Source organism: Sciurus vulgaris (assembly GCF_902686455.1).
Source record: "Sciurus vulgaris genome assembly, chromosome: 13".
NCBI lineage: Eukaryota > Metazoa > Chordata > Mammalia > Rodentia > Sciuridae > Sciurus > Sciurus vulgaris.
The window spans coordinates 53,984,317-54,056,405 of NC_136474.1; the positions used below are offsets into that span (position 1 = coordinate 53,984,317).

General features: G+C 36.8%; 1 long non-coding RNA gene across 1 annotated transcript; it reads right to left on the bottom strand.

Annotated features, from left to right (window-relative positions):
* Nucleotides 1-13,910: 13,910 nt before the first annotated feature.
* On the bottom strand, nt 13,911-26,510 carry LOC306643405. Its single transcript, XR_013758932.1, has 3 exons — nt 26,094-26,510; nt 20,620-21,010; nt 13,911-16,751 (listed from the first exon to the last, which is right to left on the bottom strand). It is a non-coding gene; the product is annotated as an uncharacterized lncRNA (long non-coding RNA).
* Nucleotides 26,511-72,089: the final 45,579 nt, after the last annotated feature.

The following is a 72,089-nucleotide window of genomic DNA, read 5'->3' on the forward strand; positions in this document are numbered from 1 at the left end:
GTGAAATAAGCCAAGCCCAAAACACCAAAGGCCGAATGTTTTCTCTGATAAGTGAATGATGATACATAATGGGGGTGGGGGATGTAGGGGGTAGGAGAAGAATGGAGGAACTTTAGATTATGTGGAGGGAAAAGAAAGGGAGGAGGGGGCGGGGGTATGAAAGACGGTGCAATGAGACAGACATCATTTCCCTATGTACATGTATGATTACCAGAATGGTATAGCATCCTTCCTCCTAAAGAGAAAAGGGTCCAGATGCTTCCTGCTGGCCTTGCTGACTAGCGACTGCATCTTTCCCCACCCCTCTATTGATGCCAAGGTCACAGCTTCCCTAATGAGTGAATAAACAATTTGTCCTAGCACAGCCCAGAAGATAACCCTCATTAGACCCAGGAAATGATGTAGCCATTCTCATCTATAGGTTGAGAAGGGAATTGGCCTGCTATTCAAACAGACAAGGAAAATGCATTCTTTCTTTTGACCAGGGGTGAATCTGGAGACATGACTCCTTGTTAGAAAACAGAATGAAAGAAAAAAAAAAAAAAAAAAACTGTAATAAAGAGAGAAATAATGTCACTGATTCAGGAAGGTATACCACTTTTGACTGAAATATTCAGAAACAGTATGAAAATATTCACTCCAGGGAGAAGAATAAAATGTTATATAATTATAATTTTGGGGGCAGTCACAAATAAATTTAAAAATGAAAGAAAACTCATTTAAAAAACAAATGAGAGAAAACAATAGGATATGAAAAGAGAGAGAGAGGCAAGATTATGAAAGACTACAGAGAAATTACTTTTAAACATTAGATTACATATCTGTTGGAGAATTAAAACTGTGGAGGACAGTTGATTATGAAGATGTCTTGGGACCTTAAGGATCAACGAGGAGGGAAATTCTGTGAGTACAGATGTAGTAAGTAAAAAATAAATAAGCACTTAGATAAAATTATGATAAATGGTCAATCAATAAGCTTCATAGTTCTAGAATTGAAAGTATTGAATTATTCCTAAAAGAACCAAAAACTTGGAGGTGGAAATAGAAGCAAAAAGAACATTTTGATGAGTAAAATTTTTTCAATATTAGTAGGGAAATTTGTAATTTGTTACCAGTTAAAACAACATGAAAAATAATCATTCATGGAACAGGGAAGTAATTTTACAAGGGGAGAAAATAACAGAAATATTGAACCCACAAAACAAAAAGGAAAGAAAATATAAAATAAAAAGAGAGGGTACTGAAACAAGAATATCATTAGTCATGACAGTAAATGTGAACTGACTGGTATCTTCTCTGCTAAGACAGATTGCTAAGAAGGTTAAAATCAACATGGTGCTAAGTCTTTGGAACGGTGTACACCTGCAATTCCAGCTACTCAGGAGGCTGAGGCAGGAGAATTCCATGTGCAAGGTCAGTCGGGGTAACTTAGTGAGACTCTGTCTTAAAGTAAAATAAAAGGGCTGGGAACATAGCTCAGCAGTAGACCACTTGTCCTGGTTTCATTCTCCGCAGAGCTGAAAAGCGAAAACAGAACAGGTAATATTAATATAACTCAAGGTGAAATCAGGTCACAGACACTATAGAAAAAGGAGCATTATATAAAGATAAAGATATGCACATGAAGAGAGAAATGAAGACTTCAACAGGTGTGTGTCACCTACCATCACAACTAAGCAGATGAGGCAAGAGCTATCATAAATGCAAGGAGTTCTTTGTAGTATAGTGAGAAATTTTATTTGATCAGAATATGAAAACTGAACCAAGATTTAAAAGAATGAACTAATATCAGCAGTAAATTAGATTCATAGCTGCAAAGAGAGAACTTTTCATCTCTCTAATAGAGAATTTTTTGGCTGTCCATGGAACATTTACCAAATTGTCTATATTTAGTTACAAAGGAAAGCTTAACAATTATCACAACTTTTTATTTAACAGGTCTCTTTCTTTGTTCATAATCCAAAGAAGTAGAGATACATTATAAAAGTTGACCTAAAATATCCAGAAATTATTCCATTATTCATATGTTTATTTATTAAGTATAATATATGAAATAAGTAGCATTTCAAGTTCAAAAAGAATTATTATAAATGGTACTGGCACACTTAGTCATCCATCTGAAGAAAATAAAATAGGAATTAATATAAATATAGTTTCTGAGTAAACTTTTGTGTAAAAATAATAAAAGTCATGCAAGAAAACCTAAAGAAATGTTTTTCTTCAACTTAAAGACACAAAAAAATATAAAAGACAATACAGATATGAGAGGGAAAGTATCAAAAGCAAAGTTGATGAATAAATAATATATTTTGAGAAATTTGGCAAAGCAGATAGCCACAGGACTAATATTTAAAACATGCCAAGATATGTCTTGTATTGACTAGAAGGCAAATTAATGGAACATTAAAAGCTAGCTAGAAAAAGGAATCCTGCTGGCCAAAAACATATGAAATGCTCGTTGTCAGAAATTGAGAAATGTAAACTAAAATAATTCATTTGTAAACACCCATCAGAAAAGCAAACTTAAGAGACTAAGAATCATATTTGAGATGAGAATTCAAGAAAATAACCTGGTGAGTATATGAGGTGTGGAAATCAATCCAGCAACATTTCATACAATTGATAATTGGGATACCTTTTGAGCCAGCAGTTTCATTCTTGGTAATGAATCTCCTAGAAAGAAAATCCCAAATGAAAATAAAACTATTCAAAGGACAATGGTTGAATAGTTCCTGTAGATCCATAGGGAATAATATGCAGCTATTAAAAAGAATGAATTTGAGCCACAGCAATTTGTCTTTGAGACCATTCTAGGGATGTATTTTCAAGTGAGAAAAGCAAAAAATAAATCTGTAAAATATCGTATTTATTAAAAAAAAAAAACAATAACAATGAAAAAACCTTTTAAGTGGAGGAAATATGGAAGGATGAATTCTAGGTGGTTTGGTGGGTTTCAGGTGGGACTGGGTGGAGGATGGTGTTGCTAAAGAAATACACCAGACCTATTTTCACAGCCAGTGAGGATAACTTAAAGCCCAGGTGGGCAACCCAATTCAATCACATCTTTTAAACTACCCAAGTGCAGGTGATATACCTGCATACATTGAAAACTTGCTACTCGAAACTAGTCACAGAGCTGTGCTTATGAAACAGAGTATTTCATGCTCATGAGAAGAGATATTTTTAAAAGACATAAGGATTTACTTTCAAAAGTCCTAGTACACCCTCTATTGGTCTGGAAAATTAAGTGGGCAGAGAGTTTTTTTTTGTCCTAGAGACTAAAAGTCCTACAATCCTTTATTGTTTATTCTTCCTCCCCAACCCCGATAGCTTGTCCTTTCCCCTCCCTAAGGATGAAATTAATGGTCAGTTGCACCTGTCCATCTGACTGATTTGGCTCATTTAGAATTAAAACTCACTTAGTCAGCAACACTGGTATTTCTGTAGCTCTAGAATAAGAGCAATAATTCCAATTAAAAATGTCCCTATTCCTGTATGCATTATCTAACCCATAAGCCCTTTATAAAAAGGATAATTACCACTGCTTCTTGTCATCTCTGGGTTTTTGTATCTCTGTGTTGATAACAGCTTTGCTTTTAATCATTTGTTTCTATTAAAAAGCAGAAATAGGCAGAAAGAAGAAAAAACCATGTCATTTGTATCTCTATAGAGAAATTGCATGCAAAGCTGTCAAAGTTTCTTTAGACTGTTTAAATTAGGAAGAGTAGCTCTTACAGAGAATGAATGTGAGGCAAAATTTGATGCTGTTCAGAAATTGTGGATAAATTTTTTTTTAATTTTACATTGAAGTGTCCAAAGCATTGTGGGTATATGTTTGTATGTGGTTATGCAAATCCTTATCCATTTATAATGGTTTGAAAATGCATGTGCCTCAAATATAAAAACTGCCAGAATAAAGTAACTGATATTTTTCAGCATCTGTCAGCAGTTCTAGGCTCCTTTCCACTCAATAGAATACATTTGAAATGATCTTGATTTACAAGTATGGTCAGGAAGTAAGTATTATCCTAGGTATTCTTACAAAGAAAACAGGTTTTTCTTGCTTCTGGCCTACCTATACCTATGAATGAGGTCTTCCTAAATGGAGAAAGATTCTTGGTTACTTTCGTAGAAATAATTATTTTTTATTCAAACATAAATCAACCAACTAACCAATTAGTTAGCTTCTCTGCATATTATCTAATAGCTTTTTCCCAATTCTTGCATTACTAATTTTTTTGCAGTATTTTTGTTTTATTTCCTTCTCTTATAAAGACCTACAAACCTGGTTAGAGTTTATTTTTTATCCAAAGTGATAGTTAATTTTATGCCTCAAACTTGACTTGGTTAAGGAATGCCCAGATAGCTAAACAATATTTCTGGGTACATCAGGGTGTTTCTGGAAGAGATTAGCATTTGAATTGGTGAGCTGAGTAAAGAAGGTCAGCCCTCACCAATGCAGGTAGGCATCACCCAATCCCTTAAGGTCCTAAGTAGAAGGAAAAGGCAGAGGATACATGAGGCCTATGGTGTAAGACTGTCACAAGCTTAATTACTGTGATTGAGCACCCAGTTGCAAACTGCTTTGTTCATTTATATCAAATGCTCCCCCAACTAGATATGACGGCGATGCTTTGATGGTAATATAAATACAAATATCATATCTTTCCAACTTTTCCCACCTTCATAAAATACTGAAACTATATTGAGAATCATGTCTGCTGCTTCAGAAAATAAGAAAAAAAAATTATCTACAAATTTTAGAACTGGATGAAACATACCTTGCTTGATATCCTACTCTTAAATGATGTACAGGTCCATAAAATCTTCAGGAACTGTGATGCCATCATACCAGACATTTCCATGAACTCATTGCTTTGATTTCCCATTTTAACCACGATGGACCTGAAAATAACAGTTAGCTTATTCTTGGAATCCTCCATATTACTGAATAATCTTTTCATCTTCAAGTTGCTAATTTTCTAAAATCCTCAACGATGGGGACTTTATCTGTTACAGTTTATATTCCCACAACACCTACTTCAGGAACTTCAGTATGAATAAATGATGAATGAATGAATGGATAAAACAACCATTAATAGTCATACCCATCTTAATTTCTGTATCAAAAGTAAATCCTGCTTTTGAAGCCAAAGGAAGCTGAAACTATGCACAAAGTTCTCATTTAAACATCCTGGAACATGCGCGTGTTCTTTGTCTTTGTAACTTTGCTTGGTTCCCTGGAGAAATATCACTTAAGAAACATCTCTCTCAGGTATCTGAATAGACTTGGCCCCACTTCCCTGAGCCAAATATAGTAGGTCCTGACTATTCTGGTTGCTGTGCTGGCTCTGAAGACAATTGCTGTTCTATTTTAACCTTCCATCCTTTCAAGTGGTTTGGAATTTGAGATAACTACAAAAGTTCCTCAATGTATTGAAAAGTGTGCAAATTCTATTTTCCCTTTTGTTCCAACTCTTTGGCTAACTGAGAGCATTCTCTCCAGCCTGTCTCCCTGCTTGTGCATGAGATTTGAGATGGTTTGTCAAAGAAAACCAACAGTGAAGAGAATAATGATACTTTGATACCTGCCAGCTCTAAAGAAGTATTTACATGTGATAATTATCCTACAGGACCAATGGCTTGCCTTTCTTGCCAGGTTTCCACATATTCTCTAGATTATTGCAGAGGGCATAAATATCTGCCTATCTCCAGTGTGCTCCATCTAATCAGGTGAATCTTCACTAAGACAGGCGCAGTATTATGCCACATGCGGTATCTTTCAGAGCTACATAATGATGGTGATATTCAAAATGCTTTCTCTGAGAATTCTGAGATAACCACAAACATCCTGTGAGATCTTTTTTTCTATCTTTCACTTCAAAACGCAGAGGGATTTTAAAAACCTCTCCCTTGGCCAACACCTTTTCTTAAAGAAAAGAAAAGAAAAGAAAAGAAAAGAAAAGAAAAGAAAAGAAAAGAAAAGAAAAGAAAAGAAAAGAAAAGAAAAGAAAAGAAAAGAAAAGAAAACTCAGAACTAATCTTTTACCTCGTCTTACTGGGCAGAGCCACTAAGGAGAAAATAAGTTTTACTATATACTATAAAACTTGGCTATTACTTTTTGAAATAGAAATAATACAGAAATAAATAGGTAAAAACAAACAAGGGCTTCTAGGGGCTAAGTATGAACAGGCCTTCTTGGTATTTCAGGAGCTCTCCACGCATGCTCAGCTTAGCTCTAGCTTGACTTGGAGCAAGGGTTAACATCCACGGAACAGGGACAAAGGGTGAGGATGGAGACCAGGCTGATGGAATAAAACTTTTTTTTTTTTTTTTTTTTCAGTCTTGTTCATTTCTAAACTATTTTTATTAGGGCATTATAGTTACACATAACACTGCGGTGGGTTCTAATGCACGGAATATAATTTGCTCGATTTCAGTACCCAGTACTTCCTCTTTCCACCTCTCTTCTTTCTCATCTTGTTCATCTTTAAATCATCATTTCATGTGTGTGGTGGGGGAGGCAAATATACTATTAATGTAAATCTTTAGCAGGACATGGTGGCATGTGTTTGCAGTCCCAGTTACTCAGGAAGCTGAGGAAGGAGGGTCATTTGAGTCTAGGAGTTTAAGGCCAGCCTGGGCAACGTAATACGACCCCGTCTCAAGAAGAAATGAACTCTCCTCATATGAGATTATCTTTTAATTTTTTTGAACTTACTATCTCATTTTTCTTTCTTTTTTTATGGTAGTGGAGATTGAACTCAGAGCCTTGCACATGCGAGGCAAGTGCTCTACCACTGAGTTACTATTCTCAAATGATTATTTATTTTTATTTGAGCCACCGAGAAGGCCTTTTGGGGGTAGGAGGATGGAATAACACTATGACATTGTTTCATTTCACTTGAAAAAAAATTAAGTTCTTCCATGAAACTAATCATCTTTTTCTATTTTTATATATAAAGAAAGATGGTGCTGAGTATTTTTTTTTAACAATACTATTTTTATGAGGATAGAAGTGTTTTTTAGAAATTCTCTTTTGAGAAGTCTAAGAAGCATCAGGGCTAAACATTCCAACACAAGTGAACTAAACATCTCAAATTTTAAAATCACAAAACAAGATGGGTAGATAAGATGCTGAAGAGTCTATTTTGCAAAAAATCACTCCTGGAAGATGCTGTTCAATTTTAAATCCTTGGAGAAATTATTATCCAAAGTTCTATTATTTATCCAGGACTGCTACATTTCATTGGGTGATTACGCACAACCCAAATTTAAGGAGTTCTCATCGCAGAGACTACAAGGTGATGTCCACACTGGGGCCCCAAATTGATTTTTACCATTTTAAAAATCCTAAATAAATAGTTTTCATTATATAAGAATTGAACTTTTTATAAAAAAAGAAACTTATTCAGTACACCAATGCCGTACATAAAATAGATAAAAGCACACATGCTCAGTTGCAAGTGCAGACTGGGAAACCCATGACCTCACTTACTTACAGTTTCCTGGAAAGACTTTTATGTCTCTGAAAAGAAAGATGGTTTGAAAGCAGTACTTGAAAGCTAGCTGTTTGTATAAGGAAAATATATTTTTTTTCCAGGATTAGTTGAAGTCATGGAAGGCAGTCAGGTAGAAAAGGCATTGACATGGACATTGACAAGCCACTTCAAATTTTGCTGCAGGTGATTCATGAGACCCTGGGCAAGTCACAACAGTTCCAGGAGCAGGACTAGATTGAAGAACAGTATGTGAGTCTCTTCTGGGCCATGAGTCCAGAAGGATCTGAGAAGAAGTTATAACTCACATCCTTCCACCTTGTGAAAGTCAAACAGACCCACAGTTACATCTTTCTTGTCTGAGAATCATTGGCATCTCGAGTCTCCTATTGCTCCCTGAACACCTAGAATAAGTAATCATGAGGTCATTCCAGGTACTAATGTTATTTTACATTTCATATCACATTAAGAAAATATGAAGTTGAACAAAGAAAGTTATCTCTTTATTCTACCTTTGAATCTTAAAACATGTGAGTCATCTCTCCTGTACTGCGAAATGAAGAATAAGATTGCATCCCCAGCTCTTAACAGCTATATTGCAAAGTTTGCTGCCTTTCAAAAACTGGCAAACAAACAGAGCTGATTATAGTGGGTATATCTCAATGCAAACCTCTTCTCTCCTGAAAATATAGTTTAAAAGGCAAGTGCTCATGTGTGAAGACTTTAGACTTTATTAAGCCTAAAGACCACACAGTTCCCTAGAGGAGGCACCATTTGTAGATCAACTGTTTCTATTCAGCTGTATGTAGTAAAGTGTGCAGGAGGCCAGTCACCTGCCTCTCGACAAGAACATCTCAGTCCTGGCAAATATTAGGGACTTGATTTTTCTTGTTGGAAAGGCCATGACCAGAGTATTATAATAGTCACCACCTTTCTGTCCCCTCCTCACTTACAAACCACATTATTTCTTATAATTTAGATTACTAACAGTGATGGAAAATATTTATCTCTGACACCAGCAATGCCTGAGCAATCTAAATGTATGAAAGTGACTTTTATCTTCTTTCTGAGCTCTCCTGCTCATTTTTTCTCTTCAAAGTTACTGATGAACATATTTTATGTAAATTTTGTATATACACTTCAAAAATGTGCATTTCTTGAGAGTAGAAGTTGGATTCCAAATGACAAAGCTTCATCTCCTTTGTCAATCCCTATTTATTTATTTATTGGATGAAGCTGCTGAGAGTACCAAGGTAGAAGAATTAAGACCAGTCCCAGGAAGGGGTGTGGTAATGGTATTTGTAGGAGCACAAGAGGTATTTTATGGACCAAAACTCTATTTTCCTCAGCCTGTTTCTCACAATCCTTAGCAGGGGCCCTGATACTTCCGCCCCCATGGCAATCACAGAGAGCAGTAGTGATTGAGTGAACTGATAAGTGCAAGAAGGTCGGTCAACACACAAAAACCCCATAAAATCTTCACTTCTTTCCCAAACAGGTTTAAGAAAATGTAAAATATTGATACATTATTTTTATATTTTAAAAAATATGTTATCTACATATTTAAGTATGCCTAGAAAATTTCCAGGCATACACAGAGATATGATCAGTGGTTACTTCTTGATGCTGAAGATGTGCCAAGGTAGAGGAAGATCTTCACTGGAAGTGAGACCTCAGGATGGTCCTCACGACCAAGTGCTTTTGTAAAGTGAATTCTGGAAGAGTTAATGCCAAAATCAGATATTAGCTGAGACTTCAACCTACTTATGAAGAGAGTTTTGTTTTGTTTTGTCACTTCAAGGCACTATCCATTTTCTGAAACAAAAAAGGTGCTCAATGTAAGTTTGTTGAATGACTGAATGAGTAAATCAACCAACCAGTTAACCAATCAATCAAGGTATATTAGACAAAACTCATAAATGATAGCTATGGGTCAATTCTACCCACACCTCTTTCTTACTTCATGACTACCATGTAGACCACGATTTGTTTTTTGACTTTGCCATGGATTAGCTGTATTATTAGAGGGAAAATCTCCCAATAATTTGAGTTTCAGCTTCCTCCCTTTTACATAGGGAAGACCCTCTTTTGCCTAGTTTTTGTCAAAATCTAGTGGGTGGTATCCACACACCTCTCATCCCAGAGCCTGGTGAATGATAGGTGCTACTCTCATTAATTCCTTAAAGGTGCCACTTAATTCTTTCAAGTAATATATTGTTTTTCTCTCTCTTTATTTAAATGATGTGGCAAGAATGTAATGAAAACAAATCCTGCAAAAATATTACTATGCAGCTCCTGCTGGGTGATAAAATGTCCCAGACGTCAATTGTATTCCCTTTCAGCACTTACAAAAGTGGATGACGATAATTTAAAAAACAACACAGCTGAGCTGATTAATCATTTAATACCCTACACTGAATCACATGTTTCTTTGGCTTCCCCAAGGTGCTTGCATATTTCTCTAATGCTTTTTGTGTGACACTTAATAATACAGTGCCATGTTTGCTCTTCAATAGGCAATTCCTTTCAGTTATTACATTTTGAGAAGGATGAAAATAATACAGTGAAGTTGGGGAAATGAATACCACCATCTGATACGTGCATACACGTGTCTTTTGGACACAACATGAACCATAAGTGAATTTTAGTTTCTTTACATATAAATATTTTCTTTTGACTTTCTGAAAATCACATGCATCTATTTTTAGAATGCCAGCTAATCTCTGTCTTTACATGTCATTCATTTTTTTCCTGTTCCTTAAGTATTTGAAAATATAATTTAAAGAAATGGAAAATTATTTTGTCTAATCATAACCATATCGGTCCAAATACTGAATGCCTTGTTAAGTTGTTGTTTAAAAGCTAATAGGCTGAAGTCTAGACAGACATTCCAGTGATTAAGTAAACTGCTCAGTCAATTCAGTTGAATAAATTGGGTATGACTAACTCACTTTGATATCACCTAACTCAGCTTATCGCCTTGTCCAAACATAGTAGGTACTAATAAATATTTATTGATTTAAGTTGCTTGTTCTTTAAAGTGAAATGTACTTAGGTTGAAACTGGAGCAAGTAATTTTGATAATGCATGTGAAATGCCTAATAGCTTCTATTAAGTCCTTTTCCAATTCATGCACACCTTCCCTTGATTAGTGAGTTGCATTTGTTCCTGTTTTATTATTGAGCATGGATTTAGATGCACTTTGGCAAATTGCTTTCCCAATACCTATTATTTACTTTGTTTTAATAATTGTTCATTGAGTTTTAAGTCATCTCCCCATTGTCTTTGTTCTAAGTATTCCTCTGTTGTGAAACAGCATTACCCATTATTTTTAAATGACTTCAGAAAAAAACAAAGAAACGCCATGGGTGCCAATGAGAAAGTACTTCTTCCCAGCAAGTGTGATTCATTAATAAGTGAGTTCACTTTGAAAAGAAAATCATTAATGTTTTTACTCCTATGAGACAATAACTCTGCAAGAGTTAGATTTGATCAAGCAATGATAAGATGAATGGTAGGAAGATACAGATGAACTGTGAAATTATTACTTCTGGGAATCTGATTTACTACTTTTTAATTTTTAAATGTGAGAGCATGACATCTAAGAGATCAATAAGTCTGAGGAAAGAATAAGATTAAGATATCACCCAATGTGTTCTATTAGCAAGGAAGAAGGTTTTTATCTACAACCATAATTATACAATAAAGAAATGTATTAAAATAGCAACATGTTGGCTTATCTCTCTTGATCCTTTACATTTTGAATTTCAGAAAACCACCACTACAAACCACCGAGGAGCATATAGTTCCATTAAAAAACTTACATTTTGTCATTTTAACGAAAACAACTATAAAATAAAATATGGTTTTTGTTTTTTATATAACATAAATGCAGAGTTGCTATTCAAAAAGCTAAGGTTGGCATTATAAAATTCATTTCCAAAGGGGAGAAAATGTACAGTTAATGTATATAAAAAGCAGATTCATGGTTTTTTTTTTTTAACCTTCCCTTTCTTTAATATTACAAACAAAGAACAATATATATATACTCTCAGTATTCTCTGTTTAACTTTACTATCACAAATGAACAACCCATGTCCCATTAAGACACAGAATCCTATTGTGGGCCTTAGACTCAAGTTCTCCTAAATAACCCTTAATGACTTCTTAGGTGCTTGGGGCAACAGTGCCATTTAAGTGGGGTAACCCAAGCCTAGACCATAAATCACATGAGCCTCGGTCCTGGCTTCTGAGACACTCTATGGCACTCTCCAACATTTTGCACACAAACAGGTTGACCAGATGCCCTAAAGAGCTCTCAGACTCATTATCTATATGGTATTCTTGTGCTAAACCCAGATTCCAGGAGCTCAGCTTGGCAAGCAAATTATTTTGATTTTTTGGCATAGTATTTCTGTCACAAGATTGAAAGAAAAGGCCTTTGAGAACAGAGCTGACATGGTGTTTGTTGGGGGTGAGGAACTTTAAACAAGTCAGACTAAGGCCAAGTCTAGGCTTTGGGCTATGGATAATCCACCAAATTTGAGCTGTGTACATAGGCCCTTGTACACTTCTGGATCATTCATATTCTGACCTCAGAATTATCTCTGGTCTATAGTGTCTGAGTGTAATGATACAGTGACCAGCATCCACTTCACAGGGTGCACTTGGCCAATGACAGTGAGGACAGACCTGCTCCCTTTACAGGCTCCATTTCATGAGTCAGACATTTCTGAGAAGGTATTCACTTATCTCCTCCCAAGGCTTTTAAGGACTTTCTAAACCATGTCCTCTCTTGATTCTGACTAATAAAGCAGTTATGTTTAGCTCTAAATTATACTAGACTATGCTGGAAGAGGGTGAACATGCATGTCTTGAACAACAGGTTAGCTCTTCTCAATTAATCCATGGCTCCTAGTACATGATCCCTTCTGGTGGTTGTGCATGTAGGTCAGTTAACGTTCTAGGAATGTCATGATTACAGCCTAGAGTGGTTTAAATATGTTTTGTTGTATGTTAACACAATAAAATTTTAAATGGTAAATTTTACATGGGCAAAACTCAAACTGTTGCTTACATATTCTTATATGCACTGGGTGAGACTTGACTTTGTGGTCATCATCAAGGAAATACATTAAAATCTTTGACCGATTCATTCATAGGAAGCTAGGATTCACAGGTGACCCGCTGAATGATTTAGCATCCTAAGTAATAATGTGACTGACATTAAATGGTAATAGGGAATGCAAAAAGTAAAATGATCTATATTACTTCAATATAAATGGATCTAAAGAACCATAGCATTGTGACCCTGCAGTTTTCCAGTATCCTCCTTTGAGGGGTAGATCAATATTAACAGCACCCAATACAAAGAAAAGCCCTGAACCAGATAGCCCCTATAAAGACTTTAATATTATTGTAATAAACAGGATAAATTTGATTATTATTTACAGAACCTCACCAACTGATTAGAAGGCCACACTCCCAACCGCTCCACCATCTTGCCTTTCTGGTCAGGTACCATCATGGATCCATGCAAATAATCCAGTGGGATTTACCGTCTCCCTGTTGGGCATGTAGGTCAGTACCTTTTGTTCCTGTCATAAATAAAGCAGTAACCAACAATCTTAAATGTTTAAAAAAAAAAAAACCATAGCATTGTGATAAATAATATCATTTTCACTCTTCTCATGGGAAGTGTTATGGTTTAGATCTAGAAAGTCCCCCAAAAGCTGTGTGTTGAAGTGTTGGCCCCCATTGCTGAAATACTCAGAGGTGGAACTTTGGGGAAATGGTTGGATCATGAGTGTTCTGGTGTTCTGACCTCATCCTCATTAGTCATTTGATCCATTCATAGCTGAATGGACTACATGAATATGATAGAAACTCCAGCAGATGGGATATTCCTGGAGGAAGTAGGTCACTGGGAGCACACCCTTAGGGACTACACCTTATCCCCACCCCCTCTCCTCACTTCCTGGTTGCCATGAGCTAAGCAGTTTTCCTCCACCATGCGCTTCTGCCATGATGTTTTTTTGCCTGATCTGAGGCCCAAAAAAATGGAACCTGCTGACCATGGACTGAAATCTCTGAAACCATAAACCAAGAAGAATCTTACCTTCTCCAAGGTGTTTTTTTTTTTTTTTTTTTTGGTCAGATATTTTGGTCACAGAAACAAAAAACTGACTCACAAAGTGGAAGATGTGAAATTAATGAGGAATGAATATATTTGACAATAAAAAGTACAAAGAGATAGTGCCTAGGTACTTCACACACACTATTTGGCTAGTAACAAATGTATTGTATTAGGGTTCTCTAGAGGAACAGAACCAACCAACCAACAACACACGCACACACACACACACACACACACACACACATAATTATAAAAATGGGATTTATTAATTGACTTATATAACCAGAAGCTAAATAGTAGCTAAATAGTCCCACAGTGGTCATCTGCAGGATGGAGAGCTGGAGGAACCAGTAGGTGCACAAGATGCTGAAGCCTCAGAACAAGAGGAATCAACCATGCTACTCCAGCCTGGAACTGAAGGCTTCTGGAAACTCCCTGGAGAATCCTGGTAGAGTCCACTTTGGAAGAGTGGAAGAGCTAGAATCTGATATCCTCAGGCAATCACAGCAGCAATCAAGAACTCATTCAAGAAGAATCAAGCTTTCATCTGCTGCTGTTTCCTTGTTCTTCCAATTTTTATTCCACCCAAGCCTCAAACTTATTGGATGGTGCTGCCCACACTTAGGGAGAGGCTTCACTACAGTTTGCTATCCCACATGCCAATCATTCCCAGACACACCCTTATTGACACACCCATAAGCCTCTTAATCTTAAACATCTCTTAATCCAGTCAAGTTGGCTATTCAGATTAACCATTACATATATAGACTTCTTTTATTATTTTCTATCTTCTTGAGTAAATCCCTATACCTCAAGAAAGTCCCATAGTATATGTATGTTATAGTATATTCTAAATATAAAATAGTTTATATAGAGAGGAACCTGGCAAAAAATATTTACCTGAAGTCTGAAACAACTTAATGGTGACCCTGAGGCTCTAAGTTTGAAAAATATTTCCATTACTTCCTTATGCCACACAAATACTGTTAGCTGGTGTTTGTCCAGACTCATCAAGCACATTGGGAAGAAGTTCACAATCTCATAAATCAAACATCTATATTTTAGGTCAGTTCTCAGTTGTAAGAATATTGTTCCCAACATTGAATCGAAACCTATCTTTGCATTACATTCCTACATTAGTGGTCCTCAATTATCGCTGTATCTCAGAACCATTCTGGGAGTTTTTAAAAACCATCACGTGATCAGGTTCATGGTTCAGTGATTTGGTATTCTTTTTTTGTTTGTTTGTTTGCTTTGTTTTTCTGGGGTTTTTTTTGTTTGTTTGTTTTTACATGAAAAATCTTGATATTTATTGTTATATTTCCATTTAAAATAGAAAATACAATAATCATACACATTTCTGTGGTACAGCATGGAATTTGATTTGTGTATATGATGCATAATGATCAAATCAGAGTAATTAGCATTTCCATCTCTTTAAAATTTATTTTTTCCTCATGTTGGAAAACTTCAAACTCCTCCCTTCTAGTCATTTATAAAAATATTATAAATTGTTGTGAACTATAGTAACTATACTATAATGAAGACAACTAGAACTATTTTCTGTCTAACTGTATTTTGGTATCTCTCTCTATCTGACCTTTCTCTACTCTTCCCCCCTTTCCTAGCCTCTAATGACAACCGTTCTATCAACTTTTTTAGCTTTTGCAAATAAGTGAGAACATAAGGTGTTTGTCTTTCTGTGCTGGGTTTATTTCATTTAACATAATGCACTCCCATTCCATCTGTGCTGCCACAAATAATAGTATTTCGTTCCTTCTTATAAATGAATAAAATTCTATTGTTTATATGTACTATATTTCAAAGAGTTTTTTGAAAGGCTCAGAGAAGAAAAGTTGGGATGCATGAAGGGTTATGTAGAAAGTGCCAAGAGTAGAGTTTTGAGGAAAGATAAGAAGTGCTTAAGCACAGATCAGGAACAATGGGAAGGAGTGACACCAAATTCTGCTCAGTTTCCTAGTAGATCCGCATGGTATAATGTCTCTCACTACCTTTTTAAAATTTTTGTTCTAATTAATTATAGATGACAGAATGTATTTTGACACATCATTCATAAATGGAGTATAACTTCTCCTTCTTCTGGTTGTACATGATGTAGAATTATATCAGTCATGTAATCATATATGCACATAGGCTAAAAATGTCTAATTCATTCTACTATTCTTCCTACCCCTATACCCCTTCCCCTCCCTTCATTCCCCTCTGTTTAATACAAAGTACCTTTATTCTTCCCTCTTTATAGTGAATTAGAATCTGCATATCATAGATCATCTGGGCTTTGGTTTTGGGGGATTGGCTTATTTCACATAGCATGATACTCTCCAGTTCCATCCATTTACCTGCAAATGCCATAATTTCATTCTTTTTAAGCCTGAGTAATAGTCCACTGTGTATATGTACCACATTTTCTTTATCCATTCATCTGTTGAAGGGCATCTAGGTTGGTTCCATAGTTGAGCTATTGTGAATTGAGCTGTTATAAACATTGATGTTGCCGAGTCACTGAAGTATGCTGATTTTAAGTCCTTTGGGTATATACCAAGTTGGATAGCTGAGTCAAATGGTGATTCCATTCCAAGTTTTCAGAGGACTCTCCATACTGCATTCCATAGTGGTTGCACCAATTTGCAGTCCTATCAGCAATGTATGAGTGTACATTTTTCTCCACATCCTTGACATTTATTGTTGCTTGTATTCTTGATAATTTCCATTCTGACTCAAGTAAGATGAAATCTCAGTGTAGTTTTAATTTGCATTTCTCTGTTATAGATCTTGAACATTTTTTCATGTTTGTTAATCAATTGTATTTCTTCTGTGAAGTATCTGTTCAGTTTGTTAGCCCATTTATTCATTGGGTTACTTGTATTTTTTGGTGTTAAGTTTTTTGAGTTCTTGATATTTCCTGGATACTAATGCTCTATCTGAAGTGCAGGTGGTAAAGATTTTCTCCCATTCTGTAGGCTCTCTCTTCATGTTCTTGATTGTTTCCTTTGCTTTGAAGAACTTAAATGATAGAAGAGAAGAAGAGAGACCCTGCACCTAATACAAGAAAAAGTAGGCCCAAATCTCCATCATGTTGGCTTTAACAAGACTCCTAAAGTGCAAGAAGTAAAATCAAGATCAGTAAATATGACGAAATCAAACTAAAAAGCTTCTTCAAAGCAAAGTGATTCGGTATTCTAGCTTCATGGCTGAGGCCTCTATGACAAGACAGATGAACAAGAGAAAAGGATGCAAATTTATTTAATATACATTTTACATAACATGAGAGCATTCAGAAATGAAGGCCCAATATGGAAACATGCTTAGATAGAAGGAAGTAGTTCTGGTATTCTGTAGCACGGTGGGGTGACTATAGTTCAAAAAACTATTATATATTTTACGAAGATTTAGAAACAAGGAGCTCAAAGGCTCCAAATGTGAAGTGATAAGGAAAGGGAAATGCTCATTACCCTGATTTGATGAGTGCATGTGTGTGTCAAATTAACACATTTTACCCCATTGATATGTACCAAAAATGCATGTTGATAAAAATAAAATAAAATAATTTTATGAGATTATAGGATGAAAAATAATACAGATGTCATACACTTGTTATATCAATTCAACAAAAATAGAAAGTTTACAGCTGTGTTGTTCTGCCTATCCTGTAAGAAATATTTATCTCAGATAACTATAGTTCTCAGATTAAGGCATTCAATCTTATTTCAAAGGGTTGACAATGTTTCCCTCCTCCCTCACCAAGGTCTTGCCTAATCACAGAATATGCCAGAAGGGCCTCCTGAAGCTGTTCTAGAATTTTGGGGAGTTTCCTTCCCTTCAAAGTGATAGAGAAGACATTATTTTGGATTTTCCACATAAAAGAATATAGCTTATACTCTGCAGTCCAAATGAGTAGATAACTTAAATGTATGTCATGGTGTATTCATTTTAAGAAATAAAACTCTATAAATAAACCCTATACCGGAGATACAAGACCCTCCAATGCTGTCCCAGGGAAAATGGGTTGTTTTCAATAAGAAATTGAAGGGATCATTGCTCTTCTGCTTCTTACCTCTGCTCTTTTCACTTCATACACAAATTCCCTCACAGAGTATCCTCTGTCTAAGGGAGGTTGGAGCACATTAAGTCATGGTCACTACGAGAACAGCCAAGACCGCTGCTGGTCTAGGTTTAAGAGTCATGTCCTTCCCTATCTTCAGTGGCTATGAGGCCACTTTGAGTTGAGCATTTTTTTAAAAGACTTTCCTCAGGCCTTACATGGGAGAAAACGTGAGTTTTGTAAAGTAAGTCAGTCATTACAAGGGGCTCTGTAAGCTAATGATCCATCAAGCAACATCTTTCTGGAACCAACTACTTCTTTCTGAGGGAATGGACAGACTGTTAACCTGGGCATAAGTAAAGTCCTTCGTTATCATTTTTACCATCTGGTAAAGCAACAGGGGCTTGCATATTGTATGTCCTCAATAAACAGTTGCAATTGTGAAAAGAACAAAGAAGGAAATGAAGAACCCATGAATAGGAAAACCTGTGTATCTTTTATGCTCACTTTGACGAAGAAGTAGTGAGCTGTGGAGAACTAGGATTGAAAACGATCGGTGCCATCACATGCCATCCATGGAGGGAACTTCATAGTGCTATTTGTTCAGATTCTTACCCTGTTCCTGTGTCTTCGGAGATAAAGACATTTTTTTTTTCCAGATATAAGATGGATACCTTCATAAGGATGCAGGGGTTGACTAATGACCTGCCTCTGAGGAAAGTCAGAGAATTTCTTTATGATTTGAATCAGGAGAGGACAGGTGAAGGTCAGAGGGACTTTACTAATTTTTCTATTTTTGAAAATGCAAATGTGCCATATTTGGGGGTCTGTGTTCTCTCTTCCAACAATTGGTATGTTCAGAAGCTTCTACCTGTGCTCCAATTATTCTCACAATAAGAGCACTAATGAGTTTTCAAGAATATATCAATACGCCAAGTCCTGCCCAAGACAAACTAAGTCAGAATTGGAAGAGCCAAAGCCCAGACTATTGATTCAGAATTTTCTAAAATCTCTGATCATTCTAATTTGCAACGTTTCGAGAACTACAACTCTAGAGTAATTTTAGTTGGTGTTTTTATCTCTACATGGTGAAAAAGCGCAATCTCTTTTATTTAAAGTAATTCCTTTGAAACCATTACAGAGACAAACTTACCCATAAATCTTATTAAATTCCAACATTGTTACATGTGACCTACAAAATACTGTAGTTCTTGTGATGTTCAACCATAAATTTCACTGGATTTTAATTAAGTTGGTTCATTATTTGCATGAACCTGTCCGTATTCCCTTGAAAAGCAGAGGGGTTCTGATTTCATACATTCTTACTTGCTCATAAATGAACCCTGTGTAAGAACCTGAGGGTACTTTTAGAATTGCATAGTATGGAGATTTAAGATGAAGCCAGGTACGTTTCCATAGCCCCTTCCCTTCCAGTCTTCACGAAGACCTCTCTACCAAATTGCCAAATTACCTCCCAGCACATGGGAGGCAAAACCAGCCTGAGTAATAAGCAAAAATTGGAGCTGGCAGGCTTCAGAGGAACACAACCAAATCTCAGGCTTGTGTTTATCCAATCGATAAATGCCACAGCTCTTGAATAACTGTTGTTTAAATTCATTTCTCTGTGGCAGAACAAAAGGAGTGTAATGAAAGCCACGCTGTTAGAGAACTCATTAGAGTCAGGAAGGAGAAAGCAGGCTTGAAGATAATCACTCTTAGGGAGACAACATCCAACCATCTTTTGGTTCACAATAATATCAGTAGGCAGTGTGGCGGTTAGGCAATGCCATTTGCTTTGTCTATAGAAAGATTACAGAAAGGAGAATAATCAATAGACTCATGGTAGAAAATCTCCCTGGTTTGTGCAATCCTTTCGCTGAAGCTTTTGTCCCTAATTCGTTTTTTGGTAATATGAATCTCCTCAGTGCCTTTTAGTGTTAGCATTTGAGGAGCAGTTACCCAAGCAGAAAGGCCATAGATCAAGCCTATTGTCTGCTGGCAAAGGCTCCATTGAAGCCTAATGAACGTAGGAATCCAGCAAAACAAAGAATCCTTAGTGCCTTGCACAAATGAATCCTACATCAGAGAAGGCCGAGGGAGTCCTTTTGATTATCTGAAAAGGTAGTGATTAGAAGGTGAACCTATTCTGAACCAAAAATGTGAAGAAAAAAAAAAAGGATTAAAAGGAAAGAAAGAAAGAAAAAAGAAGCAGAGAATGAAAAGATGTAAGAACAAAAGAAAAATAAAAAAGAAGCTTCTTCACCTGCCATGCCTCCCCAAGGATCTTTTAGCAAAAATGTAAAAGACAACTTAGAACCTCATGCATAGAGGTCCTTTGACCTCACGGATGCATAAATTTGCTAACCCTGGTCTCTAAGAGAGAGACAGGATGCATTTGTCTTTCAACCTTTTTTTTAGGAAAGAAATATTTGTGGGAAGTAAGAGGAGGAAGGAAATGTTCATTTCGTTGTACAGTGGCTATCTTTTAGGGAATATACATTCTAAAAATCATTGGATCTTTTCTCTAAAACCTTAAATATTCATTTTTAAGTTGAATTTGTGATATCTGCTTGGGCTTTGACATGATGTTTCTACTGTAATAATTATTTTAAAACATAAAGAATGACTTTTTCATGTGCCTTCATTGTTCTGTTTGTGTGATTTTATTTTTAATGACTCAAGTAGTTGTATTTATGTAAATATTAGTAAGTTTCATTATGTTTCATTATTTTTCAAGGCTCAACAAGTAGCAGTTTAATATTTACGCATCATCAGCTGTATGCCACTTTTTCAATGTCCCTTTTTTAATTAATAAAATATAAAAAATATATACATTGTATGACTCCTATCCTTTACCCAGGAGTACTAATGAATGCAGTGCCTGGGAGAAGCAGTGACCTCTTTAGAAAGTCGAACATACCAGAGAGCTGTCCCACATGGATCAATCCAGCTGCCACCCATCCTTGAGATTGGTGGTGGTTCTGAGGAGCTGCTGGCCAGACATTTCAACTCACAAACTTCCCAACTTTCAAAGCTGCATTGTTTGCACTTCCGCTGTGGGTCTTGAAGTTCTGCTTCTTCTTGCTTATTGGGTTTACACTGTGTGAACCAGGGCGGCCGAAGGAAATTGCTGCTGTTCTCATTATTGCTTGTCTGGATTTGGGCTCCTCGCTAAAGTATTTGGTTTGTTGACTTCAGCACTGGAATTCATTTCTTTCTGCTCTCTCCAATTATTGCTGCTTCCTTCTGTTTATTCAGCTCCCAGGGACTCAAAGACATGCCCATGTAATTAATTGTCTCATTGTCCTTATCTAAAAAAGAAGATGATTCTGTGAATATCAAGAAGAGTCAAGCAATGTTCATTAGGCTTTGTATTTATTCTTCTTTTTGGTCAATCCCATCAATGTTTTAATACTAAACAAATCCCTGAGCACTAAGGGTAGAGCTCATAGACAGACTAGCCATTTACTAGTCAAAGTATCATTTCCCTACCAAGGCAAATCATCTCAGGGGACAATAGACATTTACCTAGAAGCCTCTGGGGAGAACATCAGTTATTCACTTTCCTGCATGTGACATTTTTCCTTATTACCCCTCAAAAGTGAGTCATAATCACATTAGACTATGAGTCCAATTTTAGCAATGTTTTTTCTCTTTGCTTCACTGTTACTACAGGTTAAATTTTAAGTATTGTGCATGAAGGGATTGTCAGTATTTGCCTTCCAATTAACTGATAAAGCCCCTTGGAATTTCACTAGGACATGTGAGAGGCCTTAGAGGGAAAAACCATCTTTGGATGTCTAGTTTAATACGATTGTACTGTGACAGTTGGGATTACCTTGTGTTCCAGTACAACTCCAACCGAGAAATATTTGTCACATTTAATTGTCAATTTGGTGTTGTAATTATGAATTAAGTATATTTACTCCAGTCAAGCATTAAGGTAAGTAAAACTAGCTTTTTGCCTCATAATAATTAGGGGAAAGCATGGTGGATACTTCATTATCTACCTATGGGGAGTTTGTCTGCAACCATGCAAACCTGACAGCCTTTTGGGAATGGCATCTTTAAGTTTTATGTGTGTGATCAGTGTCAAAGTGTGGACCGCCACTTGGGATTCATCAAAGCAGGACACCGCTGGCCTTTTTTCTGCTGAAGAAACAGAGCTTGATCTTGTTCCTAATAGCATCTGTATAGGATTACCTAATATCTTTAAATGCTCCTCTTTGGGCCTGAAATCTTTTGCATAATCCTATATAATTCTTATCTCCTATGGGTGCCATTCTTGCTTAGAAAGACACAGTGTCTGCTTGACTGGCGATTTATACCTGAGAATTGTGAATTCTTCCTTGTAAAAGTTTAGATTTTTCCCTTTTTTTATCCCCAGCATTTATACTGAGTGTTAGAGAAAAAGGAGAGAAGGGAAAATGATGACATGCATTTTTTTCCCATTGTCCTTCTATCATCTCTTCTTTCTATTTTTACAATTATATCTTTTCTCCTGAGAAAAGGGGAAATGCCTTCTTTGCATGACTGCGAGTGGCTGTGTAGAGTCAGGCTACAATTAAAAAGAAAAAAAATTAGCTTTTGGAGATTGGGTGAAAGTTCCTACAGAGCACCACATTTTTTTCTGTCCCAAGATAAAAATACATTTTCTTTATCTCTGTGAGTGAGTGAATGGGGTTGAGGTTCTTACTCATGGATGAACTCTTACCTCAAAAAAAACTTTCAAGTAGTAGAATCAGGAAGAGTCCCATGTTTTTGTAGCTATTACTACTGATGTGGTAAATAAAAGGAGATAATGACACATATGGGAAATTAAGTCATTATGCTTTTATTTCTGATTATTATCCAAAAATATTACAACATTAAGAAAAGATGATGGGATATTTAGTGCTTCAAAATAATACCTAACAAAAAGACCAAGTTTAAAAGAAACGGATAAATATTGAGATCCAGAAATATGGAGAAGACAGCAGAAAGCATCTCCTCTCCTGCTCCCTATTGATTCCATGTCCACACATAAATACATCCATACCAGTCACTAATCCTTATAATGATCCTCGGATTTGCTTTGCTGAAGGTACTTAAAGTAAAAATGCTGTTGAAAGGTAACACCTGCATCAACAGCCCTGCATCAACTCAATCTTATAGTATCTGGTAAATAGGATTCCAAGCCCATGAAGTAGAACTCTACTACTCTAACTTGACCTAGTCATCAACAAAATGATTTGAAAGATCTGCAATCTAAGGAGCTAGGAGTCATTCAAATGCTGCTCAGGTGAAGTAGGAAAATTCAGAGCCCTGAGTGAGTGGTGAAGGGGACAGGGACAGGATGAAAAGGAAAGGGCTGAGGGAGCTAAATGAGATCAAAAGGGACACTGAATTAGGTAAACCTGGTGCCAGGAACCTCTGGGTATCTCAGAATAAAAATCAATAGACCATGGGCAAAATATGCTACCATCTTCCCACACATTTATGAGACCTCTTAAATGACTCAGCTAAGATATAAATCTTTATTTCTGCAAAAATGCACTGTTAAGAAAATACCACTATATATCATCTAGTGATCTGTTAGAACTGAGAATTAATCAGTGGGAAACAATCACCTCTGAAAGTCTTTGCTGCTGACTAAATAAATGTAAGATAAAATTAGTACAAATGGGTAACAAGAAATGATTTCCATATTTTACTGACAAGTAATGTTAGGAATCATTATCCTAATGGTTTATGAACTTCTTGTATTACCAAGTGACATTATGGAGTAATATTATGATCTGGAGCAGAATTTTTCATCCCTACATGACAAAGCAAGGCAGTTCTGTAGAGTTTCTAGCATGTGTATATATACTTAAAACCGGTGAGAATCAGACTTTTATTTTTCAAAAATCATTGTTTTCTTGATAGAACAGAATAAAGAGAACTCGGTGCTTATTCTTGACAAACTTTATACAGTTGGAATCTCTGGGAAACCATTGTCATTACCACAAATTCTTTTTGATTCCCAGTTAGTTACTTTAAGGGGAGAAATATGTCTCTGTACCTAAAAGCATGATCTGTAACTGACACTCAGCATGATAGTACGATAGGAGGCTAGAGAGGGCAGGAGTTCTTTATCCAGGATCCCCCTTCTTTAACGCCTGCACATAGTTCCTAGGTTGTAGACGTGAAGGTCATCAAATGGTTTAGAGCTTGTCCAGCCAATTGTCTGAGGGAAAAGTGTGTTGGTGAGACAGACAGCAGAGAAGAGGAAGAAGATGGGATGAAATGTGTCATTTTTGTCTTTCTTTCCCCTTAACAGCACAACTTCTACCTAACTCTTGAGGGGAGCCTGAGCTTTTTGAACCTTAGTCTCCTCTGGAATCTGGGACTGAGCACACTCTGTTGGAGCTAAAACAAAAACAATAACAAATCTCAGGGTTGGAGGTGGATCAAAATGACTAACTTGCTGGTAAGAGCTTGGTCAGAGGTGATCAATGGTTCCCCAGGAGTGAGCAACTCCAGCCACACGATTTTCAGGGAGGAAGTACAGTTCTCCCTGGCCCGAGGAGCTATGCAAGAATGTGTTCTCAGCACCTGAGCCTGGGTGTGGGATGGTCTTACCAGTAGAGGAGACTTGGCACAGAGGCTTCCTCTAGTGTCTGCAAAGTGGAGGCAACTTGCAGTTCACAACTCCCACAGCCTAGACAATGCTCATAATTAGAGAACCATTTGGACTCCAAGTTTAAAAAAACAAAAAGTTAGAGGAAATGCACTAGCATGTGCATCTCAAGATAAAAAGAAAACCTACAAAGATTCAATGAAGGCATGTAAAATATCCCTGAATCTTAACAAACATAGTTTAAAGTGTTTTTAAAATTCAGTAGAGAAATAGAAAAAAAAAAAGCATTAACATGAAGACATAGAATAATTTAATTGATAAGCTCAATTTAACATAGGTTCTTAATAATCATTAATAGAACTCTATGTTTACATTTACCAATTAAACAGTACCAAAAAATCATATATTAGTCAACTAAGGGACCTAATCAATTTTTCATAATAGAGATTTTTCCCTCAGAACTTTTCTGTACCCAAAAATATTTGAAAATGCAACATTTTTAAATGATTCAAAACAGTAATTACTGAAAATTAATCAACAGTGTCATAATTAACACTTAGAATAAGTGAGAAGGACTCTACAAATGAAAATAGGACTTTATGTAAACATTATTAAATTGAACTTTTTTGACCCAACCTTTGGAAACAAAAGGCAAACAAAAAGTGGAGGTTAGAAAGACTGAGGTGAATCTGCTTCCTAAGTGCAGCAGCCTTGAGGCTCGCTATCCTAGGGAACAAAAGTGAAGCCACACAAGGCCATCGAGCCTGAGGAGCTCTGTTCTCCAGCAGCAGCATCAGATACCTACATATTGGTGCTTTGTGTCCTTTATTATTTATTAATGTGTCCAACTTGAAATTTAGCATTAGCCATATATAATAATATGCTTGGTGTGTGTGTGTGTGTGTGTGTGTGTGTGTGTGTGTGTATGTGTACTGCATGCATGAGCTTGCACACACACTCTGGCATACCTCAATGGTCTTTCTGGAAGCCAAGATATTTGAAACCAGGCTACAGACAAAGTACTGAACCTAGAGGGTAGTTTTAAATATTTGGGATCCACTTGGCTATGAGGACAGAGTAGCCCCTTTGAAAAGAATCACTAGTACAATTCAACAATCATACTTCCTTACTTGAAAACATTTACTTCCTAGGCCCCCCAAATCTTAATATTTGTACTGTGTTTACTGAGGGATCTGTGAATTTCTAAAGTGAGGCAAGAATCTTCACGGAGAGTTATTTTGCTCTATTCTTTGAGTTTTCATTTGTTTTGAGTTCTTGAGGTGGCTGCCTTTCTTTTCGCTTTCTTTCTTCTCATTACTTTTGGTCATCATTTAAAACACCGTGTCTGTGACAAGTTGCTTGCTTTAAGAAAGCACCAAAACATGGTCTTCACAGAAATGATTCTTTTGTTGTCTCTACGAAATCTTCTAATTTAGTCACCTGCCTCCTCTCATATGGATTACACAGGAGAGCACTGTCCTACCAGGTATTCCACCTAAAGGCTGAGATTGCAAGCAAAATCCCGAGTAGCTGGACACCAGGAGCTTCCCTCTACACTGCAGTAAGAATAACTACGAATTAATAGGCAAAACTATCTTGAAAGCAATTCTTTTCTTTGTTCCAGTGAACCTCCAGATTAATAAATAAGGTACATTCATTCTCCTGAAAAATGCATAACAATGAAAACTCTTTCCAGAATTATGTAAATAGTTTCCCAGTGTTCAGTCCACTGTGCATTGTCCTTATATTCTCAAGGGTTTGTATAGATTGAAAAAGAAAAATGTTTCACTCACATGCTCTCAGGATCTTATTTGGTCAAAATCTTCATTTGCACCATCATCGTGTGGCTGTTGGTATTACAACCAGTGGTCCCAGTTGGCTTTGATTCAAACTGTCAGAAAAACATGAGTGATTTCCACATAAAAGTTTACAAGAAATTCAGGCATTAGTTAAAGGTATTAGTTAAAGCTGTGCTAGTTAAGATGTTGTAATACACTCCAAAATATATAGTAGTTCAACCACAATGGACACTTATTTCTTGTTTATGGGAAGTCCAAACAGAGCATTCTTAGTCAGTACCTCTTTTCTAATTGATGATCCATAGGAAACCAGTTGTCTTCCAAACGTTGTTCTGCCATATTTAACAGGAAGCTTCCAAGGCTGCTTGGGGAATGATCCCTTTTCCAGTCAATCAGAAAGAGTAAAACCATAGCAGCTCTCTATGGCAGCAATGGGCTGTACTGAAAGGTGGTACACATTACTGGCTGCCTTTTTATTTGCTTGAAATCAGTCACATGACCATGGAATGTGCCCCAGAAGAAAAAGAAATAAGTTTGGTAGATATCCAGCAGACTCTCCCTCTACCATAGTCTTCCAAATTCATTTTTGGTTTACCATTTTCTTCAGAGCTGGGAATACTCCTAAAAATCAATGCAATCTGCCACTAACCGGAAATGTATCCCCTAGATAAGACCATCACATGTAAATTACCAATGCAATTATATTCTGTATTAAATGATCTATTTTGAAATTTTTTTTTCACATATCAGTATCCTTCTCATAAGGTTTTGTCTTTTTCCCTTTCTGTCTAAAGATTTGATTTTAATCTTTTTCTGCGGCACGGTTCATCTCCAAAAGTGCACTAAACATAGAGCTCATTCAGCTAAGCTAGCCAGGAAACAGGATAAGCTCACTGCAATTTCTCCCTTAGCTAAGGGCTTTATATCACCAAATGTTCCATAGCCTCTGCTTGGCAAACTGAAATTGCTGCTGCCCTTGCATGAACCCAGGATAAGGTGATGGGTCAGATAGCTGCTGCTTCATCCCCTCACAAGCCAGATGCTGACACCCAAACCTTGTCTAAGCATAAGCAAAACCAGGAGAAGGTTCAGTGAGTGTCTGTCTAGCTGCCACTAGGCACTGCTTGATGTTTGTGGAGACTGACATACAGAAAAACTCCTGAGAAATTCCCCTTCGGCAGTGCAACAGAAATTTCACATCCACCCTAAAATCACTTGCTGAACTATTTGCACTATGCCACAAAAGTTTCCATCAGCAGAAAGGACATCTGGGAGTTTAGGCATTACTATGTCACTTTAGGGTATTGTTTGCTAAGAACCACAATTGGAGATTCTTCAATCTTCCAGTAGTTCCTGTAAGGATCTTCATGATAATCCAGAAAGCAAAAAGCCTGGATGTCAAAATGATGAACAAATGCTAGAAACGTTGAAACAATTTGGGTGCAAAAAATGGGACTTCTTGAGTTGAGTCTGACATACATACAGAAACCTACATGTATAATTACTGTCGTGATCTGCCAGTGGAGACCTGGGGGTCAATTATAGCTGCTCAAGCTCTCCCCTGCCTGGCTGGGCAAGTCTCAAGAAATCAGTCATGGAATCCTGCTGCACAGTAATAGCACGCAATCCTATAGGGCCTTGCTCACTCTGAGATCTCCATGTGACTTACTGAGTCTCTTCCTCTCATTGTTTGCATTCAGTCTTTCCTTGTGACTTGGGGCTCCTTACCCAACCTTGACCTTTCTCCCCTTCATCCTTCATGTGTTCAGCAGAGGCCATCATCATAGTGCATGAATTTTCTAGCACTATCTCCATCCCTGTCTTCCATCCCTATTTTTTACACAAAACCCAAACAACAGTCCTACAGCCCAACTAAAATTATGACCAATTTTTCTTACTGGGCATCTTTCATAATTGAAATATTACCTATGTCTTTTCTCTCTTCTTCCATCTCAAAGCACATCTATCTCCTTAACCTTTCCCTAAAACCTAATCTCTACTCTCAGTCAGGAGGAAGTTAAATAATTTGACAAATAAACTTCAAACATGTGCTCATTTGCTTACAGGTAATAGTGTACCATTTACTCTTCCGTAAGGAGTGAGTTTGCATAAAATACAGACACTCAATAGAATGCTTCAACAAAGCAGGTGACTAGTGATCAGGACATCAGGCAGTGGCAACTTGGAGGGAAGATGTGTGGGTAAAGAAAAGGCTCCTAGCGTCCTTTACATAACACAATAAAGCCACTTGGTTTACATCTAGAGGCACCCCGTGTCTCATAATTTTTTCTAAAAGTAAAACATAAAGGATTTCGTTGAACGTAGTCACTATTATAGGTTGTTTCAAATAAGTAACTGATATTTAACTATAGTTTGACTCGAAGCATTACCATAAGTGCAAAAAGCTAGAGTGACAGAATTTAACTTACCCTCTGTATGATTAAGAAATGCATGTGTACCTCTGTGTATCCTGCTCCCGATTCATATGATTTACCCCTTGGAAAATTTTTAGATTAAAATAGTAGTAAATGGACTAAGAATAACTAAGTAACAGAGAAAAATATCTGAGTACAGAGATGAAAATAGCAACAATGATTTCTGCATAAATATGCAATTAAAGAGCAAAAGTGAGAGCTCTACAGGAATTGATAGAAGACTCAGTAGAACTCAATAGGAAACCGCAAGGCAAGGGAGGCAAAGTAAAGTAAATACACAGAGCCTTGAGGAAATAGTCACTAACAACACTGAGGCTCATTGATCACAGAGATGCAGCTCATTGGCAGTGAACTCCAATAATCAGAAAGACTTCACAGTAGCATACAATGAAAATTGATATACATAATAATGACTCTAAGTCACTAAAGAATCCGGAATGCCTCTAAATCATTAAAAATTTGATTGTGTTCAGTATAATTTTAGGCCTAAATGTATTTATTTTTTAATAAAGAGGCTTGAAAAAATATTTTTGAAGAGCTATTTCACTCATAAAATCATAACATTTTAGGGCTAGAAAATGTCCTCTTGTAAGACCAAAGTGGAGTTGTTAATTCGGTAGGAAACACCAAACCAGAGGACAGAGGCTTGTCAGGATGACTAGAAAATTGGGGGAGATTTAAGGCCTGGGCTGCAGAGGTCAGGATCTAGGGACAGCCAGAGCCTAGGGGAGATACGCCTAGCACAGGCCCCCAGAAAAACAAGCATGATTTGCCAAAGTCCAGATAGGGAAATTTATCCACTTGGTATGTATATACAAAAATCCAACGACAGAATCCCCAGGTGTTAGAAGTAGGAGCGATCCCACATCCCTAGCCTCAAGGTCATGATCAACTCTAGGCAGCACTGTCTGGTTGGTGGGATATCCTGAAGTTACTGCTCGCCATCTAAAGGGATCATTAGCAGTTTGGTGATCAAAACCAGCAACCCTACCTCTGCCCTCTCCCTCTCCGCTTTTTTACCACTGACGGAAACTAAGGTGTACATTCCGCGAACTGTCCAACCAAGGTCATGCATTTGGAAGTAGCAGCTGGGACTGATATTCTAGTTTTGTAATTTTTTTTTAAGTTTAAAAATCATGTTTAATTTGAAAACATTCTCAATTTAAATTTTCATAACATATAGTTACAAGGTCTTACAATCATATTCCTCTATTCCTATGACTGAACTCCTACTACAGAGAGAAACAAAAATGCCTTGAGATCGAGGATTGTCTAGTTGAAAGTGTGAATCATGGTTTTGTTTGTTGGTAGAGGATGATGATAAGCTCAGACACAGTGACTGGCTTGTGGGCTGTAAAAACTAAGAGTCCCATTGGCTAAGAGTGTTCCCACACCATCATGCTGTCTTCTTGTAGTCAGACACTGCCCTGGTGACTGTCTCCAGTAAATAGTTTTTTCTGAGCCCAGCAAAAATGAGCAGAGCAGTTGAAAATGTCCAAATGGAACACTGGGGAGAAGACAAGGTTAATTACTGATGCTATTGGCCTAAATTTGATAGGTGAGGTCAAGAGAATAAATGAGAGCTCACCAAAGGAGAGATATAAAAGAAGTAAAACAGAACCGTATAATAGTCCCTCTGATCTAAAGCCCAGCCTTCAGACTGACATGCTTGTGGACTCAAGGAATCCTGCAATTTACTTAGTACTTTTCTGTCCTGGACTTGAAAGTCAACAAGGGTCAGAAGAACCCAGAGTTAATTTCTGCTTTATTTGTTTGTTTGTTTGTTTTAATTTACTATATAAAGCAAGGTGCCTTGGACTAGACGGCTCAGCATTTTGGGGTCAATCTTTCCTTCTGAAAGTTAAAGGGGAATTATCCTAACTGCTTCCTTCCCTCTGTTCACATGGACAGAGCTGAGGGAGTTCACCCTAAACTAATTTGAGAAATAAGCAGGCAGAGCTGAGTGTCATGGTTTAATATGAGGTGTCACCCCAAGCTCCTGTGTAAATGCAGGAATGTTCAGGGGTGAAGCAATTTGACCATGAGTGCTGTATCCTCATCAGTTCATCCGAGTTTGACGGGATGGGTGGTAATTGTGGGCAGATGGGGCATGACTGGAGGAGGTAGATCACTGGGGGCGTGGGTGAAAGGGTTCCTCTTCCCTGTGACCGCTTCTCCCTGTCCCTCTCTCTGTTTCTGGCCGCCATGAGGTGAGCAATACCTCTCTGCTACACCATTCCACCATGATGTTCTGCTTCACCTTGGGCCCAGAGCAATGGACATGGAAGACCAGGGACTATATACCTCTGAAACTGTGAGTCAAAATAAACTTTCCTTCCTTTAAGTTGGTCTCATGGGGTATTTTGGTCACAGTGATGCCAAACTGACGAACACACTGAGTGTGTCATTCTTGATCCATTTTAAAACATTTATTTCGTGTCTACTCTGTGCCTAAAAATGGGATACAAGAAAAAAAGACCATCTCAATCTCAAGGAGTTTAAAGCTTTTTGAGTATTTATCATTCAGCTGAATCCAAACAACAGAATTGCTCTAAATCACTTTGTAAATAGTCAACCTTTCTTGCTATTGTTATTGTTCTTTAAAATCACACCATATAATAATTATAGAATGATTTGTCCTGAAGCAGAGCATGTGGTGATGGTATGCCTGGCTTCAGGGCAGTAAATGTATTTTTTTTTTTTCTATTTTAAGATAAATATTCATTTTTTAATCAACATAAATGACTTTTGTAGATTTGCTTGATGTGTTTTATATAATGGAAATTTTCCAAGATAAATCCATTTATTATGAATTTATTTTACCATACTTTATGTCCTCCCATATTAAGTGACATAGATGATGAAATCAGGCTTTTTCAAGCTCTTGGGCTTTTTAGATATAATAAGCAAAAAAATCTTCTGGCTTAAGGTGATAAGTGCAAACATAGTTGAGCTGGACTCCCCTTGAATGTGACCCCACACACCTGGCCTCCAGGTCAGAATTTTCTCTCAGGCAACACTGCCTGGTTTCTCCTATCTCTTTTCCTTCTTTAGCTAACCACCACTACCTGAGGATTGTTTTTGTGTTCTATGGTAGTATGTTTACATCCTCAGATTCATTATTATAAATACAGCGTTATGGTTTGGATGTGAGGTGTCCCCAAAAGCTCACATGTGAGAAAATGTAGAAAGGTTCAGAGGAGAAATGATTGGGTTGTAGGAGTCTTAACTCCTGATGGGATTAATTGAAGTAATAGGGTGTGGCTGGAGGAGGTGGGAACTGGGCTGTGGCTATGGAGTATATATTTATATCTGGACAGTGGAGTCTATCTCTCTCTGCTTCCTGATGATGTGATCTGCTTCCCTCTGCCACACTCTTTCACCATGATGTTCAGCCCTGAGGAATGGAGCCGGCTGTCTATGGATTGAGACCTCTCAAATGAACTCTTCTTCTTCTGCAGTTGTGCTGGTTGGGTCTTTTAGTCACAGCAGCGAAATAGCAGACTAAAACACACAGTAATTGAAAACAACTGGCTCTTCATTTGTGTTTTCTTTCCTAAGGGATAAATAAGAATTCACTACGCCCATCTTCTCTGTTCCTCAGCAATGATCATTTATTAGAACATGATTTTGATTCTACAACTTTTCCTAATTAGAAAGTCATTCAAGAGGTTTATTGTTTAATTGTGTGCTTAACTTTTTGAATAATACATGCATACACATGAACCAACAATAATGAAACAACCTGAAGGGAGGATACCCTCACCCTCTCTAGGTGTTCACGTCTGCTACTTGCTCCCACCTCCCACAGGGGTAACTGATGTCCATCTCGATATTTAAAGCTGCAGTGTCATTTTACACTGTGGGAGAAGACACAACTGTATATTTACGTTCCTTCTAGTTTACACCAATTTTATCATATAAGACTCACTGATCCAAAACTTGCTTCTTAAATTGGTTTGCTTAATGTTTTAAAAAAACTTCCACATCAGTGTATAGAAAGCTTCCTCATTGACCTTTTTCTTTTACTTTTTAATTTTTTCAGTATGTAATGACAGGTGGTTTCTCAAATATAGAAGTTTTCAAAATGTAGGTGTTTTGTGCAGAGAAATGGAGATTGCTAAACATTATTCAATTTCTGTTTTCAATTGAATAAAGGCAAAATAAGCCCCAGTTATCCACCTCTGCACTTGAACACATTATTCAATGCCCAAAGGCCACAATCCTTAAGTACATATATACTAGAGATCAATAAACTGATTTTTTTAGTTAATTTAGGTTTGCAAAATATCAATGATTGATTCTTCATTAATCTACCTATAAAGGGGAGATGGAATTCTACTACTAAGATAGCTAGAATATCTGTATAGTCCTGCCCTTCCACTGTTCTTTCTGAAAGGCAGGTAAACACAGTCAGGACTATAATTAACCTATAACAAAGTCATAAATTCATAGAATTGATATTTGTCCTTAACTTTATAATGTACCACTGGATTGACCATTTTGCAAGGATTATCTCTTTTAAAATATTAAAATAATATTGTAAAATTATTATCATCCTGCCAGGCATAGTGTTCATACCTGTAATCCCAGCATCTAGGGAGACTGAGGCAGGAGTATCACAAGTTGGAGGTCAGCCTCAGCAATTTAGCAGGATCCAAAGCAACTTAGCTAGATCCCATGTCAAAAATTAAAAAGGACTGGAGTTGGAGCTTAGTGGTAAATTACCCTTGGGTTCATTCCCAGGTACCAAAAAAATAAACATTGTCAATCTGATAATTAGATTGAATAATTAGATTGAATAATTAATAAATTAAAAGGGCAATAAAATGCATACGCGATTGACCATAGTCCACAATATTAAAGTACACCACTATTAAGTCTAGTCACCAGAAAAGAGAACCCCAGTGCCCAGCCCTGCATTATGCTAACCAGAGGCCTCCACTAACTCTCAACCCAAAGTCTTATGTGACAGTTTCTAAACCAGGTGGGCCAAAGTAATGTTCTGAACCTCCTTTTGAGCCCAAGGGAATATCAAAATTTAGGACCATCAAGTTGAACACTATGCCCACATCTGTGTCGTCCCCCTTGGTATTATGCAATGCCACACTACTGTAGGATCAAAGAGAATGCACACCAAACTAAATATGTCCCTGGCACAAATGAATGCCCAATAACTGAGAGCATAAAGAATAACAGTAGTAACATCAGAGTAGAACTCATAAGAAAACTGTAGTTAGAGCAGAATGTATACATATAAGCAAGACCGGATGTCTCTGAAATGCTTGATAAGGTAGCCTCAACACTTTGAGGCAACAGGAAACTCAGAAGAGTTAGAGGTAGTATGGTCTCCTTAGAGTGACTTTGATTGCAAAATATCAAATATAAGCACTATATATTGACTTATGGAAAACATGCTCTGAAAAAAAATACTATAAAGCAGCTAAAATAGCTCTACTTCAAATTTGACTTAACCCACATTATTGATGGAGGAGCAGCAGGTACTTAATTTTTTTTCAGCTACTGAAATTTCATCTCATTTCCTATCTCTCTACTGGAGGAGCTAACATTACCCAGGGAGAAAGACCATATGACAGAGGGATTGCAACTTTCAGAAAGGACTCAAAACATTTCTTAAGCAGCCCTATTAAGATGTAACTCACTATTACACAACTTAGCATTTTAAAGTGTCAGATTCATTGGCTTTTAGTATATTAACAGATTTGTGCAACTGTCATCGCAATAAGTTTTAAAACATGTTGCCACCTGAAAAATAAACACTATACCCATTAGTGGTCACTCCACAGTCCCCCATCTCCCCCTAACCTATGGCAACCACTGATTTGTTCTCTGTCCTTATAGATTGGCCTATTCTACAAATGTTCAGATGGAACCATATAATATGTGAGTCTTTGTATCTGGCTTCTTTCACTTAGCATGTCATTCATGTTGTAACCTGTCTCACCACTTCTTTTTCTTATTGCCAAGTAATATGACATCGTATGAATATACCACCTTCATTTACTAAAATCAATATGCTTTTGTTTAACCATTTATTAGCATTTAGATTATCTCTATATTTTGCTATTATATGTAACATTGTAAACATGAGTGTGTGAGTTTTGTAAAGATATGTTGCTATTTCTCCTGGATATATATGTAGGAGTGAATTTGCTGGGGCATACAGTAATCCTGTGTTTAACTTTTGGATAAACTGCCACACTCAAAGTGGCCACACCATTTTACATTCCTGTAAGTTGAGTCGCTTTTGAAGCTTAGAGCATATGTTCACTTTTTTAAAAATTGGTGACTTCAATTTGACCTTCCATTTTGTGTCTACTGGAGTGACTGCTTCTAAGAAGTCATATGAAATGATAAGACTCCAGAAGCAAAATATTATCACATATTAAATCACTAAAGTGCTTTATTTGTTGAACATCTTTTGTCATTTTCTTTTCTGTTGACAATCCAGTCACACTTGTCATCTCATCCTTCACTTGTAATTCATTTTTTCCTCTCTGAACCTTACCCAACAGTGTTCCCAGTGTGAGAAAACAATTCACAGTACTGTGCATTAGTTACCCCAGTGCTAGTGACTTTAGTCTCTGTATCAGTCTGTTTAACTGCTTTCCTGCTGCTTTTACAAATGTAACCTCTAGATTCTCAGTTATAGTTTGACAGAAAAGGAATAGATGGTACCAAACAGCAAAAAAATGGAACAAAAAGTGAATTTGCATGAAATCATGTCTCACTATGCTATCCATCATCCAAGAGACTAAAAAAGAAACAACAGCAAAACCTAATCACAGCTATAGTTCTATGGGTTCTCTTTGTTTCTAATTTTTTAAATCCAAAAAAGTATGTCTCTTAAAGGTTAAGAAGATATCTATTGATGTGTCAACCAAAGAAAATTACTTATTTTCAACTTACTTATTTGAGCATATAATTGACTATCATTCCTTTCCTCTGATTTGTCATAGAAAACTGTCCACTGCTATAATACTCTTTTTTCTCCCCCTTTCAATTTCAGAAATTTCTCCTTTGGCACCATCGTAAGAATCCATACAGTACATTCAGAGCAATTTCACAAATATTTATTGGGTGTCAACCATCTGCAAGGCACTGTACTAAACATCCTTTTGAAAAGACTTTAAAAGCTATTATTCTTTTGAATGTGCTCATTTGAGGCAAATATTCCTCCATGGATGGTGGATTTTATTTGGAGAAATGGTCAAAAGTTATTCAAAGTCAATACTGATGTATGAGGTGGGTAAGATCCATCGAGCAAGATGACATTCTTAACGGTCAAAATTATGTGTGACTATAAATTTATGAGGCTGATTTTCTTGCGTGGTTCATTAACCAGATTTGAAGAAAATTCCGCAAGAGGAGTTCCAGTAACATTTTGAGTAATGGCAGCAAAGGGGAAGGTGTGTGGTGCCAAAGTAACTATTTTGATGGATGGCACTCTTTGGATATATTAGTCCTGGCATGTTTGAAAAACACATTCATTGCTTATGGTCACACATTATAGAGTGACTAGAAAATACTGGACATGGTAAAAATTCAGCCATATCCATAGCCAGGATAATATTATTTCCTAGTGACTGTGCTTTCACCCCTGACAAAGATAGAAAGCAATTGATGGCACATGTGACTTGTCCTTTCCAGAGCCAGAAAGGAGCTTGGGAGGCTTGAGTTATCTGTCCTAGCAAAAGAATTGATCTGGAGGAAAACATCACAACTGCCAGGTGACTTGCCTGTGCAGGGCTTATAGAAACTTCTCCACGTGGCATTACTTCTAGAAATAGTCACAGAACAAGATACTGGTTCTTATCATTTGTTCAAAGATTAGAATTACTTTAATAGAGCTTAAAAGGAATAAATCATGATTGAGTGTTATATATTGACTACTTACTGCATTCTAAACCTTACCCAAATTTGTTGGATGATACTCAGTCTGAAAGCTTCTCTTTTGTACCCTAAGCCAAGAATTGAAGATAAGGGATATTAGTTTTCTGGAGTTTTTGTTACAAATTGTTATGGACTGGGTGGCTTAAAATAACAGGAATTTATTGTCTCATAGCTCTGGAGGTCCAAAGTCTGAAACCAAGATGTTAGCCAAGTGGATACCTTCTGAGGCTGAGGGAGAACAGAATACATGCTCCTAGCTTCTAGTGGTTGCTGGCAAGCCTTTATGGGTTTCTGTTTGGATTTGTTGTTGTTTGTTTGTTTGTTTTTTAGATGTATCACTCTCACCTCTGTCCACATCATCCCATGATTTTCTTTCCTATTCATGTATCTGCATCCAAATTTCTCTCTTCTTATGAATATTGGAGCCCCTGGATATCAAAGTCTGGTATGTGACTTCATCTTAACCAGATCACATCATTGAAGATCCTATTTCCAAATTAGGTCACATTTAGAGATGCTGGGTGGCCCAGAATTTTGGAGATACACTATTCAACCCTGTATAACAGGCATACTAAAAAATCACATACGTGCAAAATGTACAGATCATTTATGTAATCAATACCCCAATCACAAGGATTGAACATTACTAGCCTTTTAGAAACCCAGCTCATGTCCTCCTCTCGTCACCAAATGCCCAAAGACAACTACTGTCAAGACTGCCAACAGCAGAGATGACTGTTACTTGTTTTTTGACTTTATGTAATTAAAGTTATACACATCCTTTTTTGTGCCTTGCTCTTTTATTCAACATGATTTTGTGCTTAAAATTCATCCAGTGGTGCAAGCTTGTAATCTCAGCAGCTCAGGAGGCTGAGGCAGGAGGATCACAAGTTCAAAGCCAGTCTCAGCAACTTAATGAGGCCTAAAGCAACTCAGCAAGACCCTGTTAAATTAAATATAAAAATAAACAGGGCTGGGAATGTGGCTCAGTGGTTAAGTGCCCCTGGGTTCTATTGCCAGTACCAAAAAAAAAAAAAAAGAAATCATCTGCTTGCAGTCATAGATTATTTCAAATGCTATATGGTATTTATTATATTAATATTCCACAATGTATTTACCCATTTGTGTTAGTCAGATTTCCCCTAGTCTGACAAAATACCTGGAATAAATAGGAGAAGTTTGGGCTCAGTTTCAGAAGTTCCAGTCGGTGGTTGCTTGGTACTCTTGTTGCACAGTATCATGGTGGAAGCCCTTGGTGGAGGGGGCCTATTCACCTCCTGGTGTCTGGGAAGCATAAAAGAGAGGAAAGGGAGGGGCAGGTCCTAACAGCCCCTTCAGGGCTTGGCCTCAATGATCTAACTCCCTTTCACTAGTCCCCACCTGCTAAAGGTTTCACCACCTCCAATAGCACAATGTACTGAGGGCCAAACCTTCAGTACATGAGCTTTTGGGGGTCATTCGATATCCAACTACAGAACCATAAATGGGAATTTGAGAATTTCCAGTCTGGAGCTACTATAAGGAGAACATCTGTGAACTTTCTGGTACAAGTCTTTTGGTGAACAGATGTATGCATTTCTTCCATGTATGTAATTAGATTGGAATCTTCGGGTAGAATTATTGGTCATGAAATAAGCTCAGATTTCACTTTGGCAAATCAGGCCAAAAGTTCTCAGTGGTTATGCCACTTCATGCTGCCGTCTACAGTGTTTGAGAGTTTGGATTGTTTCACATCCTTTAGAATACTTGATATTTTTCATTCTGTGTTCCCTCTCCTTTACTCCCCTGTTCAAGCAGACCTCAGGAAAGTCCTGCTATAGCCTAAAGTCAAAGTGGCCCACACCTTTCTCTGTTATTATTGTGTTTCATAAGTCTACTTGTCTCAAAGGGGAGAATTTGGAGTGTAGACCCAATGTGTTCACCAACATATCTTGGCCACAGACAACACAGAGAAATTGGGGTGCCAAGAAAATAACCTTCCCAGAAGTAGAGGGACAGTGGGATACCCACACCAATCTAGACCAATTTCTCACAGAAGATGGATGCAGTGGGTACCCGGCGCCTTCTCCATGGAAGTGATGAGACCCCAAAGAAGAAATAAATTTTGGAAGGTGATACCCCAGGTAGACTTGAGGCCATAGCTCTGGGGCTCCCCGCAGCAAAGAGCCGGTGAATAAGAAGGGCAATGCTGAGAGGACAATAGCTCAGGTTGAGCTGCTGTGGAGAGAGATCCAAAGGACAAGATGGGGCCCTTCCCCAATGTCACACTGAAAAACACCATGCAACTGGGAGACCTTAAAGAAAGATGAAATTCGCCCTACAAAGACTGAGAGGAAAGAAGCCAGCCAACACAGCAGGACCAGAGGCCTGAACTCAAAATTAGTTTCAGGAAAGTGGACAATGTGCCTGTCAATTTCTTTCTCTAACTCCACTTCAATCGAGGGACTCATATACAATAGACATTTTGTAATTATTTATTGTGTAATAGATGACAACTAGCAGTAAGATCAAAAATACTTTACGCTCAATCAAGGGAAAAACCTGTTATTACAAGTTATCTTTTCATCTCTGAGAATTGGGGACAAAGTGACAGAGAAGAGGTCGCCATTGCTCACAAAATTGACATTAGCTCCGTAGAGTGGAGAACTACATCTCAGATGCTTCACTTATTTCCCAGAGTCTGTGCTATTAAAGGTCTTTAGATGCTTTGTTTCGTCCTCTGTGATAGCTGTGCTGGGGTGATGACATTTCATCTTGAATGTCTAGAGGCTTGTTAGCAGAGACCCGGTCACCACCAGGGATCACAGCATTCTTGTGCTCAGTCCTTAGGGCACTGATCTCGGCTGTACAGCTGGACTCAGCAGCAGACGCCACACGGTCTAACATGACAAGCAGCTGGATCTCCAGCCAACAGGCAGTTATTGTCCTGAAATGAATGGCAGTTTGTAGAGCAGAGGGGGTGTTGGTTTTTTCCTCCCTGTGTTACTGAAAGCAGCACAGCTTCAGCAATCACAGAGATCTGAAGAGAACAGAAGAGGAAAGGGTAGCTTTTCTTTGCAGCATGCCACCAATGTGTCTGTGTAAAGCAGGTGAAAATGGGCATCCCAATCTGCCTAATCCATTTCCACAAAATCGGCCTGGACTAGCCAAAATCGGTTAGATTCAGTATAATGTAAAAATATAGAGGAGAAGGCAAACATTCACATATAGAAATAAGCATTTGCATTCAGAGTATTCTCACACATTCTCTCTATAAGCACAATTAACAATATATCATGGCTTCTTACTTTCTTAGCAATCTCTCTGTTGCAGGAGAATGCTCTGTCCCTGAAAGCTGTAAATCAGGAACTCAGCAATAGAATGAGTGCAGGCTTTAGACCAATGTTTGCTCTGAGACCTGAAAAAAATCAAGGAAATAGCAACTTCCTTTCTTGCAGAAGTATATGTTTGACTGGCTCACAATTTGAGCAGAGCTAATGGCAGTTTTAGGGACATCCTTCTCCTTTTGTTTCTTAAAGAAAGTAAAATGTCAGCCAGTCAAGAAGGATTTTTTTGTTGTTGCTGTTTTGTTAGTTAGTAGCTTGTGGCACTTTAAGCCACCAGGGGGAGAGATACGGAGTGTGCTTTATGTCTTCCAAAATCTTTGAAACATTATTTTTCAAAAAGTATTCAATCTTCATGCTCTTTACCTCCAGTAACAGCTGAATGAGCAAATATGTTGGAAGGACTGTTTGGTAAGTAAAGTATTTTACATTTTAGAGTTCGTCTATACAAAGCTATTCAAATTTGATGAGAAGATCAAAATGACATGCAAATAGCACATGAAATGCTTGTTTCATCGTTATGGACATGGGGAAATTACTTGTAGTCCTGAGTCAGTTGAGGTATATATATCAATATCTTCAAATATCAGAGTACATTTGCAATGTCAAACAATACAAGTGAACAAAACAATTACAATTCTAACCAAAACTGGACAATCCCAGTGTACAATAGAATATTGGCTTGGGGTAAGTTGCCTTCTGTTTTAATTATCAAAAAGGAGATGGAAGAAACAAGTAACAGAAACCTTCCATTGTGGAAGCTTCTGACCCAATATCATAGGCTAGGTCCTTGAAGGTTTAGTGAAAGAATCCTGAATGATAAATACATTTTGGCTTTTACATCCTTTTAAATTCAAAGTAAATTAAGGTAAATTTAGCAAAATAATGAGGGATCTCATACTGGTAACCTGTTAGTTGAAACTTTCAACTGGAACTGTATAAAGATAATAATTTTAGAAAGTATGTAAGAAACTGACAGAATTAAATGTAAGTGTGTAAAAATCTGGCAGAATTAAATATAAATGTGGTTGAAGTTGAATGTGGATGTGTGTTGTGTAATAGGAAAAAAAAATAGACTGGATCATTAAAACCAAACTCTCAGTCTTTCAAAAATGAAAAACAATTGTTAAAAAGAAGATAAACATTGGTAAATCAGAACAATAAGAGAAAACCAAATATAAAATAGTATTACAAATAGTAGTCTTTTCATATAAAGAGGAGATTTAAAGTATTAAAACACATATATTGAGACCTTTGAAAACCTAGAAAAATTTTTCCTCCATCCACCAGGAAATGTACATTGCCAAACTGATTCAAGAAAATTTTTGAACCTAATTTTTTTTTTTTAAATCAAAGTCAAAATTTGACAAAGATGTACTTCTAAGAATGAGTCCAAGTGATTTTATGGGTAATTTCATCAAAATCATTAAGGTATTTTCTGATAAAGAGAATAGCAAGAAAGGAAAAGTTTTTCAATTGTTTTAAAACCTAGCATTATCCTAAAACAAAACAATGAGTAGAACAAAAAAGAGTCTAAATACAAACTCAAAAGACACACAAACCACACACCAAAATACAATATTTCCAAATAAAACACAGTGATATGTTTAAGGATTTATATATGATTGGATAGATTTTTTAACATTTAGGAATATGAAATAATATGTATAATAAATATGCATAATACATTCATTATAAAATAACAGACTTAAAAAATTGATAAAATTTATCATTGTTTCTTCATGGAGGTTTTTCATTTTTTATTTTTATTTTATTTTATTTTTTGATACTGGGGTATTGAACCCAGTGGTTTCTAACCACTGAGCCACATCCCCATCCTTTTTATTTTTAATATTGAGACAGGGTCTCACTAAATTGCTTAGGGCCTTATTATGTTGCTAAGACTGGCTTTGCATTTGGGATCCTTCTGCCTCAGTCTCCTGAGCCACTGGGATTACAGGTATGAGCCCCCAAGCCTGGCATAAAAGTTTTCAAAAAATTAATAGAAACTTTTTTAATCTGACGAGAAATACTTAGCAGACACTTTTGAAAATATTTGCAATAAGAAAATTTTAGAAATATTCTCATTAAAAATGTCAGGCCTAAGTTATAACTTGGCTATCATCACTAGTACTCAGCAATGTTAATTGAGATCCTTGCCAAAGCAATAAAATACATACATATATATATATATATATATATATATATATATATATATAAAGAAAGGAAATGTAAAAAAACTGTATGAAAGGAAGAGGTAAAACTGATACTACTTTAAATGCTAAGAATTTCTACTTAAATACTTAACTGAAAAACACATTACAAGAGATAGGATCAACATGGAATGTCAAGCTTTCCTATAGCACAGTAACATCTAGTTAGGAAATGCTATCAGAAGTGAAGTAGGATCTCATTCAAAAAGGGATAAAACCATGAAATATCTAAGAAAGAATTAATAGATGCCAACATACTTAAAGATAGTTTTAAATGCTTACTACAGAATAAGGCAATAATGATAATACAGTATGTTTAATCAACACTCCAATTTTACAAAAGTGGGAGCAGTTCAAATTTATATTCTTCTAAGTAATATGCGAGAGAGCCGAATTCTCTCTTGTATTTGGCATTGCCTTTATGGTTTTGATTTTCACTTCTTTGGTGACTAAGGAAGTCAAAACTGTTCCTTAACTTTTATATTTAGGTCTATGGTTCATATGAAACTGACTTCTCTATGTAGAAAGAGATAGGATTCATGAATGCATGTTGCACTGGTCTTTAAAAGACCATCTTTCCCCCATTGCATTACAGTATCACCTTTCCTGTAAATCAATTGACCCTATATGTGTGCATGCATTTGTGATTCTGTTCTATCCCATTCGTTTACCTGTTTATCTTTCAACCAATTTCATAGTGTTTTAATTAGATAACTTTATGGTCTGCCTTAAAACTTAGTAGTTTGTCTTCCAATTTAATTCTTATTCAAGAAAGTCTTTACTATTATGGGGACTTTAAATTTTTGTAGACTGTCTGTTTCCATAAAAATGCCTTCTAGAATCTCAATGGGAATTGAATTTAATAGTAAAGGAGGAGAAAAATGTCTTTAATACATTAAGTCTGTCAATAAGTCCTTAACTTTTCTGGGTAATGTTTTATACAAATTGTCCTTAACTTTTCTGGGTAATGTTTTATAGATTTCTGTCTACAGAAGTTTTCCAGAAGCATAGTCTGTTGAATAATTCCTAAATTATTTAATATTTTGGAAGCTATCATAAATATATTTTTCTATTTTTTTTAGTTGTTTCTTCGTGTGGAGATAATATTGATTTTGTATATAATGACCTTGCTAAACTTACTTACTAATTTTAATTGTTTATTTATAGAATGTTTTGAATTTTACACACAAATAATTATGGATTTTAAATCTTTGTCCCAGTTCTTTCACAATTTATCTTTATTTTATCTTATTTTTTGCTTCATCGTACTGATAAAGCTCCCATGCAACATTGAATTAAAGTGGTTATAGGGACAATCTTGGTTTGGTCTTGCATTTAAAAGGGAAAGTTTCCAGTATTTCATTGATAAGCTTGCTGATGGTTATTAAGGTTTTTGTGGTATTTTTAATCAGAATGGAAGCATTAACTTCTATTACTTTATTGATGATTTTCTAAGAGTTTTAATCATAAATATAAAAATTTGTTGAAGTTCTTTCCTGTTTCAAATTAATCATATGACTTTTCTTCTTTTAATGGTGAATTTCAGTAATTGATTTTCAAATATTAAGCCAAACTTGTGCTCCTGGAGTTCATCCAACTTAGTTGTGATTATCATTTTCATATATACCAGGCTCAATTAATTTCCTGACATTTTGTGTTTCTGTTCATCAGAAAAATTTCCATGCAGGTTTTTTGTTTTTGTTTTTTTTTTAAATATCAGAGTTACATTAGTGTCACAAAATGAGGAAGGTTTCCTCTTTTTTAATACTCTGGAATATTTATGTAAGTTTTCTGTTATTTATTTCTTAAATAACAGAAAACTTAACTGTTTTTGTCCTATCTGCCTAGACGTTTTCAATAAGAAAAATTTTTAAATAAAGAATTCAATTTTTCTAGTAGATATGGGACTACTCAGTTGTTTTCTTTCTTTCTTTTTTGATTTTTACTGAGGTGTGTTTTTCACTGAGTCTTTCTAATTCACCTACACCTTTAAATTCCTAGGTTGCAAGCTCATGTTTACAACAGTATTCTCCACACGTCATGAATACTTTTCACCTGACAGGAAGACAATAGCAGTGTCCAAAATCCTAAACGAATTTAGTAACCTAGTACAGATTAATGACAGAAATCCAACAAATCATTTTTCTGCTTTACTTAAATATGCAAGCCTGTTGCCTTCTGTCACTGAAACCACGCTGGATCAATGCACTGCCACCATCCAAACAAATAAGAACAAATTTAACTCAAAATCAGATACAAAGATTTGTAGGTAGACAGACACAGACACAGTTCATTCATCTAATGCTTCATTATTCATCCTGCTTTCAGACACATAGGTGCCACAGGATTTCAGTCTTTCATTAAACACTAAACTCCTCCCAGCATGACAGATGGGATTTTTCTGTTTTAATACCACATAGTGACTTCCAGGGGCACTACCTGCATGGTAATCTGTTGAACTGGAGCAAGATTTTTATTCAGTACCAATTGAGCTTAAGGAGACAAAATCAATTCACAAAACAAATAACTCTGAGTTTCCATAAGTACCCAAATTTTCAGTTCTTGGTATTCATGCCTATAATCATATGCATCCCTAAAACCTCCAACCAGGATGAAAGTTACATTCAGTAACTCATTTTTCTACAAAAGCTATAAATGTAATAGGTGATCTAGACAGTTAGTTTATCTTATATTTTACATTGGTTTTAAGTTATTTTTCTCTCAGTATATCTTTCTCCTCATTTTAGCACTATCTCTTCAACCATGTCTCAGTTTTAAGTTGATTATTTGCCATAATGATTTGAGGTCTTTTTCAGAGATTTAGCTTCCTTGAGAATAAAAGAGAAAATTAATACAAACAATAAATTGTTACTGAAATCAATTATTATCTAGACATCCATGGAATAGCTTTCTAGAAACTTGGAATCATCTGAGGTAACCCATTATTCTCTTCTTCATTAAATGAATATGTCTTGAGGTAAAGCGTGTCCCAATAATGCTGTTTAAAAACTAATCAGTCTTGGGCAATTTGATAGTGTAATTTATCTTAGAAGGAAACTGTATGATTTTTATGATGGATAAAATATTGAGGATATCTCTAATGAAAATATAATACATGTGATTTTTCTTTTACTTAAAACCAGTAAGAATCTAGTAAATCTGTTTTGCACATTTTTCAAAGTTCAGAAACATGGGTTGGGGATGTAGTTTAGAGCACTTGCCTCACATGTTTGAGACCCTGGGTTCAATCCCCAACACCGCAAAAAAGAAAAAAAAATACAGAAACAGGTGTGTGTGTGTGTGTGTGTGTGTGTGTGTGTGTGTGTGTGTGTGATTATTAAATTTCAGGAAAAGTCAACTTTGGGGATTACCAAGAAGCCGTGAACCTTGAAAAAAAGGCTTCTTATCCTATTACACACCATGAGTTATAGTGCACAAAATGTTCTTGGGATCTCTTAGGCCTATAAGTTGCTTTCTAAAAATCATTCCACCTTTGCCCTCTTGCAAAAAGCCTTCCTCTCTGAGACATATATTTCATGTCTATGTTACCTTCTGCGTCTCATCACTGTCTTAGGAGGCCTTCTGATTGTACCTCTCCAATCCCACCTTTTTCTCTTCTCTTAAGCTCAAGGAATTGTGAACTTGAGTCATTGTCTCTTGCCATATCCTTGGAATTATTTTCTATTGCACTTTTTTCTCGGTAAAGGCAAATAACAATTTCCAACATTACTTACTGTAAAGATTAAAACTACCAATTATAACATTGGTAACATTGGAATCATCTTTTAAAGGTCCTAAACCTTATTCATTTCTATTTTCTAATTTGCCTTTCACAGAAACATCTTTTTTTTTTTCCTTTTAAGAAGGAAAAAAAAAAAAAAAAAAAAAAACAGGTTTACATACGTAAAATCTTTTTCCAAGGCTCCACAGCTTACACGCATATCTAGCTACAATTGAACCCAGGTCTGGTTACTTCCCAGAGTATATGTATTCCATCCTACCATGAATCGTTAGACTCACATCCCTCAGAGAATGATGCTACAAGTTGAATGATTATCAGTTCACCTTTGTGTCCTCTTTAGTCATGTCCTTTAATTTGTGCCTGTCTATTCTAGTTTTTCTCTAACTTTCCTTAATTATTTTGATAATGCAATAGAAAGAGTTAGGGGTTCATGTTTTAGATGGTATAACTGCATTTTTTCAGATAAACCGTGTCCAGTGAAAAAGGTCATAAATTTCATGGTGCAAGATTTTGCACTTCTCTATATATTATACACATTTACTGAAAATTTGTTATGCATGTTCACATAATTTGGGGGCCATACTCTGCCTAAAACATATTTGCTTCTTCATGAAGCTTATTTTGAAGTTGTTTGAGCAATAAAAGCATCAAAAGGTCCATGACTCAGTCTTGTTAGCTAAACATCTTTGGTGTCTGTCTCAGTGGGCTTTATATAGTAGACATGTTTATGTTTAGTAAATTAATTAATCAGAAGAAAAATGAAGATTTTTCAGTAAACTTTCATGTTCACCAATTTTGTGATAAAATGAGCAAATATTTTCTGAACTCCAGTGTGAATAAAAAGTAATACATATTTTAAAATTACTTCAAAGGGAAGTTCATAATCAGCCCTTCTAAAGTGTGGTTCAGAGACCCCTGTAATCCCTGAAACCTTTTAGTAACACTACATCAATAATACTAAAAAATTTTTTGCCTGACTTATTCCCATTCTCTTACAAGTACTCAGTGAATTTTCCAAAAGGGACATGAGTGATTCTGAAGCCTAAGGAAATGTGAACTTGTGCATCTTTGCACTTTAAACATGACTTGGTATTCACTTCCAGTGCTGTGAGTGTTGATACACAGCAAACATTAAAACAACAAAAAAAGTTATTTGGGATTCTGAATGTTTTTGAGAATGTAAGGGATCCAGAGACCAAAAATTGTAAGAATTACTGATTTAATAATTTAAATATCTTTCAAACGTGATGCTACAGAAGTTGTCTTTATGTTCTAATTGTGAGTCCTTGATGTCTCTCATACTCTGGTCTCACCAGTCCTTTTCTCTTCTCCCCACCAGCTCTTTCATGTCACTAGGGTAAAACATTTTGCAGGATATAGTATCAATAATACTTTGTGATAAGCTGTGATATCAACAAATATAAATTGTTCATGCACATTTGTCTTCTACTCCAGTGTTTTTTGATTAATAAAGTGATATCTAAGCAAAATACAGAAATAAGTGGATGCTAAATATCAACTACCAATATTCTGATAAGATAGAATTAAATGAATGTCAGTTAGCCAGGATTTCACAGGACCTATGTGAGGCTTTCAATATGATTGGAAATATTCTGAACAAAACCTCACCAAGGGACCCATCAAACTAAATATATTTGAAAAATAACAAGAGGTATTTGTCAAATATGTAATATATACAGTAACTCAATAAAGTGACTTTCTTGCATTTGGATATACATATTTTTGTTGTATTTTCAGGGGAAACAAACATTAAATTCTTCTTGGATGCCTGAGAGGTGACTGTGCTGCCTAGTGGCTAAGGAAGACAGTCTGTGTAGTGATAGGTTAATCTTCCTATAGGGATTCTACTTTCCTTTATTTAAACTTGTTTTCCCCAAATGTGTATCACTATGAAATTCTTTCTATTTTTAAGTAGCAAACAAACAAACAAACAACAACAACAACAACAAAAAACACATGGAGGTCTCCAGATTTCCATTTGACTTGTCAGTCTTAAAAGTGAGTTTTTGGACTGGGGATATAGTTCAGTTGGTAAAGTGCTTGCCTTGCAAGCACAAGGCCCTGAGTTCAATCCCCAGCACCACAAAAATAGATAAATAAATAAAGAAATAAAGAAATAAATAATTTTGTCCCATTTAAGATTTTTTAAAATTATAAATTATCATTTTGAGGGCAGAGGGTGGATAACATATGTACACTGTATACATATATTAAATATCACACTGGACTTTGTATGTACAATCAAACCTGTTAGTCGAAAGAGAAAGAGGAGGAGGAAGAGGAGGGAGAGGGTGAAGGGGAGAAAGTAGAGGAGCATTACATCCTTTTAGCTCATTCTCAAGATTTTGATCCTATACAGGGGTAAGGGGGAATTTGAAATTTGACACATTATAAATTACATGGGATAAGAAGTCTTTTTCATTTGGTTGAGTTAATCAGAAAAACCCATGGAGATTTTTGTTGCCATTCAGTAAACTTCATTTATTAAGTTCATCAATTTTGTGATTGATGAACTTAATAAATGAGACTGATTTGAGACTGATCAGCAAATATTTTCTGAACTCCAGTGTGAATAAAAAAGAATATGTATTTTTTCAAAAACATTTTGAAAGAGAAGTTCATAAACAGGCATCAAAATTAAAAAGTATTCTTGTTAGTCAAAATAAATTCTTTTTAGTTAGTTATAACCTTCGATCAGGTGGTAGGACAAAAAAACCAACAAACAAAAGTAGTTTGATGACCCAACTTATGAATTCTGGAGACTGATTTTGTCCTAAGAGTATCGATAAACTTAGGATCTAATTAACCTAAGTGCTAGGATTTCACATCAAAGGGATCCCTTGGACCTTCCCCACTGACCTCCAGAGTAAATTTGAACTTGCATGATCTCTACCAACAATGTCTGTGAAACTAATGTTTATCAGAAAAATTGAACCCTTGAGAATATCTTTGAAGGGAAAAAAGTGTGTTATGTTTTAATGAGCTTGGGAACTGCTTAATATCATGTGTCCCCCTTCATGGAGTTTCATAATGCAGATTAGTCCATCAAGGTCTCTGAAAACACCTCCCGGGAAGAATTCTGTTTGATTTTATAGAACTCAGCGTGTTCCCAAATTTATATTCCTACAGAGTCCTCTTAATGTCATTTCTATTAAAAAATCTCTGCAATTCATGTTCTAGAGAATATATTTCCAGAATATTGACCTAGCATAAGAATCTGCCTCTTGAGTCTACTCCAAACTAGGAAGGATGCAGATGGCTCCACCCCAGACATTATCCTGAGCTATAAGCTCTGGAAGTACCACCCACCTGGCCTTATTTCTCCTGCCTCTTCTTCCCTTGCTGAGGCCCTACAAGTGTCTATATAGTTCCCCTGATATCAAGAATATCCTGTTGTAATTTCTACCTTGATGTCTTATTGAATTTATAACATTCCATTCAAATATTGTGTAGTGATTCACTGCCTTCACACAAAAGATAAGAAATCATATGATTCTTAAGCGTGGAAAGAATTCAACTCCAAAACTAGGAAATTTAGAACTAGTATCTTTGTCCTTTGCCCAAAGTTATAAAACCAATTAAACATTTTATGGGACAGAAGAATTTAATACAAAACTCTGGCTGGGAATGTGCTATATGTGGATCAGGCTAGGCTATCCTTAGAGTAGGAAGTCAATTCCAATTCTGAATGATTTTAGTTCAGCAATGGACTAGGAAAGAAAGAATGTCAACTGTGATAACAAAACAAAGATGATACATAACAAACAGAAAGTCCATAACCAAATTTGCCCTTGTGCATCATTTTGTGATGATACGGTAGTGGTAAAGCACATTATTGAAGTCTTCAGGCCAACATTATAAAATCTCAGGGTATACACTGCCATCAGTCAGATGTATTGTGAATTGCTTGCCAAGGGTACTTCATTCCCCTGTTACTGCCTCAAGTTTTCTTATGTGACTGTTATAAAAAGAATTGCTGGTGAATTCATTAATTCATTTCCCTCTGACCTCAGGGTAGACAGCTTTCACATCTGCCAGTTGTTACACTAGATGCTCAGTTTTAATGGGTATTCCCCACTTGGATTTTTATCAGTTGCTTTGTGTCAAAATTGTCATCACGTCCTTGTTTTTATGTTTCCTTTTGTTGAGAACTAATTTCAAAACTCTCTCCCATTTGTTTTCATGTCATAAAACTCTGAACTTAACTAAACTAAAAATGAAGATGGGCCTGTCCTTCAATATTTCCCTTCTTCTTTAAGCATCCCATCAATTTTGCCTTTACACCATAATTACTAACAATAAAATTCCATAAACACTTATCTTGCTTTGGGCTCCCTTTGGCTACTTACCATTTGTTCATTCCAGATGATGATCATTATCAGGATCATTATTATCATCTTCAACAAATAAGCAATGAGCACCCACAGGGTACATACCAATAGAGGCCGTTCGCCTCATTGCGACATGGAGATTACCCAATATAACGCAGGAAGCCCTGAAGTGGGATTTTGACAAACACAAGCTTTGCTTATGGCTTTGCCCATGATGTGTCACCTGGGATGATGCCTCCAAATATGTGACTTCTTGAGACCCTAGTTTCCTTTTTTCTAAAATCTAAGTATTGCTCCTGCCTGCATCTGGTCTATCCCTACAATTTCATGGAAAAATCACAATATGAAGTAGAAAGCTCTTCAGAAGTAGGCACTATATCAGCAGATTATCTTTTTTTTTTTTTTGCTATAATCCTCAACTACTGTTCACATTTTAGCAACTTTAAAATTTTTTTTTTTCCATTTCCATTCCAGGCCTGAAGAGCTATGTCTGCTCATGCCAATATTACAAATAAAAAGTAGGAAGTCCAGCCAAACAGCTGGGGCTTGGGGCAGGCATTCTGAAACAGCATTCATCTGAAAGCCTCATTTTCCTCCTGAGATGACCGGCTGGTTGACTAAATTAAGTAAATTAACCACTTGTTTTGGCAACATAAATATAAAGTCTTAAATAATTGAAAGCAAGAAAACCATATAGATGGGTTCATTTTTCTTTCTTTCTTTTTTCTCAAAATAATTATGGTTGATAGAATATGTGTGCCTTAATGATGTATCTAAGTAAATTGAGGAGATTTATTTTTTTTAAGACAACATCAAACCAGTTAAGGTGTTAATACATTGATTGAAGTATTTAAAATTCCTGATTTTATTTTCGTTCTTCCAAGCAATTCCTGTATGTCTGTCCCTATCCATTAAATGGGATGACCTCCTCTCTTTTCTTTCCTTCCTCTTTTAACTGTTCCTAATTGGATATGCCTTTACCTCATCCCCAGGCACTTCTCACCTCCTCTCACAATCAGCATTGGCCAGGACAGAACTAGTATTGGCCAGGACAGGACTAGAATTGGCCAGGTCAGGACTAGCTGCAGAAAAGACAAACTGAAGGAGAGAAGAGAAAGCATACCTGTGATATTACATATATAGAGAGAAATAGATGTTTAGTCCATGGGGCCCAGTTCATAAATTCCCTCCCTAAGGTAGGTCAGAGAAACTAGAACTTCTCTTCTTCAAAATGGATCCTCGAAACTCTAAATCATTCTTTTGTTTTTCTTGGTGATCATAAATTCCCTGACCTACCTTTATCTGATAGCAGATTATGTGACCTTCCCCAATCCAGAAGGATCCTGTCCCCTCATACCCTGGAGGGAGAAATGCAGCTCAGAGAGGTCAACAAGAATGCTGAAGCTGACAGGCCTTGCTGGGTCTCCACACTCAGTCTATTAGCATTAGATCATACCCTTTTGTCCAATCACATTTTGTGATGATCATCCATGCTTCTGAGAAAGGATTTGAAATGTCACAAAAATGAGATCACAAAATTCTTTAGCCTGGGGAAACATGAGGTATGAGACCACAGTCATCTAGGTCATTCTGACCCAGCCCAGCAGGTTTCTGAAGATTCCCTGACACTATAAAGAAAATAAATAACCCCAGTAAAAGCCCTTTCCTGATTACCACAGTTCTTATCTGGAATGATGACATGAAGTGACCAACTACCAATCAACATTCTGTGCTATTTTTGTCAACCAATGCAATCGTAAGAACCAATCTGCAGTATCCTATTTCTTCTTCCTTTTTTTTTTTTTTTTTTTTTTTTTTTAAACTATAAAAATCTAAACTCTTTAGATGTTATCTGGGGACTGAGAACTCATGTTTTCTCCCCTGGTGGCCCTCCTCACTTCAACTGGAATGTACTGTATTGTCATACTCGGTGTGCCTCAACTTGCCTTTTAGATTGACACTTTGTGCCCACGCAACAGGAGTTATCATTAAAATCCAATAGGACATGGCTCAATGAGCTTCAAAATGCTTCCTCTAGAGGAACTTGTAAAGGGTCTTATGGAGTGGCATGTCCCTTTCCCCCACCCTCTACCTATGCATCTGCTCATCTGTATCCTTTGTGATATCCTTTATAATAAACCACAACAGTTCTGAGCTCTGTGAGTCACTCCTGTGAATTAATGGAACCCAAGGAGAGGGTTGTGGGAACCTTGAGATACAGTTGGTCAGAAACACAAGAAACACAAACTGGGGCTTGGGACTGACATCTGAAGTGGACTGGAATGGGAGAGAGGTAGTCTTGGGACTGAGTCCTCAATCTGTGGGATCTGAAGCTATCTCTAGGTAGAGTCTACCAGAATTGAACAAAGTTAGAGCCCACAGGTTGGGGTCTATTGCACAATGGATGGCTTCCTTGCTGCTGGGGAGAAATCTCCACACCTCTGGTGTCAGAAATCTTCTGTGTTGGTTATTTTAGCAAGAGACGCTCTGTTTTTTCTAATACAGTGCACCCTCCCCAATGCTCCTTCCTTACCTTCCCCAAACTCCTAAGGATCATTCTGGTCTCCTGTAATTCTCAAACCTCTCCAATGCCTGTCACTACTTTATCCCCTGCTGTCATGCTGTTCTACTCTGTATCTCAGAGCCCCTGCCCTGCTCTGATTATCTTACAGAATATTTATGGCAGATGCATTCAGGTTTCAGAGAGGAGAAAAGAACCCAGACTTTTTTTGATTCTCACACTTGATGCAACACCTAAGACAGAACATTTCTGACATCATATATGCAGGGTTTTCTCCCACACACCCAGCGATTCTTCCACAGGCACCAACTAGATATCTTATAATTCAATTCAGTTCTGACACTACCTGGAGGTAGAATCAAATCGCACAGGTTAAGGGCTCAGTCTCAAAGGTAAAGGGCTCAGTTAAATGGGGTGGCATCTTATACCCCACTTTGAATACCAATTGCAAGTAGTAGGTTGTCATCTATGTCTGATCAAAAGGCTATAAATCAGAATTCCCGCAATTCACTTCTTTGGTTTGATTATTTTTCTAGGAAGGAACACAGAAGTTAGGGAAATATATTTAATGACTTGTTTTTCAATAAAGGATATAATAAAGGTACAGATGAGTAGCCAGATGGAAGAGATCCACTGGACAAGGAATGTGATGGGGTACGGAACTTTTATGCCCACCTGGGTGGATCCCTCTACAGGTTCTTTTACATGTTCAGCAATCTGGAATTTTTCCAAAGCCTATCCTTTTGGATTTTTATGGAGTTCTCATTATGTAGAACTTATTAATCCCATCACTGGTGATCAACTCAGTCTTCAGTCCCTTTCCCATCCCCAGTGGCTAGAGGGCAGGTCTGAAAGTTCCAACCCACTTATCCTTGGTGGGTTACCCTGACAACTAGCCCTCCATCCTGAGTTTATCCAGAATCCCATCAACAGTCACCTCATTAAAACAAAAGATGCTCCTATCACTCATGAAATCTATGGGCTTTAGCAACTTTGTCAGACACTAATACTCAAGAAATTACAAAGGTTATAGGAGTTCTGGGCCAGGAACCACAGTCAAGGAACAAATATTAGAAAAAAAAAAAGATTTTTCTAGTGTTTCTATCTACAAAGGTTTTATGAGCTCCATAGCAGGAACCAGGGACAAAGACTAATATATATTTCTTCTTATGTTACATATGTATCCTTATTTTGCACATAGAGATCTAATCATGAACATATCTGCAAGGCTTCATTTTGCCTATGAGGGTTGGGTACAAAAGGAAAACTTTTGGCCCTTGTCTCACTTAAATTCCTGAGCGTATGACATCCAGTCAAGACCACTATTCCTTGATATTCTTTCCCTGTTGACTCTTGACACACATTTTCTTCTCCAACCTACCCCTTCTCATCTTCTCTGTTTTCCCCTTGCCCTATCCTTCCCTCTGTGTCAGCCCACTCTTCAAAGCTTCTCATCCTGCAACACTGCGCTGTGCATCATCAGTTAAAAGGTCCCTATGTGAGGTCTCCATCTTACTCCTGAACCCCAGACCTGTGTAAGTGAGTGCCTATTTGTGAGGAATTAACAATAACCAACCTTCCATCGGTAAAAGAGAAGGAGGAAGGCAGTGAAGAAACACCTTTCCCACCATGGTAGAATAACACAAATGTCTCACTTAGCAATATAAATAAAATACAGTAGTTCTGCTTATTTGAGAAAAGGTGCATAACAGGACCCTTTAGGAGGATGTTACATATATTTGTATGGGTTCACTCCACTGAGCATGTGGAGTTCAAAGGAGGAGTGGGTCCATTTGCAAAGAAACACAGGGGTTTTCCAACGGAAAGAAGTTCAATATTCTTGATGTCTTTCTGGAAATTTTGAAAACTGGAATGTGTACCAAGGTGCCACATGTCAAGAATCTGTGTCTGGAAGGAGATACAATTCTCCTGGAATAAATTTTCACTGGAGTGGAAGAATTAGGTAAATGTTGACTGGCTGGTCTCTGCTCTAAGTCAGCAGGAAAAATAATGTGGATGTTATTATTGCTTCTAGAACTTGTACCAATTGGGTATTCCTGGGCAGGGAGGAAGGGGGAGTCAGATAGCACCCTCAAGGAGCTGGCTACAGGAACGGATGGAAACATGATGACCTCAATGGTTCTGACATGTCATGAGTTACTCTTGATTGAGTTTCTATTGAAGTTAGAGATCAACCCACCTCAAAGAATCTGTAGCACTGGGCCAAAATAGAAGACTTAGGAGCTGGCCACTTGGTCACTGCACTTCAAACCCAAACCACAACCCATGGTCACAACATGTTTCACTCTATGTCATGTTTCCTGACCATACATACATACATATATATATATATATATATATATATATATATATATATATATAACATCTCCACTGGAAAAAGTCCCTGTTCAACATAGAAAATGCCCTATTCCTCAGAAAAGGCTCTTGTTTGTAGGAAGAAAGAGAGGGATCCCTCCAAAGACTGGGAATGGAACAACAATATGATCCAGCTATCCCTCTCCTTGGTAATTAGCCAAAAGATCCTTATCTCTAAGGTTGTCCAGATGTGTTTGAGTCTACTGTGCCTCCCTGCTAAGTGTATCCAGATGACCCACAGGTAGCACTTATACCTAGAACTCAAAGCAAGTGTCCCATTGGAATTCATTCATCCCCTCCTCCCCCATATCTTCTCCCCTAAATTTCCTTTTTCTGAGGATGGTACCACCTAGGTACTCAAAGTCCTACTAGATTTCAATGTGTTGTGAAAACAGTATTTATCATTCAACATCACTATTCTTTTGCTCATTTTTATTCCTTCCTCCAGTCTCTCAATTCTTTTAAATCGCATAAATATATTCTTGTTAATCATTTACCTTTTATTGTATAATATAGCATTTATTGCTTGCTATCAAAATTGAAGCTTGATGCTACATTAAGGGAAATTGCATTGTTGGAAATACATTTTTTTCTTATCTGATTTCAGAGTCTTGAAACTCAAGGTCACTTTTTCAGATAATCTGAATATTTCTAAAATTTTAAGTTTGAAAAAAAAAAACCACTGACCTATAAGTCAGGGATTGGATGTCTGATCTTAAGTCCATCTACAATTCATTCTCTGCTCTCAGCAGGTCTCTCTAGGCCTTAGAAAACTTTTATCAAGAGATCAGTAGGTTCTTCCTATCCATATACCACAGGGACATCTAAGCTTCAATAATTGAATCACATGATGGAATCAGGAATAAATGTTTTAAGTTTGCAGACATTTATAATATATGGAACACAGTTCAATCTGTTGGAGATAAATTTAAAATGTATAACGAACTATGTTTCAGAAGTCAAGCTGTTATAAATCCCCTGTGGGACTGCCTTCCTTGAGGTAAGCAGAGGCTGTGGAGGGAAATAACCAGCCCTTCAGGTGACACATGACATATTTTAAGGAAATGAAAAGGGATTCAGGAATGAGAACAGTCATGTGACACTGAAAACATCCACACATTCATTCTATAAATGTGTGTGTGTGTGTGTGTGTGTGTGTCTGATGATCAAACCCAGGGCCTCACCAATGCTAGTCAAACACCCTACCCCTGGGCCACAGTCCAGCCCCTCATTCTATAAATATTTAACAAATACCTATGAAAAGGCCAGGCAATTTACTAAGCACTAGAAAACAAAAAAGTTACTAAGACATGGGCCTTCACCCAAAGAACAGAAAAATCTATAAGGGGAAATGAGTCAAGTTGAGTAAAGGTAAGGGAAAGATAAAACACCTAGAACAGGAAAAAAAGTTTCTAAAAACAGTTGAAGTCCTCCTCCTTGCCTGTCTCTATTCAGAGTGTTTAAAGGCTTAGCTCATCTAAACCTCACTTTTCTCCATTGAGCGGGGCCTCTGTTACTCTCCACCTTCTAGAGGAGGAAATGGAGCAATCAGGGAACTTGCACCAGGTCTGAAAGCTAATGAATGAAGAACCAGTCTGGCTTAATATGGTATTGATAAGAGCAACTCTACTCTGCTTCTCAATGTATAGAACTGATGAAGGATTCAAGATTAAAATGCATAAGGGATTCTTACCAACCAGCAAGAAGTCAGCATCCCAAATGGAAAAAGAGGCAAATTGTATGACATGAAATTTCTCATAAGTTTAACCTAGAATAGCAATAAGTGTACTTGATGAGATGCTCAATGCTCAATCTGGCACTGTTGAGTGACATTGAGACCACTTATATTCTTCAAGTAGGTCATCCAGTTTCTAAGTATACATCCCCAAAAAAGCCTTCCCAGAGGTACACAAAGGAATATATTTAAAGATGTTCATCATAGTTTTGGAGATAAAAGCAAAAGGTTAGAGCACCTCAATAGATATCAAAGGTAAAACATAAAAAAGAAGTTTGGCTGCCTAAGAAGAAATATAGAATTCAGTAAGACGTTAAATAGGTCTACTTATATATTTAAAATAAATCTCAGGAAAATAATGATGAATAAAAAAGGTAAGCAGAACAGAATGTATGTTATAATAAAAGGTATGTAATATATTTTAGACCACACAGAAAATAACTATACATATGGTCCCTAGGTAAACACATATGCAAATAAACTTGCCAAGATAAATTTTTAAAAATGTGTTAACTGTACAAAATGTTCAAATACTTGTGAAATTCCTGGGGGATAAGTTATCATTCTTAAATATGACACAGTAGCAAGAATAATAATAGCATCAATTCCTTATTACTTCCTAGGAACTATTTTCAAGAACTTTAAGATTATTAGCTCACAATAATGAGTTAGGTACTACTGTTACCCTTATTTTACAAATAAGAAAAATTAAGTCATAGAAGGTTAAGAATGTTTCTCTTAAGCATAAAACTATAGATGTTGAATATAGGATTTGAATCCAGTCATTGAACTTCATGGTTGATGCTCTTAGTTATTATACTATAATAATTATTATATTCTTATCACACATATACATTAAGTCCTAAAAACAGTGATATGTTAAGAGACAGAGAAAATGCTCAAAAATGAAAATAAGTTATGTCAAAATCCATACCGTGTTTTTCATTGGGGAGGCTATGTCAGGAACCCAAGCCTATGTTGTACTTTATTAGACATTTTAAAGATCATCATGACAAAGATGATAAATGGCTCTTCTGCTTCCACTGACCTCATAGGATAAGTTGAATTCAACTGTGAAATGAAGGATTTGAGTCAAACATGAAAAGATGAAAACGATAGATCATATTTCTCAGTTTCTACCATGTGCCATTATCTGTGTTAAGTGTTTTCATATGTCATCACACTTGATCTTCAACTACAAGTTAGGTGTTAGCAGTCTCATTTTACAGAACTTAAAACCAAGACATAGAGGCTGAATCCCTTTCCTGTTCTGACCATCGCACACCTTGTAGCGAACTACAAGGCTACTGGCCTTTCTACCATGTCCTCTCAGAAATGGTCAGATAGTCCTCCAGTCCCATGATCTCTTTATATTAGAGTTTCCATTTCTAGACAGAAATATACCAACTATTCCATGTGTCCACCTTACAGAATTATCATGAGTTTCCAGGATATCAGAACTCATGATTAAGTATACAGGAAAAATACATTCTAACCCTTGAAGTTATTACTTTTATTTTGTTAATAAAAGCACCAAGTCTCTTGGATATCAGGGTTTTGGGGGGTACCCATTTGAGGTTGGAAAGTTTCCTAATGACATAGGAAGTTTCCCATTCTTTTGACAAGATAGTAAATTTGTTTTAAAATGACTCAGCTTCCCATATATTCCTGTTTCTATTTTCCCAAAGTCTAAAAAAACATGGTGAAACACACACACACACACACACACCAACACTTCAACTTCCGTTTCTGGGCTTCTTGGTTTCTACCAGAATCTGTCATCTGAATCAGAACAAATGTAGACTCTATTTCTCTATTTCTCCAGCATTATTCTGCACTGACATGCAAAGCAAGTGTTCTTTATGATACCTGAGGGAAAGAGGAGAGGAAAATAGATGGTTGTGAGTGCTTTTCCATATTTATCAAAACCCACTGGAGTTTTACTGGCTGTGAGGATGCAGCACAGCATAGTTAGTAGAAAAACAACTTTCAAGTTCAACAAATCTGAGTGTGAACCCGAGCTTTGCAATTTACAAATTTTATGTCTTTGGGCAAATAATTCTCTAAGTTTTGTTTTCACAACTTTATAAGGGAGGTAATAATACCTACATTTGGGGGCAATTTAGAGGATTCTAAAAAATACATATAATACATCTAACTTAGTGGCTGGGATATAAGAAGTTCTCGGTGAAGTAGCATCGTCATCATGCTATTGGAATCCAGAGTTTGTAAACTAAATGTTACCTTTGGGACATTGTAGTGAAACAGGGCTCCTCAAAAATTGAGAATTTAAAGGAGGATTCAGTCATTGTGCTAATTGGCTTCAGTTTGCTCCTCTGGCCTGATCTTTTTCTCAGTCATTTCTCCTAAGCTTATTTCAGGTTCCAGGAACAGCAACCCTTGCAGGCAGATCTCCTCTTGATAGAAACCCAATTGTGTTCTCAAGCAATAAGCTTTTCTAGCAGGATCCTACAGAAGCAGCTCCGAGATAATAATTAACCAGACCACAGTTTGACCAAGACCCCACATGACTATACATACTCCTTGCTCCTGTTGGGTCCTTCCCCTGTATAACCCCAAAGCTCTTGACAGTACCCTGAAGATAGGACTTAACACTGGTCCTCCTGTTCCTTCCCAGTATGGCCATACTGCATGAACTCCGTTCTTGCTTCACCATCACATCTCTGATTAGACTCTTGAGGTGGCAGGTGGCCAAATCCAGTCTCCTGGGATTCCCAGGGTGAGGATGTTGGCCTAGGACGTTAGTAGCACTATCTACACTTGGACATTTTATAAGATAGTGAATTTCAGCTGGAGGGGCAAAATAACTTGTCAAAGGCTACAAGGTCAGTTCGTACCCAAGCCAGAGGAACGTGAACTCCTTATTTTGTCCTATGCCCACTACCTTTAATGTCTCTCATTTTTCTGGCATTTCTAGATTTTTCAACAGTTTTTGTTTTTCTGGTTTCTAACTTCACTCACACAAATATTTTTGTTCCATCATTGATGATTTTTTTTTTCAGGCAGTACCCACAACATCTGAGACCTATTTGAAATCTGAAATGCATTCTGATAACCTCAGAGCTTATGCTTTTTTGCTCAGTTTCTGCTCTATATGAACATCCATACGGTATTTGGAGGTTAAAAAAACAGGAATTATTTTTAGCTCATCATTTCTCCACAACCTTGAATTCTTCATGCTTTATGTAATAAATTTATCAGAAGAAGGGTGCTGTTGAAAGGAATTTCCTCTGAGCATCGAAGAAGCTGAAAAGTTGTTGCAAGAAGCCACAGCAGTAGGAAGACTTGCTGAGCATGGGTTTATTAGAAAGCAAAATAAACGGCATGCTGCATGCTGACTTCGTCTTCATTAAACATTCATGCTGGAAATGCTTACCTTGTCGACAGCCAAGATGTTATCCTTTGCAGAAGGAGAGGAGAAAAAAAGGAATCGCTAAGCCAACATCCTGCAAGCGTTCCATGGCTCAGGGAAAGCAGTGTTATGTAAAATCTTTTAATATGTCAGCCTGAGCAGTTTGGCCTTCAAACAATTTGAATCACCTTGGGGCAGGACATGTTGGAGAGCAAAGCATCTGAGAGGAGAGTGGAGAGACTTGCACGCCACCATGCAGAGAAACGTAAATAAAAGTCACAGAGGTCTTTATGCCGCCGCCATTGTGGGATCTGAGTCCACTTGGCCTAATATGTTAAGAGGATTAGTGCTAAAGCTGCATGAACTTTGAAATAGCCCAATGAAGCTTATGTGCTTTCCAGTTTAAATTGGTCTTCAGCAAGACCTCTCTGATCATCAGGAATTTGGCAGCCCGAGTTTTCTGTAACATTCTCTGAAGTAAGGCTGAACCCTCTGGGATGTGGACACTGTAGTATTCCTTTTGATCTGGGGGAGAGAGAGCTAGAAGGTGAAGGGGCAGGGGCCACTTTGGGTCAAAGAACAGGTAACTCATTATCAAAGAAAAGGAAATGGGTAGATAGAACTTCCCATCACCTGGTTGCTAACAACCTCCAGGGAAAGGGAAGTGTCACACTTTCCAACACAAACAATCATTCCCTGGAAGGCTCTCTTCCTGACCTTTGGGTCACTTTGGCCACATGGCCAGGACAGAAGGAGGGGGCATGAGAAGAAAGGAAACCTGAAATCTATAAAAATGGCAGGACACCCCCACTCCGTGGGACACCAGCTCTGGACCCCCTCCTCTCTGGAGGAGTCTCTCTTTCTGTTCTATCCTTTAAATGAAACTTTTTCCTCTGGCCTCGGCATTTCTTGGGTGTTTGATCTTCAACACCTGGGGAACAGATCCTGCTCTTCAAGACTGGTTTCAATAGGGGAAGTCAAAACAAAAAAATAATGCTCCTTCATGATTTCCCACAGGCTTAATCAAAAAATAAAATAAAATAGAATGACAAGAAAACTTATGGAAAGGATCAAAATAAAGGGGAGAACTTGGGTAATGAATGAAATTTCTTTATAGAAATAAAGGTGTCATGCCATGTGATTCATATGGAAAAATACTGTGGAAAAGAAAAGGGAATTCACAGTAAAGTGACTCTGAGTGAAAGAAGTTCCTGAATTTACTATCTTAAGATTTAGCAACAACAGAACTCAGCATCAAGTAAAGAGGTGATAAGCTTCCCATCAGAAGTTTATCCCTACACATACTGACTAATACAGAACACCCTGTAGACAGAGGCATCTGCAGGTGTTTGGGAATTTCAGTGTCCCTGTAGGTACTGGACAACTCTGGTTGTAGAGTCAGTGATAAACACTCCCTAAAACATAAACTAAAAAATTCCTTTAAGGAATGCTGTCTCCATATACAGATTTCTTGGGCCTTTTGCTGGGGATGCCAATGGTTTTAGAAGGAGTTTCTGCAAACTGCATCACTCTGAAAGCAGCTGGGGAATCATGTTCCCTGCATCTCTCCTGGGTCTCCTTTGAAGCTCCTGCTTCTGCTTCAAGGATATCGAATGACAGGAACCTCGCTTTGTCTTCAGAACAGGGGAAAAATGTGAGGGCTGCTTAAATATTTGAGCCAGCTCTGTCATCTTCACAAAAGACAGTAGCTGAGAACAGCAGTCAGCCCAGCAAAAGAAATGTTGAAGAATCAGTAAAACTTGTCAATAGAGAAGAAGGCTCATGGATTCAGAGGCTGTTATTTTCCATAAAATGAGCATGATGGTCTAGATCATTTAAGCAGAGAGAGAGAGAGAGAGAGAGAGAGAGAGAGAGAGAGAGAGAGAGAGAGAGAGAACAATCAAGTAGCACTTGATATTAATCCAGAAACAACAGGCTCTGTGTTTATATTTCCTTCCCATCTTTGGCCACAGCCAGTGGGTTAATGCAATAACTCTGTATGTTCTCCTTCTCCTATTCTGTGTTCATGGTACTAAGTGAATTCATGAGAAAACCAAGAGCTGGTTTGACAAAACAGACAATCAGTTGTAGAAGTGATGAATTTTTTAATGGGAAATATATTGTATTTTTAACAGACCATGACTACTCAGCTGAAGGAGACATAATGCAGGATCAATTGCATGGGGGGAAGTGCTTACACTCACCACAGATGTATTTTCATTTATAAATATGTCGTGCAAAGAACATTGCTGGGGCCCTATTCATTTACAATTATGTCATGCAAAGACAGACAGGAACACCCACAGAGCCATACAATGTGATTGTGTGCTAAAGTAATTGTTAACTATCCTTTGGGACATTCTTGCAGGGATTTTGTTTTTCCTTTACCAAAATGAACAAATAGATAAAATGTGTGCAGTGTTGCTCAGGGCATACTGGAAAATCTGTGCAAATGCCTCAAAATATGCTTGCAGAGTTGGTTGGGGGGCAGTTATTTATCTAAGAAATAAACAAATTGTCAATTTATTTAGCACTTAAAATTCACTTCCCACATTTTTTCTGGATTTTATTTAGGAGTTTGGATGGAAACAAACTGAATTTGAGTCCCTCACCCTCTGAAATTAGGAAGATACAGATGCTGGCCCCAGGAAGTCCTGGCTCCTTTTGGCCTGATAAGGAGTTTCCAGGGACTCAGAAGAAGGCAACACCTGTGAGATTCCTCTTTTGACCCAATACCCCCCTACTCCTTTTAAAAACTTTCCTTCTCCCAGTGCTTTGCAGAGAGAGAAGATGAAACAATTAAGCTTCTTCTCTCGTTCTTCAAAGCTGGCTTTGAATAAAATCTATTTTCCTATCAAGCTGATTCTGAATATTTCTGGAACAGTAATTGAACATTATAGCCCAACCTCTTCCTCCCCGGGCGATGTTAGTGTCTCAAGAGTGACTGATCTGGTAATTCTGGGTTTCTGGCATTAAAGTGAAATACCAAATCTGTATTTTGATGTCACTCTCACTATGCTCTGTGGCTAATGATCTGACTTCAAGTCTTAAAAGATTGAAGATGTGCAGTTCTCGCCTTTCACCCAAGCTGGTAGCCTTCAGCTAGACCCAACACTCTCCCTCAAGGTCAGCTGCTAAGGAAGGATGCCTTGAATGGACATTTGATACACAAATGGACAAAGGACTAGTCATATAAAATAGAATTCCAATCCATAACCAGCAGCAACCTGCCCTGGAAACTCACCCTAATCTAAAACAAATAGCTCAGGAAGCTAATCTACTATGAATCAAACATAAAGGAAGTCAGACAGCTATCTTGAGTAACAACACAGAAAGTCACATAATACCATTTGTAACAATTGGGCTGAAACTGCCAGGACATGATTAATAATTCATAGCATCTCTAATTTTGATCCCACTTTCAACTGATGACCAGAGAAAGTCAAATATGTACCACTAATCCATCACATAAGAAACCCCACCTCTCATTAATTAGCCCACCTACAGCTTCCCCATGCTAAAGCTTCCACTCAGAGCACACCTAGAGCCTTTCTATTTTCCCACTCTAAAGCTTTCCCACTCCTGGGCCTGCCTTTGAGTCTCTGCCAAAATACAAGTTATAATGGTTAATTACCTTGCTATAACAAGCTCCCAATAAGTAGCCTTTGCTTGTTCTCATTTGATTGATCTTCATTTACTTCCACACCCCATTGCTTCTTATATAAGATGTCTTAAGTTTCTCTTTGTGATTTCCTGCTGTAGAGAACAATAACTATATTGTTAAGATTTATACACTTGGGAAATTAGAGGCAAAATCATATGTTTAGAAATCAGATAATAAATCAGTATGCAGTCAAAATTCCCTGACCTCATAGAGTATATATTCTACGTGGAAGGAGATAATAATGAAATTGTAAGGTGGTAAATATTATAAAGAAAAAGAGAGTAGGGAATGGAGGTTGTAACAGGCAGTGCAGAGGTGGATGTGCTATTTCAATACACACCTGGGAAGGGCCTTAATGAAGATGTAATATTTGCATAAAGATTTGAAGGTGAGTTAGGAAGTCCATTGAAAACCAAGGACACACCTGCCAGAGGAAACCGCAAATTCAAAAACTCTAAGGTAGAATATGCCTAGTGTGTTTAACACTCTGGTCATTGTGGTTGTAGGGAAGAAGTAGCAATGAGTTGTGAAAGAAGAAAGAAGAGCACATCATAGGAGGTCTCCAGAACCATTGTAAAGATGGTTATTCCTTGGATTGAGATGCATAGGCATTTGAGAATTTAAAGTCCAGGATGACAAGATCTGATTTAGAGGTTTATGGGATCACTATGAAGGTTGTATAAATGGATAGAGGGGCCATGTGGAGATGCAGATGGTGCAGGTCGATGCTGGGGGACAAGTTAGGGACTCAGTACAATAATTCAGGTGGGTGTTGCCCCATAGTGGTGAGATGGACATGTTGATAAGTAGTTTGTTCACATTAATAGATACAGAAGGTTACTCCAAGCTAGCCAGAATTAAGTCTATAACACTCTACTGGAGAATCCATTTCCAATATACCCTCGTGATTATGCTACATTAGCAGTATCATCTAGAGACCTTCGTTTTCTATCAAAATCCACTTTACATTTGTAGTCTGTGTGTGCAGCATGCTTCATTTTGACTGAAAGTATGTTGCTCTTGGATCATAATTAATAAGACAAATGACTAAATGCATTTCATATAGAGAACCTGTCCTTTTATTTGCTTATAGTTTGGTTTCCAGAGAAAACTAATTTAACAAAAAATTATTTAGTGAATACTAACATACAACTGTATTTTTAACATCCAAGGATGAAAATTACACACGATGACCAAAAAAAATCTACTATAAAATCAGTAGTGCTTGAAAAATGCCATATTTCATGAGTATTACAGCATTTCCATTCACCTGCAAAGTTATTGTAGGTAGAAGCACAAAACCTAATATTTGTAATTCACTGACCATAGGTAGTCTGCAGAGGTTTCCCATACCCCCATGTCATTGTCATGGAAATTGTCTTTGTTGAGTCAGTCAGACTTTTCTGAATCCAGCTAGCAGTGATTTAAATACAGAAATCAGGTGTCATCCTAACAGCAAGAGTGTGAAGTAAATTCTGAATAGAAGGAAATAACAAATTGATTAACTAAAGTGAGGCAAGTTGTTTAGTTGATTGAAGGCTGTGGACTCTTAATGTCTCTGGAAAGTCAAGGAATGAGGCATGTAACACCAATGATGGCTGACTAAGGTGATCATGCCTCTTGTTAAACTTTGGGTACTATGATGCAGGGACTGTAAAAGGAAGCTCGCCTTCATGTCACCAGTTCCAGACCTAGCATTTAACAAAATCTCAGGTCAATTGGCAACCTCCTGGAGATGAAGAAATGGTTTAAATTTAAATTCCCTTGATAGACAACAACACAATTGTTTTCTAGGAGGCCAAATTCTTTAAGAAAAATTAAGTAAATCATACCTTTTAGTATCCATATGTTAGATTTCAAAATTATATATGAGGTGTATTAAGTATTGAAATGTGTAAGAGAATTTGACGTATCAGGATGCTCTACTGCATAAGTCTTAATGATTTGATAAAACTGTATAATTAAGGAATTGATTTAGACTTCTTATATCAACTTGAAATCTTCTAAGTTTGTATCTATAAGAGCAGAACACATAAAGCATTGGTTCCCAAACCTTAGAACGAATCGGAATCACCTAGAAACTTAGAATCAGTTGCTAAAACACAACTTGCTAGGCCCAATTCCCAGTTTCTTATTTGATAGATCTGGAATAGAATCTGATAATGTACATTTCTATCAAGTTGCCAGGTAACTATGCTGTTGCTGGTGCAAGTATCACACTGTGAGAACCACGGATTTAAAAGAATTTAAGGATCACCTTATTCATAAGGTAAATTTATTTTAAGAATTTATTACAAGAATTACTCGAATTAGACATACTAATTAGAAAGAAAGTCAGTCATATTAAATTTATAGATGCAGCTGAAATATTTAAAGGAGGTTACTAATCTAAGTTTGTAAATAGTACCAAACATTAATTTGCCAATGCTCTACACAGAATATTAAGATTCACAAGTTTAAGGGAAAACTCAGGTCTTAAGAAAATAACTTGAAACTGATGGTTAATCTTTAAAACCAAAGTCACCTCTGAATAATCTTTTCTGTGCACAAAACTCACACTTGAGAACATCAAAAAAGCGAACGGTGACTATAGTGACTCCATTTCCCAGGGCTTCTAAGCCCCTGGATTGGGAACTATTGGCATAAATGTTCACCCTTTCCCTAAATCATTTGATGTCTCTTCAAATGATCTTACTCCTCTGCTCCTAGAGTCAGGGCTTCTTTGAAGACAGGGGACGGAAACGAAGAGCCCACATCCTGATCGACTTGGAGTCTGTGTGCCACAGGAATGAATCTCCTGCAAATGCTCTGGGAGCTTTCTCCCCAGCTCCCCTGCTAACCATCATTGTCTTCGTGCACAGTCAGAGGACACCACACAAAAAAGAATGGCATGTCAAGATCAATCTTCCTCCGGAGACTCTCCTTGAAATAATGTTGAATAGCTGTGCATTTGAAACCTTTACTTCTGAGACCAATTATCTCCCTGCTACAATGTATTCAGCCTTCACCAGCGTGGCTTTTGGACCCAGCTGTTTTCGGGAAGGCCAGATGTATTTTGAATCACAGATGTGATCATTTATATTAACTAAATGTTTTATGTTTTTAAAGAGATACATTTATTAGCCTTCAGGGAATACAGTCCTTGGTTTATTTTCAATATTAGAACTTTTGTCCCTCATTTCTCTTTTAGAAAAAGCATGAGTACATCTTAAATAAAAACACTATGGAATCACCTCAAAACTACCCTTTCATTCAAGGAGGGCATAAAGTTAGTGAAGTTCCCAGATTTCCATGGGATTCCATACTCCAGTGAGAACCCACCTCCACTGAACTCTAAATGTCAATCAATTGCTTGAGGCCAGATTCGGCACTTGGGAATTCTTAGATGTTAGGTTTTATTTGAGTTACCAAAACCATCCCTTTTTTTCTGGGAACCTTAATTTTGTGCTCTAATCTTACGTAAAAAGTTACAGAAAGCTGTAAGTGAAAAAGAAAAATCTGTGTTCAACTTCCTTTAACCTCAAAACACTATAGTAGGTGCAAACTTTTAAACAAATGCTCCTCTTTAAAAAGTTGTGTTGTTAGAATATTCGTGGACTGTATAGGGGAGACAAAGTAATATCTCTCAGTCACTCATCACAAGTTTCTTGACCAGTACTCCTAAAACAAAAGTGAAATTAACAAGAGAAAAACATAACAGAATTTTTTAATTTGTTCGATATGACATGCTGCCTTCAGAAATGAAAACCAAAGACCTAGGGAGAACTGCCGATTTTTAGGCTAAGGCTTATTGCACAGAAATGGGTTGGAACAAAAAGAAGCCAGACGGAAGGTAATACCCAGGGCCTGTTGTTCAGATGGCACCCTCTGCCCCTGTGTCTTCACACTTTTTCCCAGGTACAGGACAGGACACCTGTCACATGAGGATCGGTAGGAAACAGGGGCAGAAGCAGGTCAGAGAGACCTTTTTGTTTTGTCAGTTTTCTCAATTTCCTTCAGCTTACTCAGTCTGCCAAGGGGCATATTTTGGGATATCATGTTCTGAGCCCTGATAGCTAGAAAAAGAACATTTTATAACTAATGGCCAAACCCTGGCTTTACTCTCCCTTAACCTATTTTCTTTCTTTTTTCTTTTTAATAAAAAAAGGAAAATAATACCCACTTAATGTAAGCATGTCTGGCACATAGAAGTTGTCCAATAATTGTTAACCATGATTTTTTTAATCTAAATACCTATCAATCAGTAAATGGCTAATCCTTTTGATATAATTATACATGGCATTGAAATTTGTTTTTAAAATGATGCAGTGTATTTAAACTAGAAAACCAGTAAAGTGTAAGCAACATAATTAAACTATTTAAAAACTTATATAGTGAAAAGACAAAAATCTCAACCTACCATTAATAAATTATTGTAGAACTATGGCCTTTAAAAAATAACCCTATAGTCTGTAAAAATTTAAAAAAAAATTAAAAATTAAAAAAAAATTTTATCAAATTACCCTATCTACTTTTGTTTATTTGGGGGATATTAACTAGTTGAGAAGAAATGAACAAAAATAACAAATACAAATTATTTAATTGGGAATGAAATTACATTGAACTATTGAACTCTACAATGAATTATCTATTGTGATTGCTATAGAATACATTGGTACATTTTGCCTGCATGTATATCATATGAGCATTTTAAAATAGTGTCTAAATCTTTGCTTCTCTTTAAGATATTGTTTACTTACTTTCAATAAGTCTTTGAAGTACATTGGGTGGTTATTGCTTGTTTTCTTTATACAGAGGAGACAGAGACTAGGACACACACACCCAGCTTTCTTACTTCCAAATCTGTAATAGAAGCCAGCAACCTAATGCACTATGGTTATTGATCGCCTTGTTCACCCCCTCATAAGCCGGAGTCAACTAGGTGTTTACCCAGAGCTAGTCACACAGCCTCTCTGGTGTTTATCCACAGCTACAAAATAAGAATGAACACATCTGTCCTCTCTAATTCATGTTTTTGTTTTTTTTTTTTTAAATTTAAACAAATGGGATACATGTTGTTTCTCTATTTGTACATGGAGTCAAGGCATACCATTTGTGCAATCATAAATTTACACAGGGCAATGTTTGATTCATTCTGTTATTTTTTTCCCTTCCCCCCCACCCCTCCCTTCCCTCTATACAGTCCTTCCTTCCTCCATTCTTACCACTCTCCTTATCCCTAACCCTAAACCTAACCCTAACCATAACGCTAACCCCTCCTACCCCCCATTATATGTCCTCATCTGCTTATCAGCAAGATCATTCATCCTTTAGTTTTTTGAGATTGGCTTATCTCACTTAGCATGATATATATCCTCCAATTTCATCCATTTGCATGCAAATGCCATAATTTTATCATTCTTCAAGGCGGAGTAATATTCCATTGTATATATATGCCACAGTTTCTTTATCCATTCATCAACTGAAGGGCATCTAGGTTGGTTCCACAATCTGGCTATGGTGAATTGAGCAGCTATGAACATTGATGTGGCTGTATCTCTATAGTATGCTGATTTTAAGTCCTTTGGGTATAGGCCAAGGAGTGGGATAGCTGGGTCAAATGGTGGTCCCATTCCAAGCTTTCTGAGGAAACTCCATACTGCTTTCCAGAGTGGCTGCACTAATTTGCAACCCCACCAGCAATGTATGAGTGTACCTTTTTCCCCACATCCTCCCCAACACCTATTGTTGCTTGTACTCTTGATAATCGCCATTCTAATTGGGGTGAGATGAAATCTTGGGTAGTTTTGATTTGCGTTTCTCTTATTACTAGAGATGTTGAACATTTTTTCATATATCTGTTGATTGCTTGTAGATCTTCTTCTGTGAAGTGTCTGTTCATTTCCTTAGCCCATTTGTTGATTGGATTATTTGTATTCTTGGTGTAGAGCTTTTTGAGTTCTTTATAGATTCTGGAAATTAGTGCTCTATCTGAAGTATGAGTGGCAAAGGTATTCTCCCACTCTGTAGGCTCTCTCTTCACATTACTGATAGTTTCCTTTGCTGAGAGAAAGCTTTTTAGTGTGAATCTATCCCAGTTTTTGATTCTTGCTTTTATTTCTTGTGGGATGGGAGTCCTGTTAAGGAAGTCTGATCCTCAGCCAACAAGTTGAAGGTTTGGACCTACTTTTTCTTCTATAAGATGCAGGGTCTCTGGTCTGATTCCGAGATTCTTGATCCATTTTGAGTTGATTTTTGTGCAGGGTGAGAGATAGGGGTTTAATTTCATTCTGTTGCATATGGATTTCTAGTTTTCCCAGCACCATTTGTTGAAAAGGCTATCTTTTCTCCATTGCATATTTTTGGAACCTTTGTCTAGTATGAGAAAATTGTATTTATTTGGGTTTGTGTCCATGTCCTCTATTCTGTACCATTGATCTACCTGTTTATTTTGGTACCAATACCGTCCCGTTTCTGTTACTATTGCTTTGTAATAGAGTTGAAGATCTGGTATTGCAATACCCCCTGCTTCGCTCTTTCTACTGAGGATTGCTTTAGCTATTCTGGGTTTTTTATTCTTCCAGATGAATTTCATAATTGCTTGCTCTATTTCTGTAAGGTACATCATTGGGATTTTAATTGGAATTGCATTGAATCTGTAGAGCACTTTTGGTAGTATGACCATTTTGACAATATTAATTCAGCCTATCCAAGAATATGGGAGATCTTTCCATCTTCTAAGGTTTTCTTTAATTTCTTTCTTTAGTGTTCTGTAGTTCTCATTGTAGAGGTCTTTCACCTCTTTTGTGAGATTGATTCCCAAGTATTTTATTTTTTTCGAGGCTATTGTGAATGGGGTAGTTTTCCTAATTTCTCTTTCTGAAGATTCATCACTTATGTATAAAAATGCATTGGATTTATGCACATTGATCTTGTACCCTGCTACTTTACTGAATTCACTTATGAGTTCTAAAAGTTTTCTGGTGGAATTTCCAGGTTCCTCTAAATATATAATCATGTCATCAGTGAACAAGATAGTTTGAGTTCTTCTTTTCCAATTCGTATCCCTTTAATTTCTCTGGTTTGTCTCATTGCTCTGGCTAGAGTCTCAAGGACGATGTTGAATAGAAGTGGTGAAAGAGGGCATCCCTGCCTTGTTCCAGTTTTTAGGGGGAATGCTTTCAATTTTTCACCATTTAGAATGATATTGGCCATGGGCTTAGCATAGATGGCCTTTACAATGTTAAGGAATGTTCCCACTACCCCAATTTTTTCTAGTGTTTTGAGCATGAAGGGATGCTGTATTTTATCAAATGCTTTTTCTGCATCTATTGAAATAATCATGTGATTCTTAACTTTAAGTCTGTTGATATGGTGAATGACATTTATTGATTTCAACATAGTGTAGCAGAATATTTTTAATATGTAAATTTAAGGTATTTGCTATTTAAAAAAAATTAAAATAACAACACTAATTGTGAATGACCATGTGATTCATATTGCTCAGAAGGTAGCTGCCACTTGGTAGATGGTACAAATTTTAGTTCCCTTTTCTCTCTTGATGGTAACAAAATGCTAATCCTATTTGTAGTTCTACAGAATTTCTGAGTTTTCAGAAACCTTAAAAGCTGTTCATTCCCAACCTCTCCACATCTCTGATAATGTGTTATTCCACCATGATTTGAGCTCTTCAATTGAAAGACAAACTTCTTACCTCATGGGCACTTCTCTTCTTTGGTCTATGCAAAATGTACCTTTCCATGTGTCACACGCCAAACTATTTCAATGAGCTTCAACAGAAAAGAGCAGGAAAAGTAACAATTTTAGTAGCAACATTTTTATTTAAAAAAAAAAAAACAAATTCTGTTTATAAACTAATTTTCCTTCATTTTCTTTTCAACTTTCTTCTACTATGCTGATTTTCTTCATCTGAATGTCTAATTAGGAAGTTTCATCTTTCCTGGGTTTTCATTCAGCACGGTTACTCAGCAGGAAAGAATTTTTGCATTTAAATGTTCATGACATTAATATAAGCCTCTATTATAAAATAGAAACAGTGAAAAAATTGGCTTCTTGAGGGTTAGGTGTGCACTATTGGTAGCATTTTGTAAATACTTGCCTTGAACCTCAGAATAGGCTCTCTAATGAACAAGTCCCTGCAAACTAATGATGAAAATAAATCCCCCCTGAAGTGCACTCTGTCTGGGTGTCACAAGGTCAGAAAAAGTTTAAGTTGTACAAAAACAACAACAGTCTCACTCAGTAGGAAAACCTCCCTTTCAGGATTCCTATTTAGACATAGAAATATGTTGAAATCTACATATGGAAATCAGGCAGTTTTACCCATCTTTTCTATGTTCAGT